General features: G+C 47.6%; 2 protein-coding genes across 2 annotated transcripts; both read left to right on the forward strand.

Moving 5' to 3' along the window:
* Window positions 1-6,077: 6,077 nt before the first annotated feature.
* On the forward strand, window positions 6,078-27,105 carry LOC125425220 (dehydrogenase/reductase SDR family member 11-like). Its single transcript, XM_048482776.1, has 3 exons — window positions 6,078-6,216; window positions 24,446-24,655; window positions 26,965-27,105. The coding sequence occupies exons 1-3, from the start codon at window positions 6,085-6,087 to the stop codon at window positions 27,103-27,105; spliced, it is 483 nt and encodes a 160-aa protein (XP_048338733.1). The 5' UTR covers window positions 6,078-6,084.
* Window positions 27,106-27,542: 437 nt separating this feature from the next.
* MRM1 (mitochondrial rRNA methyltransferase 1) lies at window positions 27,543-45,731 on the forward strand. Its single transcript, XM_048482768.1, has 6 exons — window positions 27,543-27,952; window positions 31,815-32,696; window positions 36,251-36,344; window positions 41,004-41,124; window positions 44,266-44,385; window positions 44,854-45,731. The coding sequence occupies exons 2-6, from the start codon at window positions 31,843-31,845 to the stop codon at window positions 44,898-44,900; spliced, it is 1,236 nt and encodes a 411-aa protein (XP_048338725.1). The 5' UTR covers window positions 27,543-27,952; window positions 31,815-31,842; the 3' UTR covers window positions 44,901-45,731.
* Window positions 45,732-70,705: the final 24,974 nt, after the last annotated feature.

Here is a 70,705-nt window from a genome sequence, read left to right on the forward strand (position 1 = left end):
CCTTCTTCTTCTGCTGCTGCTGCTCCCGAGCACCTGGTCTGCTAAGGCATTTGCAATCTCAGATCAAGGAGGATCAAGATTGGTAGCCATAAATTGACTTCTCCTCCATAAATCTGTCCAAGCCCCTTTGAAAGCTATCCAGGTTAGTGGCCATCACCCCCTCCTGTGGCAGCATATTCCAAACACCCATCACACGTTGCGTGAAGAAGTGTTTCCTTTTATGAGTCCTAATTCTTCCCCCCAGCATTTTCAATGGATGCCCCCTGGTTCTAGTATTGTGAGAAAGAGAGAAAAAGTTCTCTCTGTCGACATTTTCTACCCCAGGCATAATTTTATAGACTTCAATCATATCCCCCCTCAGACGTCTCCTCTCCACTCCACCTGATTGAATCCATCTGAATCCCGAAGTCACTGCCTTGTCTCTCAGGGGCTTAACGAGGCAGTCCTGGGCAAACTGTAGCCCTGGGCAAAACCTGAGTTGGATGCCCCCCGCCCCCCATGGGTGGCCACTCCACCATGACCAAATTTTTTTTGCACCAGGACATTGGTGCCTGCAGGGGGTGCATTTTTAGACATATCAGCACCAATATTTCAGCATATGATCGGAAGACTGTCCTTATGCTACTCCCCAAGTTTGGTGAGGTTTGGTTCAAGGAGTTTCCAATGGGAGCTAATAGGAGATGGGGGCTACAGTTTTGAGGGTTCATACCTTTGGCCCCCCTGAACCAAATTGCGCCAAACTTGGGGGGTCCCATAATCTCCAGATGATACCCTGAAATTTTGGTGCCGATACATCCAAAAATGCACACCCTGCAGGAACATCCTAGTAATTTGCCCAAGAATCTTTGTTCTGCATTGAGTTTTCTGCATTGCTGTCAATGGAGGTTGTAGGCTGTGGGGGGCACATTTCTGAAGGCACAGTCTCAAAGCTTTCAGGGTCTCATCAGGAGACTGCCCTAATGATACCCCCCAAGTTTGGTGCTCTTTGGTTCAGGGGGGCCAAAGTTATGGACCCTCAAAACTGTAGCCCCCATCTCCTATTAGCTCCCATTGGAAACAATGGGGGATGGGGCACCCCCTTTGGGAGTCCATAACTTTGGACTCCCTGAACCAAACTTCACCAAACTTGGGGGGGTAGCATAAGGACAGTCTCCTGATGATACGCTGAAATATTGGTGCTGCTAGCCTAAAAACTGCGCCCCCGTGGCACTGGCATATCCGTGGCCCTCGCATTGCTCGTGTGCATGCTCTGGCAACTTGGTGCCCTTGGATGCCAATTGGTGGGGAGACTTTCATGGCTGGGAGACCCCGTCAATATCTAGGGCTGGTGCTGATTTTATTTCTCCTTGATATCTAGGGTGAAAACCCTGGAAACCGGCCTCATGGTGGCTAAAGAAGCAGCAGTGGCATAGGAGGTTAAGAGCTCATGTGTCTAATCTGGAGGAACCGGGTTTGATTCCCAGCTCTGCCGCCTGAGCTGTGGAGGCTTCTCTGGGGAATTCAGATTCGCCTGTGCACTCCCACACACGCCAGCTGGGTGACCTTGGGCTAGTCACAGCTTCTCGGAGCTCTCTCAGCCCCACCTACCTCACAGGGTGTTTGTTGTGAGGGGGGAAGGGCAAGGAGATTGTAAGCTCCTTTGAGTCTCCTGCAGGAGAGAAAGGGGGGATATAAATCCAAACTCTTCTTCTTCTTCTTCTAAAGCAACCACGGCCGAAGATGAAGCAACAGGTATTGCAGACACGATATCCGAGGACACACCCAGGGCTAGACCTGCGAGGGATAAATCTGCAGTGTAGGACAGTCCGATGCATCGTAGGGACAAATCAACTGGGACAGCTCCGCAGGGTAGCGAGGCATTAGGGTGGTTGTGGCCAGTGGTGGGATTCAAATAATGTAACAACTGGTTGTTTACAAGCACCAGTTTAACAGCCGGTTCTGCCAAAGTGGTGCGAAACAGCTGGATCCCACCACTGGTTGTGGCCCTTGCTCTCCCTGGAAACAGAATCCACGGCCTTTTGATCTGCCAGGCATGACTGAGGCAGCCACAGGGGACATTTGAGACGAGTTACTGCAAAGCCTGATCGTTCTTCTCTCCACACAGGTGCGTCAGGTACTCAGGGTTTGTCGGCTGGATTCTTAGCTCGGCTGGAATATCAGTCGGCCTTTTAAAGCTCTCTCCTTATGGCAGTGATGGCGAACCTATGGCACGGGTGCCAGGAGTAGCACTCAGAGCCCTCTCTGTGGGCACGCGTACACAGAGTCTGTCATGTGATAATAGTGTAATTATTTCAGGGAGATTATTAGAATTAAACCTGAGACCTAGTTTTGGGGAAACAGTGTAGATAACTCTGTTAAGCGCTGTTAAACCCTACTGATTTTCATGGGAAGAAAGCGTGATCCTTTACCTGCGAGTAAGCTCGGTTGCTGGCAATGGGGCTTGCTTCTGAGTAAACCCTCCTAGGGTCGTGATTCACTCGTTTGAAGCGTTGCACAGTTGCTTCAAAGCAAAGCCACCGACTACCACCAAGCTTACTCCCGAGTAACGCGTGCCTTGGAGCCAACCGTTTTCTCTATACTAAAACCTCAGTATTCAGGTTAAATTGCCATGTTGGCCCTTTGCGATAAATAAGTGGGTTTTGGGTTGCAGTTTGGGCGCTCGGTCTCGAAAAGGTTCGCCATCACTGCCTTATGGCGAGCGATCCTTATTTCCAAGCGATCGTCTCCTGCCAGCAACGAAGAGGAAAATCTTGTGTGGGGAAGACATTGAGCTGCTGTCCTGGTCGCACTTATTTGTAACTGTTGTTCTTTGTGTCTCTTCTCTGCAGGAACGCAGAAAGGTCTCTACCGCAGCATCAAACAGAAGCCATTGGAGACCGGTTTAAATGTTGGAATCAAACGTGTTGTACAACCCAATCAAATGGCACCAACAGTACATCATTTGATATACCAGAGGGGGAAGATCTAGAACAGCAGCAATAAATCACCTCAATTATAAGCGAAAGACAAAAAGAGTCTTGAATGCACTTCCAAGGAAATCTTCATCTCTCAAGACAAGATCGAGTCCTTCGTGGCCAACAACAAGTCCTTCTACAGCAACCGAGAACAGGACCGGTAGCATCCAAAGGAGAAATTCAACAAATGCTGAAAGATCACAAGAGGCCAGCCTGTAGCGACAGCCGGAGCAAACTAAAACCAATAAAACTAGCTCTGTCTTTCAACAAAACTCTCTGGATAACTACTGCACCTTTTCTCCTACGCAGTGGCGTAGGAGGTTAAGAGCTCGTGTATCTAATCTGGAGGAACTGGGTTTGATTCCCAGCTCTGCCGCCTGAGCTGTGGAGGCTTATCTGGGAAATTCAGATTAGCCTGTACACTCCCACACACGCCAGCTGGGTGACCTTGGGCTAGTCACAGCTCCTCGGAGCTCTCTCAGCCCCACCTACCTCACAAGGTGTTTGTTGTGAGGGGGGAAGGGCAAGGAGATTGTCAGCCCCTTTGAGTCTCCTGCAGGAGAGAAAGGAGGATATAAATCCAAACTCCTCCTCCTCCTCCTCCTCCTCCTCCTCCTCCTCCTCCTCCTCCTCCTCCTCCTCCTCTTCTTCTTCTTCTTCTTCTTCTTCTTCTTCTTCTTCTTCTTCTTCTTCTTCTTCTTCTTCTTCTTCTTCTTCTTCTTCTTCTTCTTCTTCTTCTTCTTCCCTTCAAAGCATTTTCTTTAGTGACTTACTCTTATCTTTTGAAATCAATGTGGCTTTATTTTCGTTTCTCCCCTCTCCCGCTTCTACTTTCGGCAGAGGAGGCTGGTGGAGGGGATTCCTTTAATTTGCGATCGTCTCTTTTTTCCCCCCTTCAAGATTGGATTTTTATTTTTAGTTTTGACTAGATTGGGGGAAATGCCTACTGCCTTTATAATTTAAAGCCATCTCTTTCACTCTCTTCATTCTGTGTTTCTCTTAACCGTGACTCTTAACAAAAATCATCAATGGTGGCAAAAATGGTGGTCTTCATGGTTACTCACAAGCTAAATGGGTGGATCCACCCAACACCTGCAAATCAAGCTTGCTAATTGCACGCTTTGCACTTATTAAACCGGCAAATGGTTCTTTCTCCCACTCTGGACATTCCACAGGTATATATACTCCACTTGCTTTACTACCATCAGATCCTCTGAAGATGCCAGCCCCAGATGCAGGCGAAACATCAGGAGAGAATGCTGCTAGAACACGGCCAGACAGCCCGGAAACCACACAGCTTCCAAATCCAAATCCAAAACCTTTATTAGGCATAAAACCGGTTTGTGTGTCAAGAATTCCAAATACAATAAGAAGATCATTATTGCACAACTTGCAATACACAGAGTAAAAATATAGCAACAGCTTCAGAGATTTCAACATTAGAGTTATTTAGAAGCTTAGCCGTTTTTATCTTATCAGAAAGGAGCATAAATCCTGTTGGTCATACAGTTCTCAAATCAGTTCTGATGTTGTTGTATTTTGAACAGTGAAGCAGAATATGAGAAAGTGAATCAGTTGTATCAGGACAAAATCGACAGCGACGCTCATTTTGTGGGATATTAGAGAAGCGACCTTGGAGATGTGCTGACGGAAAAGAGTTACACCTTGCTCTAGTCATGACCCATCTGCAATTGCAATTAACAAGTTGTTCCAGGTATATAGCAGGGCTAGATTGCTGAGGGATAATCCCACACAGCTTGCGGTTGTACTTATGATTCGGTACCGAATGGCAATGAGATAAGATTTTTCAGAGTTAGACATCCATTTGCAAAAATGTTCAGGGGACAGCACAGATTCCTCTTCCTGACTGCTGGAATCCCCCCCTGTTCTTCAAAGACCATTAACCCCCCCCCTCCAAAGTTTGGGGGAGGAGTTAGGAGAAGGGAATGGGCACAGATCACCACCTCGCTCCTAAGATAATTCAAGGATTTAAATTCTCTTAACTCCGTGGATGGGGTGCAGACAGCTGCTCTGTACAAATAACCATGTGTGGGGGTGGCCGGAGGTGGTGTGGGGAGGGGGGGAAGGGACTGAATTGACCTGGGGGTGATCTGTCCCATTCATTTATTTGATTCAGGAGATGCCCTTCCCCAGAATCCATGTGGGTTTTTTTTCTCCAACTTGGTGAAGTGCTTAAGAGCAGATGCAATCCGGAGGAACCGGGTTTGGTCCCCCGCTCGGCCACTTGAGCTGTGGAGGCTTATCTGGTGAACCAGATTAGCTTGTGCACTCCAACACCTGGGGGACCTTGGGCTAGTCACAGCTCTTCGGAGCTCTCTCAGTCCCACCTCACAGGGTGTTTAATGTGGCAGGGGGGGGGAGAGAGAAAGGAGTTTGTCACCCCCTTTGAGTCTCCTTACAGGAGAGATTAGGGTGGGGGATATAAAGGAGCAGCAGTGGCGTAGGAGGTGAAGAGCTCGTGTATCTAATCTGGAGGAACCGGGTTTGATTCCCAGCTCTGCCGCCTGAGCTGTGGAGGCTTCTCTGGGGAATTCAGATTAGCCTGTACACTCCCACACACGCCAGTTGGGTGACCTTGGGTTAGTCACAGCTTCTCGGAGCACTCTCAGCCCCACCCACCTCACAGGGTGTTTGTTGTGAGGGGGGAAGGGCAAGGAGATTGTCAGCCCCTTTGAGTCTCCTGCAGGAGAGAAAGGGGGGATAGAAATCCAAACTCCTCCTCCTCCTCCTCCTCCTCCTCCTCCTCCTCTTCTTCTTCTTCTTCTTCTTCGTCTAAATCCAACTCTCCTCCTCCTCCTCCTCTTCTGCCTGGGTCCTTCCCAACCCAGTCTTGGCACCCCTGGGTAACTCTGCTTAGGAGTGGCGGGACTCCCTCCTGGGCATCCCTGTGGGGGCGGGGCCAGCTGCTCTGCAAAGCCGGGCTCTGCCAGCTTCTCCTCCGCCCTCCCCTGGCCAGGAGGAGGAGGAGGAGGCGGAGGAGGAGGAGACGGGGCGGTTCCCAGCCAGCTCCTCCTCCTCCTCCTCCTCCTCCTGCTGCTGCTGCTGCTGCTGCTGCCGCCGCCGCCGGGGTCCGGCGCCGCCGAGCGAGAGGGGGGCGGGCAGGGCGGGCATGGAGCGCTGGCAGGGGCGGGTGGCGCTGGTGACGGGCGCCTCGGTGGGCATCGGGGCGGCGGTGGCGCGGGCGCTGGTCCAGCAGGGCATGAAGGTGGTGGGCTGCGCCCGGAGCGTGGACAAGATCGAGGTAGGAGGGGGCGGGGTGGGGGCGATGGAGTGAATGAATGAATGAATGAATGAATGAATGGACGGGGGATACGGAGCCAATTGGGGGAGGGTCCCCAGCCCCCCTCCCCTTCTGGGCCTGCCTGCCCCGGACAGACAATGCGGGTGCCGCCTCGTGGCCGGTGGGGCGGCGGCTGCCCGGAGCCCCCCCCCCCCGCCTGAGGGGTGGGGCGGCTGAGCACGTGGCTGGGGGCTGTGCGGGGGGGGGGCAGAGAGAGATCCCTCCTCCCCTTGCAGAGGGGACTGCTCCGGCGTGGCCCCTTTTCTTTGTCTGAGCGAAGGGGGAGTTGGGAGCTGGTGCTCGAGGCGCCCCCCCCCCCCCTTTGCATTCTCCCTATGACATTGCATGGGGAGAATTCAAGGGGGGGGGGGCCGCTTTCGGCAGCCAGCTTCCACCCCTCCCCTGTATTTGTTTGGAAAGGTCCCCTGGATGTGGGCAGCGACTCTACCACACCCTTTTTTTGCGGGGGGGGGGGGGTCTCTCCCTACAAGATTCCCAGCCGGCGTCTCTGCGATTTCCCCTGCAAACAGTTCTGCAATGTCTTAGGATTTCCTGACAGATCAAATCAAAGGGTGCTCCCCCCCCCCCCCCCCCCGTCTTTTCCTACCTTGGGAAAAAGGGGCTTGCCGTTTAAGCCTGTTGACTTTGGGGCTGCGAAAACTTCAGTCCTCCCTTGGATCCCTTCTGCGTTGTGGGTCCGCAGATGACAGGGATCCTTCAATAGAGCACAAACGAGCCAGGATCTTGTGATACCTGGTGGCAAAATGTACCCTTAAGAGCAGCAGTGGCGTAGGAGGTGAAGAGCTCGTGTATCTGATCTGGAGGAACCGGGTTTGATTCCCCGCTCTGCCGCCTGAGCTGTGGAGGCTTATCTGGGGGATTCAGATTAGCCTGTGCACTCCCACACACGCCAGCTGGGTGACCTTGGGCTAGTCACAGCTTCTCGGATCTCTCTCAGCCCCACCTACATCACGGGGTGTTTGTTATGAGGGGGGAAGGGCAAGGAGATTGTAAGCCCCTTTGAGTCTCCTGCAGGAGAGAAAGGGGGGATATCAATCCAAACTCTTTTCTTCTCCTTCTCCTTCTCCTTCTCCTCCTTCTCCTCCTCCTCCTTCTCCTCCTCCTCCTCCTCCTCCTCCTCCTCCTCCTCCTCCTCCTCCTCCTCCTCCTCCTCCTCCTCCTCCTCCTCCTTCTTCTTCTTCTTCTTCTTCTTCTTCTTCTTCTTCTTCTTCTTCTTCTTCATGTGAGCTTCTGGGGACAGTCCCCAAAATCTGACTTAGGAAGGACACGTTGCTCGGCATTCAATTGTCACATGTGTTTCTCCAGCAACCGACTCACACACCTGGTGTCAGGTAGGGTTGGCGAGAGACATTCACAGGTGGTTTGCCCGGCCCTGAAAAGTGACCCTGGATTTCCTTGGTGGACTCCATTCTAAGCATGGTGGACTCCCATGCTGGCAGGGGCTGATGGGATTTGTATTCCATGGACATCTGGAGAGCCGCAGGTTGCAGGCCCCTGATTGGGACCAACCTGGCTTGCCTTCTGAGATGTGATGTGATGGAGTTTCACACAGTTGTTTGTGTAAATAAAGTGCCACCAAGTCACAGCTTCTCGGAGCTCTCTCAGCCCCACCTGCAGGAGAGAAAGGGGGGATATAAATCCAAACTCTTCTTCTTCTTCCACATAGTCTGCCTAGTCCAGGGGTAGGGAACCTGCGGCTCTCCAGATGTTCAGGAACTACAATTCCCATCAGCCTAGTCAACATCGTGACGACCCCGTGCTTGCTTGCTTTTGCAAGTCCGTCTTCCTTTCGTTCTTTTTTTTTTTTTGCTTCCCTTTTGCTTGCTAGAGTTCCTTTCATTAGCTTTCTGGCCTGCTGTCTAAGGAACCACGACTTCTGCAATGCAAAGTGGCTCTTCATTTTACGCCCTGTCTGCACCACGTTCCCACTTCCTTCAACTCAGTGACCAAAGTTCCCGGTTCTGGGTATTGTCTTTGCTCTTTCAGTCTTCCTTCTCTCCTGGTACCAAATGACTCCTTCCCTCTCACTATGGAGGAGGAGGAGTAGTTTGGATTTATATCTCCCCTTTCTCTCCTGCAGGAGACTCAAAGGGGCTGACAATCTCCTTGCCCTTCCCCCCTCACAACAAACACCCTGTGAGGTAGGTGGGGCTGAGAGAGCTCCGAGAAGCTGTGACTAGCCCAAGGTCACCCAGCTGGCATGTGTGGGAGTGTACAGGCTAATCCGAATTCCCCAGATAAGCCTCTACAGCTCAGGCGGCAGAGCTGGGAATCAAACCCGGATCCTCCAGATTAGATACACGAGCTCTTAACTTCCTCCTGGAAGCCGAAGACTGAGCCCGGATGCTTTGGTTTGGCCCTGCAGGGCTGCTCATCAATTCAGTCTCAGAGTCCTCTTCTGATAATACTGAGAGGAACTTAGGACGTTTGACGTAGAAATGATCTCTCCCTATCTAGAGCAGGGGTTTGCAACCTGCGGCTCTCCAGATGTTCATGGACTACCATTCCCATCAGCCCCTGCCAGCATGGCCAATTGGCCATGGCCAATCAGGGGTCTGCAACCTGCAGCTCTCCAGATGTTCATGGACTACAATTCCCATCAGCCCCTGCCAGCATGGCCAATAGTGCATGAACATCTGGAGAGCCGCAGGTTGCAGACTCCTGACATAGAGGAATAAGAAATGTTAATATTGGTAAATATTCATGTATTTGTGGTAGTCTTACAGCAACCTGATAAGGTAGGCCAGTATTAACACCACGTTTGAAGGGGGGTGGTTGGCTGGCGCTGACGGATTGTGGCATGACTGAGTTAATGGGAACGGTGACATTTGACCGGGGGACATCTTGATTTGACGCACAGTCCCTCGGTCACGCTTAACTTTGAGTCTCCTGCAGGAGAGAAAAGGGGATATAAATCCAAACTACTCCTCCTCCTCCCTAGTGAGAGGGAAGGAGTCATTTGGTACCAGGAGAGAAGGAAGACTGAAAGAGCGAAGACAATACCCGGAACCGGGAACTTTGGTCACTGAGCAGGAGAGAAAAGGGGGGTTATAAATCCAAACTCTTCTTCTTCTTCTTGGATCAAAGGGTAGCAAGGAAGAAAAGGGCTGTGGGCTTTTTAAAGAATTGACCATCCGAGGCCGTGGCTAATATAACGGGAGGCAAAAATAAAAACTGGGATTTGCTACTTAAAGCTTGGATTTTTCAGACTCTGAATGGGTTGTTCTGATTTACCACGCAGTTCTGGGCTTGGTCTACCTTTTGTGATATGGTCTTATCAAATCAGACTATTGAGTCAGGGCGATCTGGCTGACACTTTCGCCAGCTCTCTGAAGTCTCGCACAGAGGAAGGCCCCTCCCAACACCTGAGATCCTTTCAACTGAGCATGCTGGGGGTAGAACCTGCGGACTTTCCGCATGCCAAGCATGTCAGTCCTGTGACATGAGGATTCCTCTCCAGATAAAGGTATATTGCCAGATGATCGAGCCGGTTATTGTCTAGTCTGGCTGGCACCATCTCTGGCAGAGTCTTGGGTGGAGCTCAGTGCAAACTGAGCAGGTGCTTAACCACGCAACCAGAGGTGGGATCCAGCAGGTTCTCGCAGGTTCCCGAGAGTAGGCTCCTAATTATTTGCGTGTGCCGAGAGGGGGTACTAATGGGTGATTTTGCCACGTGATTTTTGCCTGAGTTACGCCCCTCCTCTCAGCAGTAGCGCGCAGAACTTGAAGCAGTCTAGCAGGAGGTGCACCGGCGTGCGTGGCAGCCTGCGCCTGCGTGCATTCGTTTTCCGCCCAAGGACCGGCGCAGCGGCTGCGTCCTTGCCACAGCCTCGCCCAGGAATGCCCCACCCCCAGAATGCCAATTGGCCATGCTGGCAGGGGATGGTGGGAATTGTAGTCCATAAACATCTGGAGTGCCATAGGTTTGCCACCACGGCCCTGTGGCATTCATTTCCCTAGCTCTGTCCTATCCAGAATCCTGTTTTCCACAGTTTTTTCCTTGGGGGGCGTGTTTGTGTGACAAGATAAAAATATGAAGTGTGAATGTCTTGGGGAATGTACAAAGCAATCCATCTAGGCTTCAGGGCTTTCCTGTAGCTGGCATGTTGATATTCAGAGGTAAGGTGCCAATTTCATAGAAGTTTCAGTTCGAGTAGGGGTGGCCAACCTATGGTGCTCTAGATGTTCATGGACAACGATTCCCATCAGCCCAATCGGCCATGCTGGCAGGGGCTGATGGGAACTGTAGTCCATGAACATCTGGAGCACCATAGGTTGGCCACCCCTGAGTTAGAGGTTATGGGCTGTCCAGAGACCCACCCGCCAAACATCTGCCTACCTTTCAATTGTCATTTAAACAAGCATTCGTCTTTCTGATGCTGATCCTGGCTCATCCTGAGTTCAGAAAGCTGAGGCTCACCCCATTTCCAATGGTGGGCAAGACCAGGAGAAAGACATACCCATCCTATCCCCCCCGCCCCCCGATCTGTCCATCTCTCACCCGAGAAAATAAGACAGTAGCCAAATGCTCCCTGTTGTCCGTTTTTCGCCCTCCAAGAGTTGTTTGTATGCAGTCCGTGGACAAACGCGAGCTCAGAAATTGTAAGTGGGCCGGGTGGCGGCCCTCGCTTATCATATTTACTTTCGGCCGGCGTGCAACACGCGCTCCTGTGATGCTCGGGTTTGAAATCGGAAAGGTATGTGTGTGAAAGGGCATGGAATGAGGAAAGATGTGCTGTCGATCAGAGGTGAGCTTTATGATCCCGGAAGGTTATTTCCCAGGTTGGGACTGGCCTACGGGAAGAGATCGGAATAATTCTTCTTCTTCTTCTTCTTCTTCTTCTTCTTCTTCTTCTTCTTCTTCTTCTTCTTCTTCTTCTTCTTCTTCTTCTTCTTCTTCTTCTTCTTCTTCTTCTTCTTCTTCTTCTTCTTCTTCTTCTTCTTCTTCTTCTTCTTCTTCTTCTTCTTCTTCTTCTTCTTCTTCTTCTTCTTCTTCTTCTTCTTCTTCTTCTTCTTCTTCTTCTTCTTCGGCACGTTGTGTCACCCCTGGACACCAGGTTGGGGATCATCGTGCTTTGGCAATTATATAACTGGCAATGAATGGGTGTTGTTTGCTGGCGCAGGTCAGTTTCGGCTTCGTCATCTGTCTCCGACTACAGCCGGCAGGACGGTCCTGGAAGCTCCCAGCCGGGCACAACAGGTCCCCACCCCTTCGATACTTTCTGTGTTTACTTTGAAATTCTTTGATTGCACCTCATAAATGCAGCATTTACTCCCAAACGGAGACCTCTTCCATCCAAAACAAGCAAGTTACTATCCCTTAAAGATGCAAAAGAGAAATTGAAGTAAAGACTTTGAAGTTGGGGTGGGAGCTGGGAATCTATTTCAGGAGTCAGCAGACAATGTACAGCACCTGTTCCTTGTAATTCTGAATTTACACATAACGTCTAGTTTTTATTGGTGCAAAATGGAAATTATATTGAACGATGGTGTGTAGGTGTTTTTAATGCTATGTTGCCCTTCTATTTGTGCTGGGAATTACCTGGAATTACTGTGGGAAATCACAGGCACAATTATTTGTAAGTCCAAAGTTGCTATTCATGCAGAAGAAAAGAAGAGTTTGGATTTATATCCCCTTTTTCTCTCCTGCAGGAGACTCAAAGGGGCTGACAATCTCCTTGCCCTTCCCCCCTCACAACAAACACCCTGTGAGGTGGGTGGGGCTGAGAGAGCTCCGAGAAGCTGTGACTAGCCCAAGGTCACCCAGCTGGCGTGTGTGGGAGTGCACAGGCTAATCCGAATTCCCCAGATAAGCCTCCGCAGCTCAGGCGGCAGAGTGGGGAACAAACCCGGTTCCTCCAGATTAGATGCACGAGCTCTTAACCTCCTACATCACTGCTGCTCCTGCTGTCTCTCAGTATGATTCACTTCTCTGCTGTTGCCTTTTCTCTGTCGACTTCTGCCAGGAAAGCAGGGTTATTCTTCAGGCAAAATTGGAATCACCCAGTGTTTCAGATACAGAGGCCCAGCATAACTCATTTATGCTCGGCAGAGTCTGCCCGACGCAGCCCTGTGTGAGTCCCTGCTCTGCGCCCAAATCAGTGGCTAATTTAGAAAAGGAGTAGGCCCCTTCTCTGTTGCATGTTGTAAAGGCAAGCTTTAAGGGAGTAAGAGAGGAATACACCTCCTGTTTTTCATTTAGAGAAGAAATAGATTTCGCAAGCTTGGCAAACAGCAGCTCAGTAGGGGATGTTTTCTTGTAGGTCTTCTTTGTTAGCCTGGTTCTGCGCTACAAAGCCCAGGGAGGAGTGTCCCCAGAATAGCGCCAGGCACTCCCGTCTTCCAGTTCAGTGTCCAGTTTATATTTAGCACAAGGATTATACACCCAGGCGTTATCAGGCAGTGCTGTAATCTTGCCTCTCAAGGTAAATCAGGCTGGAGCCAGGCCAGGTTTTGTGGAAGAGGCAGGAAGTCCAGAAGAACAACGTGGGTGAGTCCGAAGCAAAAATGGTACCAGCCCCCGAGTCAGCACCTTTGCGGATGGTACAAGGGTTGGAACCAATTTCCGAGCCTCCGCGCCTGTCGAGTGTCATAGTTTGCCAGCCTCTGTTGACCTTCATAGCTAAGAACGGAGCCTCCAGGTTTAGAGTTAGTAGAGACCCCAAAAGTTTATCTTTGCTAGAAATGAGGGAGCTTCAGCTTTCGAAGTGGCGGCTCCATATTGGAAAAAAAAAATCTTCTCCTTGGGTTTCTCATGGGAGTCTCACTGTGCTGTAGAGAGTGTCTTAACCTACTGCATCTGCGTATGGTTCTCCAGTTGCACAGTGGCAGATAGGAAGGCGCTCCAAAGGGTGATCGCTACTGCCCAGAGGATTATCGGCTGCCCTCTCCCCTCCTTGGAAGAACTCTATCATTCCCTAAAGAAAGCCCAAAATATTCTGAGAGACCCGTCTCATCCAGCACACTCTCTTTTTGAACTGTGACCATCCGGCAGACGATACAGGTCTATCAAAACTAGGACAAAGAGGCTTAGAGACAGCTTCTACTCTAGAGCTGTGGCGATGCTGAACTCCGCGGCTTCGTGTTGATGTGTTTGGGGCTGTGTAGGGATGGGTGGAGGAAGGGGAAAGTGAGGATGGGGTATGAGTCTGGAATTGTGTGCATCGAGGAATGCTGCTGTAAATTCCGTTGTGCATGCACAATGACAATAAAATGCTTATGCTTATGCTTATATGCTTACCACCACGGAAATCTACCATCATCTAAAGATCAAACTGCACGACCAGGAATGCCAGTCTCTCCTGAGTGCTGCACAAAGCTCCTGTTCCCCTCTATACTTTGGGATCACCCCCCACCCCCCCGAAATCTAGCCTTGCTGTATATTTAGAACAGCTTGTTAATTATAAGTGCAGATAGGTCATGACGAGAGCAAGGTGCAACTCATTCCCCTCTGTCTATCTTCAAGGTCGTTTCCTGAACATCCCACAAAGTGAGCGTTGTTGTCGGTACTGTCCCAACGCTATGGACTCCATCCCTCATATCCTGCTTTACTGTTCGAGGTTTAATGATACTAGAACCGATCTGGGAGCTTTACTACCTCTAGAATTTATGTTTCTCTCAAACTAAAAATGTCTAAGCCACAGGTGTCAAACTCGCGGCCCTCCAGATGTTATGGACTACAGTTCCCATCATCCCCTGCCAGCATGATGCTGGCAAGGGATGGTGGGAACTGTAGTCCATAACATCTGAAGGGTCACGAGTTTGACACCTATGGTCTAAGCCAGTGGTGGCGAACCTTTGACACTCCAGATGTTCATGGACTACAATTCCCATCAGCCCCTGCCCATGCTGGCATGGGCTGATGGGAATTGTAGTCCATAACATCTGGAGCGCCAAAGGTTCGTCGCCACGGGTCTAAGCTATTGAACAGCCCTAATGTAGAAATTTCTGAAGCAGTCGCTACATTTTTAATCCGTGTTCTACGTGAAGTATAACAATGATCCTGTTTTTGTACTTGGAATGTAGGGTACTTCTGGTGTATGCCTAATAAAGGTTTTTGGATTGCATTGGATTGGAGATAATCGAGGGTCAGATATTAGGGGACAGAGGGTTGCAGCTTTGGGTAGGATAACCTTTGGTTCACCTCTGCCCTTGGCCTATGGAACTGCCTTAATGCCGTTTGGACCCTTGGTCCATTTTGCTAAGTATTGTCTTCCCTGATCTGTGGCAACACTCTAAGGCAGGGGTGGCCAACCTATGGTGCTCCAGATGTTCATAAACTACAATTCCCATCTTCCCCTGCCAGCATGGCCATTGACCATGCTGGCAGGGGCTGATGGGGATTGTAGTCCATGAACATCTGGAGCACCATAGGTTGGCCACCCCTGCTCTAAGGCCTTGGGGCAGAGAAGTCCTTCTTCTGACAGCTGCTGGAATCAAATCTTTGGCATTGTCTTGAGCTATAACCTCTACTGATACAGCACACTTTTTGCCTATTGAAGTGTCCCAGGTTTGATCCTTGGCTTCTCCTCTTAAGGAATCTCAGTGATTGGGGGAGGCTCCAATCTCCCCAACAGCCTCGCTGCTCAGAGCAGAGAAGAGTGAGAAAGACAAACCAGTAGTAGACTGATTTGGCATAAAGTAGCTTCATAGGTTTGGGAGGATTTCCTTGGTTTCTCTAACGTGAGAAAAAAATATATCGCTCTTCTACGTGTATTACCCAAACGAGCATTGTTATGATGGTCACGTTGCCCAACCAGAGGTGGGATCCAGCAGGTTCTCACAGGTTCCCGAGAGTAGGTTACTAATTATTTGTGTGTGCCGAGAGGGGGTTACTCATTGGTGATTTTGCCACGTGATTTTTGCCTGAGTTAAGCCCCTCCTCTCAGCAGTAGCGCGCAGAACTTGAAGCAGTCTAGCAGGAGGTGCACCGGCGTGCGTGGCAGCCTGCGCCTGCGTGCATTCGTTTCCCGCCCAAGGACCGGCGCAGCGGCTGTGTCCTTGCCACAGCCCCGCCCAGCAATGCCCTGCCCCCGGAATTCCCGGCCACACCCCCGTCATGCCCCGCCCAGCCCCATTGGCACTACGCCACAGTTTGAATCCCACCACCATGGGAACCAGTTACTAAAATTTTTGGATCCCACCACTGTGCCCAACACACACTGAGTAAAGTCACTGGTCTGTCCAGGTCCGAATTCTCTACTCTGGCGGCAGCTCCCTGGGTTTTCAACCTTCCCCACTTACGGAATCAAACTAGGTCAAAATTCAGAGCAAGAGATCGACAGAAGGACCTAGATAAGAAAGTCTGTAACCAAGAATGTATCATTTAATATTACTGATAATGAGCGGGTTGATAATTAGCTGCAAAGCTTTAGCAAACTGGCACACTCAAGTTATAATAACTGATATATATACACAAGAGGTTCCCTGATTATTGTTTTAGTACACTGGCGTGAATCTGTGCATGGTTCATGCTCGGATTATTGGCACTTTTCCCCCTCTGCCATTTCCCCATCTGTAAAGTATGTCTAAACATCCCACCTGCCTGACGCTCTGTTCACACACTGGCTATTCTTAGTTTCCACTTAAAAAGTAAAGCTGGTTCCTTGTGCAAGCACTGGGTCTTTACTGACCCCTTGGGTGGCATCACATCACAACATTTACTAGATAGGCTATGTTTAAGAACATAAGAACTAGCCTGCTGGCTCAGACCAGGGTCCATCTAGTCCAGCTCTCTGCTACTCGCAGTGGCCCACCAGGTGCCTTTGGGAGCTCACATGCAGGAGGTGAAAGCAATGGCCTTCTGCTGCTGCTCCTCCTGAGCACCTGGTCTGCTAAGGCCTTTGCAATCTGAGATCAAGGAGGATCAAGATTGGTAGCCATAGACCGACTTCTCCTCCATAAATCTGTCCTAGCCCTTTTTAAAGCTATCCAGGTTAGTGGCCATCACCACCTCCTGTGGCAGCATATTCCAAACACCAATCACACATTGTGTGAAGAAGTGTTTCCTTTTCTTAGTCCTAATTCTTCCCCCTCCCAGCATTTTCAGTGTATGCCCCCTGGTTCTAGTATTGTGAGAAAGAGAGAAAATTTCTCTCTGTCCACATTTTCTACCCCATGCATAATTTTATAGACTTCAATCATATCCCCCCTCAGATGTCTCCTCTCCAAACTAAAGAGTCCCAAACGCTGCAGCCTCTCCTCATAAGGAAGGTGCTCCAATCCCTCAGTCATCCTCGTTGCCCTTCTCTGCACTTTTTCTATCTCTTCGATATCCTTTTTGAGATGTGGTGACCAGAACTGGACACAGCACTCCAAGTGCGGTCGCACCACGGCTTTATATAAGGGCATGACAATCCTTGCAGTTTTATTATCAACGCCTTTCCTAATGATCCCCAGCATAAAGTTTGCCTTTTTCACAGCTACCAGGCATTGAGTTGACATTCCCATGGAACTATCAACTAAGATGCCCAAATTTACAGGGTGGTTTGCCATGGCCTTCTCCCAGGGGCGCAACAAAGGGAAACTGCGTTTGGGGCATGTATGTGCCCTGCATCCCCGCCTGCCCCGGAATGCCCACACTAATCCCACGCACCGCCCATGTGCTGGCGTATGTCCGGGGCAAGACATCCGCCCCGTCCCCCAGCAGCTACGCCTCTGCCGTCTCCGGTTGTCTACACTTTACTCCAGCAAGGTGAGGGCTCATTTTATCAACCATGGGAGGATGGAAGGCTGAGTTGATCCTGAGCCAGCTACCTGAAACTGACTTCCGTCGGGATTGAACTCAGGTTGTGGGCAGAGCTTGGACTGCAGTACTACAGCTCTGCACCACAGGGTCTCTGGATTCCGCTTACCCTTGCAACAAACCTTAACTTAAAGATGCTGTTTTCTTTTAAGCAGCCATATTTGGTCCTTTTCTGAGACACGTCTGGCTCCAGAACCATAGATTGCAAAAGGGACTTCCGCTCCAGCATCTCAAGCGGACAACTTCCCCATCACTTGATAACTGGAGATGCCAGGATTGGAACTTGGGGCCTTCCACGTGCCAAACAGGTGCTCTGCTCCTGAGCCACAGGACGATGGTTGTCCATGCGTGTTTGTAGAAATGAGGCCTGCATGTGGTATGATGGCTGGAGACATATTATGTTCATGCCTCCTGTTGAGACAGGGGCAGAGCGAGGGGGCACTGCGCCCAGGGCACGCGTGCACCCTGCGCCCCTGCTGCGGCGCCGCCTGCCCACACCCCAGAATGCCCCCTCCACACTCTGGCCATGCCCCCACACTGGTGCATGCCCGGGGCATCATCCCCCCCTTTCCCGTTGGTGCTACGCCATTGTGTTGAGATCCCTATCATAGGCAGCAAGGCCATACAAGCATTTTGGGGGTGGGGGGCAGCTCTGCTGTTACTGAAAGAAAGTCCCCACCTTGCTGCTGCCGCCGCCCAAACAATACTTTCCATTTCTTCCTTCTGCAGGAGGGAGCATCTAGGAGCAATTGTCTCACAGACAGATTTGCTTGCAAGGAGAAAATCTGTGGTTACAACAAGGACTCCTTGGTGACCCAAGCTTAGGAGCACAGACTTGGGGACTTGTCTAGCTGTGTCCCTGTTTCGGTTGCTTTCATATGTGCCAAAGGACCGTGTGTGTGTGAGTAAGTGAGTGAGTGAGAGTGTGTGTGTGTGTGAGAGAGAGAGAGGATTGTTGTGTGGGTTTGCCCTCGCCAGTTGGCGGGGTTTTGAGGTCGTTTTCTCAAAATGATTCAGAGAGTTTCAGACATAGACTCAGTGGTGGGATCCCAATATTTTAGTAACAGGTTCCCATGGTAAATTTTTTAGTAACAGGTTCCCATATGACTGCACTGCGAGGGAAGCAGGCTCAAAAAGAACATCCTTTCCAGAGAAAAGAAATGCTGTAATTCTCCCCCCCCCCCCCAAAAAAAAAAAGTGTTCCAGAAACATTTCCAAAACCAAAGCAGGGAAAAGCAGTGCAGAACTCCACGGCGGGAAGGTTTCATTTCCAGCCTGAAGATATCATTAATGGTATGTGTGGAAAAAGGCCGTAGACAGAGGTGGGATCCAGCAGGTTCTCACGGGTTCCCGAGAGTAGGTTACTAATTATTTGCGTGTGCCAAGAGGGGGTTACTAACTGGTGATTTTGCCACGTGATTTTGGCCTTAGTTACGCCCCTCCTCTCAGCAGCAGCGCGCTGGACTTGAAGCAGTCTAGCAGCAGGTGCAGCGGCTTGTGTGGCAGCCTGCGCCTGCGTGCATTCGTTTCCCGCCCAAGGACCGGCGCAGCGGCTGCGTCCTTGCCACAGCCCCGCCCCTGGAATGCCCCGCCCCAGAATGCCCGGCCACGCCCCATCGTGCCCCACCCATCCCCATTGGCGCTACGCCACAGTTTGAATCCCACCACCTAAAATGTTTGGATCCCACCACTGGCCGTCGACCAATTCATTGCCCTTGGATAGAACGGGATGTAAAACTGGAACCTTTTAAAAGGGGCAGTGGGCTTCCAGCGAAGAAGGCCAGTAGTCATTGAACCCGGCGAACAATGTGAGCAGCGAGTTAATTTTCTCCTTTTGCCGGCGAGGCAGGCAAAATCCCGGGATGTTTTGGTCCTGTCTGTTTTGACTTCAACTCGCCTCCTTCAGGCAGTAGAATCCAGACATCACGTGATGCTGCTTCTCAGACTACAAGTTTGTTGAGTGTTGTGAAGTTGACACGTCTGGGGCAGGTTTGCCTGTTCTCGTCAGCATCAAAACCCCGTCAGCAGAGGGGAAAGACGGCTTTTTCGGGGTTGGGGGGGGGGGGTGTCGCTGCCGCTGGCTAAATCATCTCCTCTAGCATCATAACAGGCAGCTGAGCCAATGGCTGCAGTGGAAGGATTTGTGGATTTATTTGTGCAAGAAAACATTTTAACCCCCACCCCCCCTTCAGCCACTGCGACACTCCAGTGACTACTAGCACAACCGAAAAGCCATTTCCAAGACCCGAAGGGCATTCACGATCCTTTCTGCTGGTACAGCCCATCAGAAGTGCAATCCAGAGAGACAGGGCAGAAATAAATCCAAATTAGCAACTTTGAAAAAGGACCCGTTTGACGATAAAAGCTCGAATATAAGAGAAAAGGAGCAGCCCCAAAATGTAGTCAGAACTTCAAATTGTCCAGTGCATTTTGTTCTACTTCTTGCCCAAAGTCCTCCAGAAAAGGACAGCTGTTATCCCTCCGTAGATCGGCAGAACCATACCGATTTGCCCAGTTGCTGGATGTTTTATTGAAGGACTCTCGCCGCCCCCGAAGTTCAGTAAGGCTAATTGCGTTGGTAAAGGAACGGGCTTCATTTCTTGATCGCTGGGCTGCACAAAAAATAATGAAGTGGATCTAAGTATTCAGTTAGTTTCCATGCAGTCAATCAGGGAGAAGGAAAGGTGTTGCCTGATGTCTATCGTTATTGTTATACTAGCGGGGCCCGGCCACGCGTTGCTGTGGCAATTGTCCTTCTCATCACAGTCCGCAACCCACACAGGTGTCATTGCAGGTCCAATGATCCGCAGCATAGCCTTTTGGGGTGGTCAAATGGAATCCCTCTTTCCCTTTTCAATTCACATTGTTATATGGTGGTGTCTTGTTTTTTTAGTATAATTTAACCCTTTCCATTCCACACCGGAACTGTCCAGAGTGCGAATCCCGCTGTCCATGAGGCTGGTTGACACGCACAGTCCTGGCTTGGGTAAGGTAGAACTGGGGCAAGCAGGCTATCCCAGTCAGGCAGCAGAGGCACGGTGGTGAGGCACTCAGATCGAGGCCAGCTCCCTGGGTTCTTAAAGGGCCACGTGCAAAAGAAGCGGAGCCGGTAGTGTTGGTTCGCCCCCACCCCGTGGATTTTCTTAGAAGAAAAAGGCAAACTCCAGCTCGCTTTTAGTAAAAGAGAGCTGTGGCGAATATGGGTGAGGAAGTGGGTAAGTGGTGGTTGGATGTGAGAGAGAGCAGAGCGAGGTGTGTGAGGATGAGCTGGATATGTGTTGTGTGGTAGCAGTGGGTGAGGCACAGAGAGTGAAAGTTACCTGCATGTGTGTGTGTGGGGAACCCCACTTGACGTCTCACATGGCAAAGTGTGTATGTGTTTCACTTCCACTCGTATTACCTAACAGTATTACCTATTTACTGTTTTCACTGCTCATCTCTGCCCATCTGAGCGAACATCCTAAGCCCTCAGGCCACAGACAGACAGGCTGCACGGACATTCTAAGGGTGACAGTTAAACACAAACAGCTTCATGGCCTGGTGTGCCAGGAAAAATACATTTTACCTGGCTCAGGTATGGACTTTTGGCGATTTGAAGGTCCGATTACCTGCCTGCAACAGGGAGGAACGTCATGTGAAAATTTGGGGGCAATCCGTCCAGCCGTTTCGGTGTTAGGGAGTGACTAACAAAGTCACTGTTTGCTTTTTATATATATAGATTGTCAAATACTTTCATGGCCAGAATCCGGGCTGTGAGGCTGTGGTCTAGTAGTTTTTGCTCCTGATGTTTCACCTGCATTTGTGATTCGCATCTTCGGATGTGTTTCTCTCCCCTGGAGAGAAACACACCTTTCATGACATAACTCTGAAGATGCCAGCCATAGATGCGGGCAAAACTGTAGGAACGAAAACTAACCTCCGTGGCCACGCAGCCTGGAAAACCCACAACGGCCTAATATTCTCATTATCAATTTTTGTTTAATATCCGTTCTTTAGCTGGTTGCTGGCCTTTCACTACAATTCTAGCCTCACCCAGAATTAGGAACCTATGTTTCCAGATGTTCAGAATCCAATTCCTATCAAAGCTCTGTCAGCATGTGGCCAATTGGCCATGCTGGTAGGCTGATGGGAATTGTAGTTCCTGGAACATCTGGAGAGCCGCAGGTTCCCTACCCCTGGTCTAGACAGGGTAGAACCCGCGCCTCTCCAGATGTTCAGGAACTACAATGCTTATCAGCCTGGTGGCATACGGTTGGCCATGCTGGCAGGGGCTGATGGGTATTATAGTCCTTGAACATATGAGAGTACCAAAAGGTTCACCACCACTATTCAGGGATGTTCTAATGCCGTGGCGGCTAAACCTTTTGGCACTCCAGATGTTAAGTGGACTACAATGACCCATCAGCCCCTGCTGCATTTTCAAATTGTGGTATTTAGTGACCTTATTTTTTTTTCAGCGACCCTGTCGACGACGGTCACTTGATGGTCTTGTCCTTGGTCATTGTGATGTCCAGTGTGTTACGTCTCAATACTGTCTGTTTGAATTTTGAAAATCCCACAAGATTTTGACTTTCTCATTTTCCGTGACTTTCTCTGGACAGTGTTCCCACCAGTTCTTAGCTGATGTTATGTTGTCATTCTTGCCTAAATTCCAGTGGATCATCTTGGCCACTGAGTTGTGCCTCTGTTTGTACTCAGTCTGGGCAATCTTTGTGTCATACATTATTATTGTTATTGCAATTATTATTATTTTAGATAATTTAAATTGTTGGTTGTTTCTCCAAAAAGCAAATGGAATTTTACTAAACTGAATGACACGAACAGCCCAAAAGCAGCATGGCAGCAAAAACTCAACATAAAATGATAAAGGCCAATCCAAAACAGCCCTTGAAACCATCACAGAATAATCCACGGGCGTTTTTAGCTGTGAACCCAGCCCAAAACCACGCCAGTCCCCAAAGACAACTACAGGAGCAGCAGTGGCGTCGGAGGTTAAGAGCTCGTGTATCTAATCTGGAGGAACCGGGTTTGATTCCCAGCTCTGCCGCCTGAGCTGTGGAAGGCTTCTCTGGGGAATTCAGATTAGCCTGTGCACTCCCACACATGCCAGCTGGGTGACCTTGGGCTGAGTCACAGCTCTCTCCAGCTCTCTAGCTCCCACCTGCACCTCACAGAGGGTGTTTGTTGCGCGAGGGTGGGGGGAAGGGCAAGGAGATTATCAGCCCCTTTGAGTCTCCTGCAGGAGAGAAAGGGGGATATAAATCCAAACTCCTCCTCCTCCTCCTCCTCCTCCTCCTCGTCTTCTTCTTCTTCTTCTTCTTGTTCTTCTTGTTCTTGTTCTTCTTGTTCTTGTTCTTCTTGTTCTTCTTGTTCTTCTTCTTGTTCTTCTTCTTGTTCTTCTTCTTGTTCTTGTTCTTGTTCTTGTTCTTGTTCTTCTTCTTCTTCTTCTTCTTCTTCTTCTTCTTCTTCTTCTTCTTCTTCTTCTTCTTCTTCTTCTTCTTCTTCTTCTTCTTCTTCTTCTTCTTCTTCTTCTTCTTCTTCTTCTTCTTCTTCTTCTTCTTCTTCTTCTTCTACAGATTGTCTGGAGGGCAACATGTATATGGTCCCTCAAAACCCAGATCTGTCCCCTTCCATTGGTGACCAGGCTACCAGATATTGACCGGCCCGGCCTTCAAAATAAATTCTCCCATCAATTCAGATCTGTGCTGCTGACTCCTTTTGCCTGCCTCCGGATGGAAAGTGAGTTGATTTCGAAAGTGGAGGATCGGACATCTGATAATTGCCCCCCCTCCCATTTCAATCAGTATTATTATGGGATGGGCCTTAATTTACTCTGGAGTGCTTTGCTGAATCTGCGCCAGGACATTCCGCATCTCAGTGTGGGAGATTAAACATTCACAGGGGAACATTCCCTGAACAAAGCTGTGGTACTTACTGGTAGTTTGATCGATCTGGGACTCTTTCTCTCCCCCAGTGGTTGCTCTCAGGTGTTTACATTTTTTTAAAAATGACGCTTTTAAGACTCCCTAGCCGGTCAGAAAGCTCCAATAAGACCAGGTGCAGCCCGCCTTCTAGCTTTTGGCGGGTGGCAGAATTATGTTGGCTCTGCTTCTCTGGTTGGAAAAAGGCAACGGCATTTGAGTTATGTCATACTCTTGACAAAGAGTTCTGTGTAAGGGCCAAAGCTTGCATATTCTGTTACTGACAGTATTAGTTCTTCTGGCCACAGAGACTGCCACTGGAGAGGGTCTTCTCAGTCATGGCTCCAGAGCCCTCAAACTCACTTCCCAGAGAAATCTGTCTATCCCAGGGGTGTCAAACATGCTGCGCAGGGGCTGGATCCTGCCCGATAAGCCCTCTCCAGGCAACTCCTCCTGCAGACTCCTTAGTGTTCCCCCCTTCCCCCATGCTGCACTTACCTAGCTGGCGGGGCAGGGTCTGGTGGCGGGAAGCTCAGGTGGGTGCCACGGCCGCAAGCCAGATCTTGCCCGAGAATCACCCTCCCTGTCAGCTGGGAGTTGGCCTTGGACGTCCGCCTGAGCTGCTGACCGCTTAGCCACGGCTGCAATACATTTACTAGCTCTCTCTATACTGGTCGCCACATCTCAAAAAGGATGTTGAAGAGATAGAAAAAGTGCAGAGAAGGGCAACGAGGATGATTGAGGGACTGGAGCACCTTCCTTATGAGGAGAGGCTGCAGCGTTTGGGACTCTTTAGTTTGGAGAGGAGGCATCTGAGGGGGGATATGATTGAAGTCTATAAAATTATGCATGGGGTAGAAAATGTGGACAGAGAGAAATTTTCGTCTCTTTCTCACAATACTAGAACCAGGGGGCACCCATTGAAAATGCTGGGGGGAAGAATTAGGACTAATAAAAGGAAACACTTCTTCACGCAACGTGCGATTGGTGTTTGGAATATGCTGCAACAGGAGGTGGTGATGGCTTGGACAGATTTATGGAGGAGAAGTCGATCTATGGCTACCAATCTTGATCCTCCTTGATCTGCAGAGATTTGCAAGAGAGCCTTAACCAGACCCAGGTGCTGCGGGGAGCAGCAGCCGCATAGAAAGACCGTCGCTTTCGCATCCCTACGCTTGAGCTCCCAAAGGCACCTGGTGGGCCACTGCGAGTAGCAGGGAGCTGGACTAGATGGACTCTGGTCTGATCCAGCTGGATTGTTCTTATGTTCTTAGGAAGCAAGTAAGTTTATATCAGCCACATTTTAACGTTTCACTTATTTATTGCAAAATTCTCAGCTGCCTTGAGTTTCCCGAATTTGTTCCTTTTTCTAACGTATTTCAATTGTTGTATTGTTAGGTCTAAAAGCCTCTGTGGTCTGCAGACCTCCTTGTGTAAACGAGTGAATGAATTCCCCAAATACAATTGCATTCCGACCCCTTCTATCCTATTTCTTTTGCTCTAGAAATTGGCTGCGGAGTGCCAGAGTGCCGGGTTTCCGGGCACGCTCATTCCATACAAGTGCGACCTCTCCGTTGAAGAGGAGATCCTGTCCATGTTCTCTGCCATCAAGACGCTCCACCAAGGGGTTGACATCTGTATCAACAACGCTGGGCTGGCTCTGCCGGAGCCCTTGTTATCCGGCAAGACGGAAGGCTGGAGAACAATGCTGGATGTGAGTAGGAGAGAAACATGATTTTGGTGAAACTGAGCGGATTCGAAACACGTTTCAGATGAAAGAGAGGTCTCTTTCTCATAGAGGTGTGAGCTGTCTTCTTCTTCTTCTTCTTCTTCTTGTGTTCCGCCTCTTAAGTAGCTTACCTTTTCTTTGCCTTAGACTTTTATGCATTACTTTTTTGCTCTTTCTGAAGCCAGCATGAGACAGAACAAGAAGCTGCTTAGTTTCCAAATGCTTTGGGAAAATGTGAATTTTCCTGTTGTTTCCTTTCCTCATCATGTGAAGCGGCTGGCAGGCTGTAATTCTTTATCAGTTTTGTTGCTCCTTCCTGCCTTCGCAGTTCACCCAGTAGCAATATTTTCCTCCTCTGGCCACATTTCTGAGCGATCAAAAGGACTTTTGTTTTGGGTTTTAAAATGCCGAGGTCTAATATTAGAGCAAAGGAGATTGGTCTGTTGAACTATTAGTTCAGGAAGCAGGGAGGCAAAGGTCCCAAATGGGCTCATCTGGCCACCATTTCCAAAAGATCAGAAGGGCTTCTGTGTGTGTCTTGTTTTTTTTTTAAAAACACAATGCTGCTGACTAATGCTGGAACAAGGGGAGGGAGTTTAGAGGCAAACAGTAAGTGCACAAAGAGCCCTAGGAGTTGTCATAGTGAGTGTCTTTTGAGTGGTATTCTGATTCTGCAGCCCTAACCCAAGGATCCAGCTTAAAGTAGCAGTGTGTTTTACCCTGAGCCACCAATTTAGGCGTCAACCGAAGATGATGCTTGATTTCTTAGATTATATTGAAGGTTGGATAGAGGCCTGCATGCATTGAGCATGTGAGATTTGGAAGAGCATTTGTTGCAGCTGCTTTTTTGGTACCCTGTGCTACACTTTTGAACTGGTCCCTTCTGCATGCTTACTTCAACTGTGCAATGGCATACTGCTAATGGGGACATGTTCCTGGGCACCGCGCCGTTTAGAGTCACATGGCGAAGCTTGATGTGTCAAAGCCACCAAGTCCGCCTCCCTGGCCTCCCAGTGGCTCCCTGTAGAGGAGGTGGGGCATGGGGAGTGTGAGAGCCAAGATGATGGCGTGAGGAGGCAGTCATGCCCCAGAGCCATTTAGGCCTAACTGCAGCTGCTGCATCTTTTAGCTGTATTCAGTGTGTGTTTTACCTGAGTGTGTAAAACACTCAGGTAAACAGTCCCATATTCAGTGTTGTCATCAGAGTCAGAGATGAGCTCAGTCCCAGATTGTTCCTTGGACTCCTCCTTCCCTCACTGACAGAGCTGTGGTCAAATAAGTCCTGGTTGAGGAAGACCCTCCACGTGACATCTCAGCTCAAGAGCCCTAATAAATTTCAGTTTGCTTCCTGTGTGTAGCCAGCTACTGGGATTCTGAACCTTGAGCTAATAATCTCAGTTGCGAATAGAAAGCGGTAGATGTCAAAAGAACCCACGAGAGTGGACTTCACAACATCCTGGAGCTAGAACAAAATGTTCAGTTGTGGCTTCATGTGCCTTTTGTGGTAGAAGGTTAGAGCTTGTGTGTATCAAATCTGGAGGAACTGGGTTTGATTCCCAGCTCTGCCGGCTTTGTGGAGGCTTATCACAGAATTCAGATTAGCCTGTACTCCCACCGCCAACTGGAGTGACCTTGGAGCTAGTCACAGCTTCTTGGAGCCTCTCTCAGCCAGCCCCACCTACCTCACAGGGTGTTTGTGCGTGAGGGGAAGGGCAAGAGTGTAAGCCCCTTTGAGTCTCCTGCAGGAGAGGGGGATATAAATCCAAACTCTTCTTCTTCTTCTTTGGCGAAGGAGGGCCAGCCCTTGAAGAAGCTGAGCCTCAACTCTGCAAAGGAAGCTTTGGTTTGGGATGTCTGAACCTGGACCTAGAATAGTGGCAGACTGATTCCTTGGCCACTGGAATAGACTGCTGAAGAGGGGCTGAGAAGGGCACCCTTTCTGGGGTAGTCCATGCATATTTTCATTTCCTTCTGTTGCCTCAGGTTCTGAAGATATTTGGAAACTGTGTACAATTAGAAGCTTTTAGGAAGGGAAGTGAGAGAACATGTGCCACTAGCAGTCATAATCCCTCTGCCTTGCTGCCTTCAGCTCTTTGTAATCAACCAAAATCACTGTTGTTTCCTATTTGGCCACCTCACCTCTCGCGGGCTTTCCCCACTACAGAAGGGGAGCTAAGATGCATTCGGTTCCCTTCGAGGAGAGTGGCAAACCTGAGTAGAAACCAGTTCAACTCTGTGTCAGTGGAAAGGCCTCAAAGTCTACTCAAAACTTCTGCGTGTCTCTCTTGGTCTAGTACAGCGGTTCTCAACCCTGGGGTCGAGCGGTCCTTTCACAGGAATTGCATACAAGACTCCTCGTGCCCTTCCTGGGGAGCTTAGAGCAAAACATGGGGAGCTCTCCCTTCCCGTTTGACCAACCCTCATCTCCGCTGTGAAGTAGGCTGTCTTGAAGAAAGAATGGCTGGCCATGGTGAGTGGTGCTGAGTCAGATTCAAGCGTGGCACTCTAACCGATGCATTGCTGTGGCTCTCGGAGCGAGGAAGCAGGCAGCCCTTGAGGATTTGTTTAAGAAGGGGTCTCTCAGTGTTAAAGGCACCATTGGCTGGGGTGAGTGGGAGGAGGAAGGTAGTCGTATTGACAGGTGGTGCAGAGAGAGGTTTGGTTGGCATGTTCCCAATAGACAGAACAGACCTAGAGTGACCTAGGGTGCCAGGCTGTCTGGATGCCCCTGCACTCCCTGAAATTGTTTTTTGTTGCTCGTTGGAAGTGACGCAATACATTATTATTATTATTATTATTATTATTATTATTATTATTATTATTATTATTATTATTATTATTATTATTATTATTATTATATTTAATAGACCAATTCAATTGAAACAATAAACAAATAAACAAATATTTAATAGACCAATTCAATTGAAACAATAAACAAATTAAACATTTAAAGCATCCATTAGCTGCCTTTGTTCCTTGTGCAAGTCAAGGCAGCTTACAACGGAAACAAAACAAAGACACAAATACCTAGAAGACCCCGATTTAAATTCACAATTAGGAGTGTCAATAAATAAATCTAAAAATAGTCAAGTTCAGTACTATAGGAAATGCAGCTGCTTCCGAAAGAGTGAAAGTCAGAATGACGAGATCAGGTTGTGGACAGCAGGTGGCGCTGTAGCGCTGTAGAATAACGGGCCTCTCTGGCCCATCTCTATGGCCGATCCAACGTCCCTGCCGGTACTTCCGACTAGGAAGTGGAAAGCTGTCCACGTGGGTGGCAAGGTAGGTTTTTTCTCTGCAGTAGTTTTGGGATGGGATATATAGAGGGTCTGTGGTTGCATCCAGGGGATCCTTGGGAGAACTGGAGCCTGCACATTCCTACATTTTGCATTGCTCTGTGGGTGCTTCTCTTCTTGCAAAGAGCCGCAGCCTGTTTTTAGGATTAAACTCAAATGTCACTAAGGCAACCAGGAAGAGTTCAGTGTCACATATGACAGTTAAAGCAGCCATTGAGCAATAAAATACCAAAAACAAGTCCATACTGTAAAACAGCCATTTTCTCCAGGGTAAATGATCCCTGCTTTCTGGAGATCAGCCATAATTTAAGGATATCTAGGTTGCTGATCCTATTCAAAATAACTATCCTGTGCATTTGCGTGTACTAAAAGAACAAACGTGATTTCAATTTGTAACCCTCCATATGAACATAAGGATTAAATGTTGTTTAATACAGACTGTATTATATTTGGAGAAGTTGTACCCTGACAAATTAATTATTTTCTCTTTAAAGCATTTTTCTAACGTAGTCTCTTCTTAATAGTCATATTTTATATTTACAAAAATCAGGCAATTATGGGTACAAAGTGGTGAAACAAGCTGCTCGTGAGAAATGTATAGTTCTCCAATATCTAGAATGCAAAAGACCAGGCCAGCCTAAAATTAAATACGTTGAAGTTTTGACAGATGCACTACTTCTCAAAGACTTCAGTGTCTTTGCCTGCCTGCATGTTAAATGCAGGTGTGGAGAGAAAGCGTGATGCTGTATTTTGTAGCTATCTGGCAATTGAATAGACCCTGAAAAGGAGTGAAGATAAAATTAGATTTGAATTAGGGTTTAGGAGGTGTCACGGAGTTTACTGGGTCTCTCTGCAAATATAGAAAGCAGAAGGGGGGCAAATCCTTTTGCCATGCAAATTGGACCCCTTTGCAAAGTAGAGAGAAGGGAGAACAAATGCTAAATTCAGTGACAATCTGAGCCCACTTTAAACATACTTACATGGCGGTTGCCTTTTTGGGTTTATCTTTCATGGGGCCACGATCCTTTTTTTAAAATAAAAAAAAATTGTGATGGGCAATTGTCTACAGTGTTTCTGGTCTGATTTGATTCGTCAGCCCCTCCAGTAGCATTCTCTCCTGACGTTTCGCCTGCCTCTGTGGCTGGCATCTTCAGAAGAGAAGGAGAAAATGCTACTGGACCACGGCCATACAGCCCGGAAACCACACAACATCTCAGTGATTCCGGCTGTGAAAGCCTTTGACAATTATAATAGAATTAACTATGTCATACATTTTAGATCCCTACTTGGCTTTTAATTTTGTGTGTTTTAAGGCTGCCGAGATAGTTTTATTGTATCGCTGTTCATTCTGTTTATCGCTCAGAGCCAGTTCTGGGAGGGGCGATTAAGAAATTCGAGAACATCAGTAAATAAATATTTAAAAAAGAAAGAAAGATCGATCAGCTAAGAACATAAGAACATAAGAATAAGCCAGCTGGATCAGACCAGAGTCCATCCAGTCCAGCTCTTTGCTACTCGCAGTGGCCCACCAGCTGCCATTGGGAGCTCACATGCAGGAGGTGAAAGCAATGGCCTTCTGCTGCTGCTGCTGCTGCTGCTCCTGAGCACCTGGACTGTTAAGGCATTTGCAATCTCAGATCAAAGAGGATCAAGATTGGTAGCCATAAATTGACTTCTCCTCCATCAATCTGTCCAAGCCCCTTTTAAAGGTATCCAGGTGAGTGGCCATCACCACCTCCTGTGGCAGCATATTCCAAACACCAATCACACGTTGTGTGAAGAAGTGTTCCCTTTGATTAGTCCTAATTCTTCCCCCCAGCATTTTCAGTGTATGCCCCCTGGTTCTAGTATTGTGAGAAAGAGAGAAAAATTTCTCTCTGTCAACATTTTCTACCCCATGCATAATTTTATAGACTTCAATCATATCACCCCTCAGACATCTCCTTTCCAAACTAAAGAGTCCCAAACGCTGCAGCCTCTCCTCATAGGGAAGGTGCTCCAGTCCCTCAATCATCCTCGTTGCCCTTCTCTACACTTTTTCTATCTCTTCAATAGAGATTCTTCAATAGCTAACCTGGGCCATGTAGGTCAGGGCATCATTAGAACTAGAAACTTACATTAAAAATGAAATTGGGGATTCTTGGCATGCTCAGTTCTGCCTCACGTTCAGTGGGTTTCCCATCTTGTCACAGAACTGTGGCACGCATCCCTGAAGCTTTTTTGCACGCGTGAAACGGGTTCAGCCTAAGGGCCAAACCACATTTTTTTCATGATGCATCAAAACATTTATTATGTAGTTTGACCCTCCGTAACTATTCCTCTGGATGTAACGAACGAGCTAAGTCCAGGCAAAGTAACTTCAAACAGTTCTTTAATCACTGGCTAAGTTGATTCGAAAGCAAGGCAGGATAATACTGGCTCCGCAGAGTTACAGCGAGAATTAAAAAAGCAGAAACACTCCTCCACAGATAACAAAAACAAGGCAAATTCTCACAGTCAGTAGTCCTAGACCTAGAAAGATAGCAGACAGTCTTAGATAATATGTCATAAGAACCTAAGAACTAGCCTGCTGGATCAGACCAGAGTCCATCTAGTCCAGCACTCTGCTACTCGCAGTGGCCCACTGGGTGCCTTTGGGAGCTCACATGCAGGATGTGAAAGCAATGGCCTTCTGCGGCGGCTGCTCCTGAGCACCTGGTCTGCTAAGGCATTTGCAATCTGAGATCAAGGAGGATCAAGATCGACTCCTCCTCCATCAATCTGTCCAAGCCCCTTTTAAAGCTATCCAGGTGAGTGGCCATCACCACCTCCTGTGGCAGCATATTCCAAACACCAATCACACGTTGCGTGAAGAAGTGTTCCCTTTGATTAGTCCTAATTCTTCCCCCCAGCATTTTAAATGAATGCCCCCTGGTTCTAGTATTGGGAGAAAGAGAGAACAATTTCTCTCTGTCAACATTTTCTACCCCATGCATAATTTTATAGACTTCAATCATATCCCCCCTCAGACGTCTCCTCTCCAAACTAAAGAGTCCCAAACGCTGCAGCCTCTCCTCATAAGAACTCCAGGCAGCCTGCCAAAAGCAGTTTTAGGCCCGAACTGGACTGGGAACCAAGGATGCATCACACAATACACAAGTTACACAATAAATGGAGATCAAGTAGAGCGGGTGGCTAGTTTTAAATTTCTGGGCGTCATGATTAAAGAGGACCTGACCTGAGGCGCATAGACCGTCAGCGGTGGTTAAGAAGGCCCAGCAAAGACTGTACTATCTGAGACTTTTAAGGAAACAACAACTGAATGGGAAACTCCTGGTGTCCTTTTACCGCTGTGCTATAGAGAGTGTCTTAACCTACTGCATCTGTGTATGGTTCTCCAGTTGCACAGTAGCGGACAGGAAGGCGCTCCAAAGGGTGATCACTACTGCACAGAGGATTATCGGCTGCCCTCTCCCCTCCTTCGAAGAACTCTATAATTCCCGAAGCCTAAAGAAAGCCCAAAATATTCTGAGAGATCCGTCTCATGAAGCACTCTCTCTTTTTGAACTGTTACCATCCGGCAGACGATACAGGGCTATCAAAACTAGGACAAAGAGGCTTAGAGACAGCTTCTACTCTAGAACTGTGGCGATGCTGAACTCCGCGGCTTCGTGTTGATGTGTTTGGGGCTGTGTAGGGATGGGTGGAGGAAGGGGAAAGTGAGGATGGGGCATGAGTCTGAAATTGTGAGCATCGAGGAATGCTGCTGTAAATTTTGTTGTGCGTGCACAATGACAATAACATGCTTATGCTTATGCTTATATGCACTTGAAACTTGACCCACTGGCTGTTGCTTCTCTTTTCTTAAGGTAGAACTAACCCGATGCTCATCCCACCATGGAATCCCTCCGGACCGTTACGTTTTGTCTCCAGAAAGCTGCGAGGCTGGGTTTGGCTGTTCGTTGCAACTGCTCTTCTGAGACCGTCCGCCACTTCTCAATAGGGAGGAAAAATTCTACAGCGCCACCTGCTGCCCACCTGCTAGAAAAGGTGTCCCCCAGTAGAGCTGGTCCCCTAGAAGTTCCTCGCCTGCATGTTCGCTCTCGTTTTGATAGGGCTGGAAGTGAGGAGTCTGCCCAGTCAAACCAGAAACTGCTTCCAACTAGCAAGCCCTGCAGAGAGCACAAACCTCTTCAGACTCCGTTCCCTGGCCGGCGGCAGCTGCCCACCAAAGGCCCGCCCACTCGTGGGGAGGAATTCTGGAACCTGAGGAACGATGACTTCTCCGAAGAGAAGGAACGCTCACGGGCCCGCTCTTTGCCTATCGAAAGGACCAAAGGCTCGGAAGTGTTGTTTGGGATTGCGCCCTGCTCCTTGGCCCTGGGGCGGTCCAAGAGGGACTTCTTTAGGCTGTTCCTCAAGTCCGGCAGCACCAGCACGCGGCCTGTGATGGAAGAGTTCTCCCGGCAAGCCGAGGCGCGAAACATCCCCGTGCAGCTGGTGCCACGAAAGTGGCTGGACTCCTTTTGTAAGGGAGGAGTCCACCAGGGCGTTTGCTTGGAGGCCACGCCCCTTCATCCCATTCGCTGGCCAGAAGGATCCTCCCACCAGGCGGAGGAGGCCACCAGTACGGGGTCCCAGCTGCTCTGGTTGGCCTTGGAGGAAATTCAAGATCCCATGAACCTGGGGGCCGTTCTGCGATCCGCTTACTTCTTGGGTGTGGACGGGATCGTGATGAATCGAAAGAACAGGTGAGTTTTTCAGAGGCGTAATCCCAGGGGTGGCCAACCTACGGTGCTCCAGATGTTCACGGCATCTTCGGAGGATCTGACGGTAGTAAAGCAAGTGGAGTATACCTGGGGATTGGGCGGTCTATAAATAAACGAACAAATGAACAAACAAACAAACAAACAAACAAACAAACATATATATATATATATATATATATATATATATATATATATATATATATATATATATATATATATATATATATATATATATATATATATATATATATATATGTTATACATATATATTTGTTATATATATATATTATAAATATATATATATATGTTTGTTATATATAAAATATTTATTTATATTTATATTTATATATAAAAATAAATATATAAATATATATATATATAATATTTATTTATATTTATATTTATATATAAAAATAAATATATAAATATAATTATATAATATATATAATATATATAAATATATAAATATAAATATATAAAAATATATATAAAAATAAATGTCCAGGGTGGGAGAAAGATCCATTTGCTTGTTTCCAAATCCAAATCCAAAACCTTTATTCGGCATAAAACCGGAGTGTGTCATGAATTCCAGAGACAGTAAAAAGATCATTATTGCACAACTTGCAGTGCACAGAGTAAAAATGTAGCAACAGCTTCAGAGATTTCAGCATTAGAGTTATTTAGAAGCTTAGCCATTTTTACCTTATCAGAAAGGAGCATAAATCCTGTTGGTAGCACAGTTCTCCAATCAGTTCTGATGTTGTTGTATTTTGAACAATGAAGCAGAATACAAGAAAGTGGATCAGTTGTATCAGGACAGAATCGACAGCAACGCTCATTTTGTGGGATAGTAGAGAAGCGACCTTGGAGATGTACTGACGGAAAAGAGTTCCACCTTGCTCTAGTCATGACCCATCTGCAATTGTAATTAACAAGATGTTCCAGGTAAATAGCAGGGCTAGATTTCTGAGGGGATTTGCTTGTTTAACAAGTGTACAGGGTGCAATTAGCAAGCTCAATTTGCCTGTGTTGAGTGGGATCCACCCATGGTTGTTGTTGTTGTTGTTATCATCATCGTTATCATCATCGTTATCATCATCATCATCATCATCATCATCATCATCATCATCATCATCATCATCATCATCATCATCATCATCATCATTAGTTTAATTTAATATACTGCCCTATCCCTGAAGGGCTCAGGGTGGTGAACAACATAAAATCATACTTAAAATCATCACAAAATTAGTTACCATAAATACAATTAAAACAACAGTTAATACCTAACATAGCGTCCCACGAAACCTTTGTTTAAACCCTCCCCAGAAATATATATATATCAGTGATGGCGAACCTTTTTGAGACCGAGTGCCCAAATTGCAACCTAAACCCCACTTATTTATTGCAAAGTGCCAACCCAGAAATTTAACCTAAATGCTGAGGTTTTAGTTTAGAAAAACCCAGTTAGCTCCCTCTTCCTTCATTCCACCCACGCTTCGAAAGGCAGGGGGCCCAGCCTGCCTCTAGTCTCCAACAAGTCCCACATGCAGCATTGCAGCCTCTGTGCCTCTCTAGCATCTCTGCCTCCTCTGCACCCTCCCCCCTCGCGCAGCAGCCACTCAGAGCACAGGCACCAGGCCTGCCAGCCGAGTCCTTCCTGCTCACCGTGGTGTGTGCACGTCGAGCTCAGTGACCCAGGTCAACCTAGATGTGTGTGTGCGTGCGGGGGTGTGGGTGTGATTTTCCGCCCCCCACATGACGAACTCTGTGTGCGAGTGCCCACAGAGAGGGCTCCGAGTGCCACCTCTGGCACCCGTGCCATAGGTTCGCCATCACTGATATATATGATGGGTCCTGATAATATAAGGGACCCATATGGGGCAAAAAGGAGGGGCAGGGGGGCACCCTCAGAGTCTGGTCTCACCAAAGGCCCGGTGGAACAACTCGGTCTTACAGGCCCTGCGGAACTCTCCAAGGTCCTGCAGGGCCCGGACAGCTGGAGGGAGAGTGTTCCACCAGGCAGGGGCCAGAGCCGTGAAGGCCCTGGCCCGAGTAGAGGCCAACCGCGTCATTATGCTAAAATGGGTGGATCCCACTCAACACATGCAAACCAAGCTTGCTAATTGCACCTTTTACACTTGTTAAACAGGCAAATGGTTCTTTCTCCCACCCTGGACATCCTACAGGCATAGATACTCCACTTGCTTTACTACCATCAGATCCTCTGAAGATGCCAGCCACAGATGCAGGCGAAACGTCAGGAGAGAATGCTGCTAGAACACGGCCAGACAGCCCGGAAACCACACAGCACCCCAATTTCAAACATGCTGCTTTCTCCTCCTTATTCGCAGTGATGTAAGTTTGGTTTTCAATTCCCAAATTGTTCCATGTGATGCTGAGTTTAAATATGAATTATGGGCTCGATTCGGGACCAAAATCTTTTGCTTCGTGTGGATTGATCTGTGGCCAATTAATAACACACTTTGTTAAGGTCCAATCATACCACTTTTCATTTTCCTCTCTGTGCAAATGTTTGTAATTAGACTCACCTGTTTGGAAAATTATAGCTTGAGGCCCCTGTAAACGTCTTTATAATGTTAATTCTTATTTATAAGCATATTTCTTTTGTTGCATGAACTTTTCTTGTGTTTTGTTTCAAGCTTCTGTTTTGAAACTGATCAAGTGTATATGTTTGCAGTGGGAGGACATCAAGGTGAAAAAAAACCCTGAATTTTGCACTCAGGGGGATTGTTAATGGGTGGGTTATCAGCTGATCTTGAAATCTACAATACCCCCCCCCCCCCGCCACCGGTGTAGGCGCAGAAGGCATAAGAGGAATATACTCTGAAAAAGCAAAGGTTTTCTTTTTGCCCCCCCCCCCATTACTTTCTTTCTGTAATGGGTAGTTGGCAACCATGATGCAGCTGAACAAAGAAAAATGCAAGCTTGAAAATCTATCCTTTTTCTGTTACTCGGCAAGCTTGATAGCCCAGCAGAATGCCCCTTGTTCAGAGTTATACAGAATGTGCAAACTCAACTGTTTTTAAGGTCTTACTGCTCCCAGACAGATACCTTGGATTTGCCCTTCTTCTAGTGACAGAAGAGAGAAACATGAAAATGTTTTTCTAGAAGCTCTTTTGTCCTAAGGAGAAGGGACAACAAATTACAATATAGATTAGAAAGAAACAGGGCCCTAGTTCATCGTATGCATTCAAGAACCAGGTGCTGACATCTTCCAATAAGGGTCTTGGACAACTCCAAATGTTTTAGAGAAAGGGAAAATCTCCACCTTTCTTTATGATTGATTGATGATGATGAACTTTGGGGTGTATTCTTTTTACTGCTATTCTGATGTAACCTCTAAAAGAGAGAACACACTGTCATTTTACGTGGTTCCCCTGATGCTGTTTTGCCCGTCTGTGGACGTGAATAAAATATTTATCTGATTTTATTCCTTTGTCGGCTTAAGCTTTTTGGCTTAAATATTTAAAACCCGTTACCATGCTGTAACACCGGAACTTTTCTATTTGTAGTTGCCCTCTAACACCCGTTGTCAGCAAGGCAAGCGCCGGAGCCATGGAAGTCGTGGATGTGTTTGGCACTGATAACCTCCAGAGCTTTCTTCAGGTAACATAAATAAATGAAGATAAAGGTAAAGTTTCCCCTTCAGTTGTGTTTGACCCTGGGGTACCAGTGATTTCCTAGGCAAGCCGTTTTTGTGGGGTAGTTTGCCATTGCTTTCCCCGCCTATTCTTTACCCCCTAGCTGTGTGCTAGGTACTCATTTACCGGCCAAGGAATGGATGGATGGCTGAGTTGACCATGAGCCAGCTGCCAGGATATCCGACCCACAGGGGGCTTGAACTCCTGACCGTGCAAGTGGCAGTGCAAGCACTTAACCACTATGCCACATGGCTCCTAAATGAAGATACTCATGTCCCATCATATCAGGGTAGGCAGTTCTTGAAGAGGGTGCCAAATGGCTGCTAGGTCGGCCATTTTGCACAGCACACAGACTTCAGTCCAGCAATTTTAGACCAGAGAATCAAACTGAGACAGAGGCTCATTCCGCACATGCAGAATATTGCACTTTGAAACTGCTTTCAGTGCTCTTTGAAGCTGTGCGGAATGGAAAAATCCACTTGCAAACAGTTGTGAAAGTGGTTTGAAAACGCATTATTTTGCGTGTGCGGAAGGGGCCAAAGTTTCCCTCCATTCTCGCAGTGGTAGGAAAATGTTTAAGCAACATCACACTTTTTAGTGAGCCTTTTCGGGGTCCAAGGGGGAGGGGCTTTTTTGAGATAAAGGTACCAAATTTTCAGAGTAGCTGCAGGTGCGTCTCTTTCCAAGAGCCCCCAAGTTTGGTTAAATTTGCATCGGGGCCCCCAATTTTATAGGCACCTACCGTAGTTTTCCTCAATTTGGGGGGCCTGTAAAATTAGATCTCCTGATCCAATCTTCAACAAACAGGGAGATTCTCATAAGGAGAGATGCCTGTGAAATTTGGTTCCTTTCCCTTGAAAAATGGCTTTCCCCCCTTCCAATCCTCCAAAAAGATTCACCATAAGGCAACATGAAACTGTTCCTTTTAAAAATTAAAGGGAACAACTTCTATGTTAGTCAATGAGAAAAATTTGTGGGGGTATTTTTTGAGGTTGAGGCACCGAATTTGCAGCATAGCTGCTAGTGCCTCTCATTACAAGAGACCCCAAGTATGTTGAAGATTTATGGACCCCCAATTTTTCCTCCATTGTTTCCAATGGAGAACAAGTGTGGTCACCCTCTTTGGGGGCCCATCAAATTGGTCCCCTGATCCAATCTTCACCAAACTTGGGGATTCTTGTAAGGAGAGTCATGGGATATGTTCTTATTAGCTTTAAAAAGGGTTTGGACAGATTTATGGAGGAGAAGTCGATCTATGGCTACCAATCTTGATCCTCCTTGATCTCAGATTGCAAATGCCTTAGCAGACCAGGTGCTCGGGAGCAACAGCTGCAGAAGGCCATTGCTTTCATATCCTGCACGTGAGCTCCCAAAGGCACCTGGTGGGCCACTGTGAGTAGCAGAGAGCTGGACTAGATGGACTGTAGTCCGATCCAGCAGGCTCTTTCTTATGTTCTTAAGGCCATTGCTTTCACATCCTGCACGTGAGCTCCCAAAGGCACCTGGTGGGCCATTGCGAGTAGCAGAGTGCTGGACTAGATGGACTGTAGTCCGATCCAGCAGGCTAGTTCTTATGGGATCATAGAGTTGGAAGAGACCCCAAAAGCCATCAAGTCCAACACCCTGCAATGCAAGAACACACAATCAAAGCACTCCTGACAGATGGCCATCCAGCCTCTCTTTAAAAACCTCCAAAGAAGGAGACTCCACCACACTCCGAAGCAGTGCATTCCACTTTCAAACAGCCCTGACTGTCAGGAAGTTTTTCCTGATGTTTAGGTGGAATCTCTTTTCCTTGAACCCATGACTCCTGGTCCTAGTCTCTGGAGCAGCAGAAAACAAGCTTGCTCCCTCACCAACATGACATCCCTTCACATATTTAAACATGTCACCTCTTAACCTTCTCTTCACCAAACTAACCATCCCCAGCACCCTAAGTCTCTCCTTGAAGGGCATGGATTCCAGACCTTTTACCATTTTGGTTGCCCTCGTCTGGACCTGTTCCAGGTTGTCAACATCCTTCCTGAATTGTGGTGCCCAGAACTGTACACAATATTACCTGTATCTATGTTGCAAATTCGCTGGCTCTATCTTTCCTACCCCCACAAGAGCCCTGCGAAGGTTTCCCATAGGGTGGTGTACCCAATGATTTTTGGCTAGGGTGCTGTGTGGTTTCTGGGCTGTACGGCCGTGTTCTAGCAGCATTCTCTCCTGACGTTTCGCCTGCATCTGTGGCTGGCATCAAATCAGCCAATCACAGAAGATCTGAAGATGCCAGCCACGGATGCAGGCGGAACGTCAGGAGAGGATGCTGCTAGAACACGGCCAGACAGCCCGGAAACCACGCAGCACCCCAGTGATTCCGGCCGTGAAAGCCTTTGACAATACATTGATCTTTGGCTGTTCGAAAAAGATTTTAAAAAGCTGTTTTTGGATTTTCTGAAACTTTTTGGGTTTATTAAACTTGAATCCATTAAATTCCGTGGTTTTCAACACCCCCCCCCCCGCAATATTGGTGCACACCCCTAGTTATAACTTCAAAATGTCTCAGATGCATTGAATGGTGTTCTGCTCAATATCTTTGATTTGACGACCAAGTTTGGATAACTCCTCTTTTCCACAATCGTTGCGCTTTGCAGCGCTCGGTCTCACGATGGCAGCATTGTGCAAGGTTTGGAAAGCTTGCGGGGCGGGGGGGATTTTCAAGAGGAAGAGGGTGTTGGATGAATGTGATGGCCGAAGAATGGAACTGTTGGATGGGGTCACGTCAAAGGAATTTGAATGCCCCCAGTCTGTTACAGAGAGACCCAAGACAAGAGGAAAGACAGAAGGTCTCTTGATTCTCACAGACATCCCTCGTGTGGCACGTTCATCGGCCTTCCCTTTTTCCTCTTTCCCTCTGGCTCGTCTTGATATCTCCAGCAGCCCTTTCCAACGGACATAAAAAGCCTGTATAAAAGTGTTGACGCTTAATTGAAACATCTGGGGGAAATCAGTTTCTTTACTATAAAGCGCAATTTATGAACATGCGGACCGTCGTGGCGATCTCCTTAATTGGCTCCTCGTTGGCCAAGTTAACCTCTGTCACTGGGCGCGCATAAATTTCGATATTCTTATCGCCCGGAAACTGCCGATTTTTCAAAAAAGGAGGCCATAAGGAAGCTGTTTTCCCCCCAACTTTTGCTAAAATGAATTTTGCAGTTAATTGGGGGCGTCTCTTTTTATGCCAAGGAATGCCACGTGAACCTGGCAGGGTAAATGATGGCGTAGGAGGTTAAGAGCTCGTGTATCTAATCTGGAGGAACCAGGTTTGATTTCCAGCTCTGCCGCCTGAGCTGTGGAGGCTTATCTGGGGAATTCAAATTCGCCTGTTCACTCCCACACACGCCAGCTGGGTGACCTTGGGCTAGTCACAGCTCTTCTGAGCTCTCTCAGCCCCACCCACCTCACAGGGTGTTTGTTGTGAGGGGGGAAGGGCAAGGAGATTGTAAGCCCCTTTGAGTGTCCTGCAGGAGAGAAAGGGGGGATATAAATCCAAACTCCTCCTCCTCCTCTTCTTCTTCTTCTTCGCCTCCTCCTCCTCCTCCTCCTCCTCCTCCTCCTCCTCCTCCTCCTCCTTCTTCTTCTTCTTCTTCTTCTTCTTCTTCTTCTTCTTCTTCTTCTTCTTCTTCTTCTTCTTCTTCTGTAAGCCTTAAATCCTGTGCTAGTTTTTTGAAAAGTAATTTTGGGATTTACCCCTACCAAGCTTAACCTGCCGTTTCAGTTTAACGTCTGTCAGAAACTTCCAGCTCTTTTCTCTCCGTCTCATTCTTCTCTCCTCTCAAATGGCTCCCAAGTAGTTTCTGTGGATGTTGCCACCTTCCCCGATCTCTGCTGGCTATTAAGTCTCAAAAGCGGGTAAGAGATTCTCAGCTGTCAAGGATCAATAAGGTTCTTCTCTCGCTGAGTGCCCAGGCGCTCGTTCAGGGCGATCAAGACGGCTAAAATGCACCGTGGGTATCTTTATGATAATTGGTTCATTGCGGACCGAAAGCCACTCGAAGAACGTCGTGATGCAAAAACAGAGTGCTGGTTGATTTCCATCCACAAATTCGTTCTCGGAGTGGCTTAGAAGGAATAAGCTGTGCAAGTGATATTAAAATGCACTTTAGAAGAAGAAGAAGAGTTTGGATTTATATCCCCCCTTTCTCTCCTTGTAGGAGACTCAAAGGGGCTGACAATCTCCTTGCCCTTCCCCCCTCACAACAAACACCCTGTGAGGTGGGTGGGGCTGAGAGAGCTCCGAGAAGCTGTGACTAGCCCAAGGTCACCCAGCTGGCGTGTGTGGGAGTGCACAGGCTAAACTGAATTCCCCAGAGAAGCCTGCACAGCTCAGGCGGCAGAGCTGGGAATCAAACCCGGTTCCTCCAGATCAGAGTGCACCTGCTCTTAGCCACTGCTCTTAGCCACTATGCCACTGCTGCTCCTTTGTGGAAATACTGACCTTGACAGACAGAGGGTGCGATTCAGCATGAGACAGTTGTGTGTGTGTGTGTGTGTGTGTGGTTTTCTAACCATGTGGGCCGTGCAACTTTTGGGGGAAGCTGATTTGTTTCACCCCCCGCATCATCTTGGCTTTCTGAAGGCAAAACTTGAACGCGGTTGGGACATCGTTGGGACAGTCGGTCACACCGGAGCCCACAGTGACATCACCGTTGAGAGCTGCGTAGATTTTCGCTGGACGAAGCCTACAGTCTTGCTACTAGGTGGGTAACATCCTGGTTATTTAAACCATGGGGTCAGCAGTATTGTGAATGGAGGGTCAGTTCCCTGCAGTGCAATTTGACATCAAGGGCTGGAGGTTTGTGGCAAGGTTGTTGATGTCAGTTGTTGATCAGAGAAGTTGACCTTAAAATGCATTAAAAAATTGGGGAAGAAGAACAAACAATCTATCTAGACAGCTTCTGATAAGCCAAAAAAAACCCAAATCAGAGGTGGGATCCAGCAGGTTCTCACAGGTTCCCGAGAGTAGGTTACTAATTATTTGTGTGTGCCGAGAGGCGGTTACTAATGGGTGATTTTGCCACGTGATTTTGGCCTTAGTTACGCCCCTCCTCTCAGCAGTAGCGCACAGAACTTGAAGCAGTCTTGCAGGAGGTGCACCGGCGTGTGTGGCAGCCTGCGCCTGCGTGGGTTCGTTTCCCACCCAAGGACCGGCGCAGCGGCTGCGTCCTTGCCCCAGCCCCGCCCAGGAATGCCCCGCCCCGGAATGCCCGGCCATGCCCCCGTCGTGCCCAGCCCCACAACAAACACCCTTTGAGGTGGGTGAGACTTGAGAGAGCTCCAAAGAGCTGTGACTAGCCCAAGGTCACCCGGCTGGCATGTGTCAGAGTGCGCAGGCTAATCTGGTTCCCCAGATCAGCCTCCACAGCTCAAGTGGCAGGGTGGGGAATCAAACCCGGTTCTCCAGATTAGAGTGCACCCGCACTTAACCACTACGTCACGATGCCTCCTGGGATCAGGATTGGGGGCTCAGAAAAAAGATGTGGGCAGTTTCACTCTGCTGGCAATGTAACACTACCCAGCAGTTTTATTTCTTGTTGCTGCAATACTCATTTTAAATTAAAATGTTTATTAAATCCCAAGAACGGCATCTTCCTAGAACTGTCTGCCCTTATATTGCAAAGTTGGTAAGAATACCTGCCAGCGTGGGGTAAGGTGGGGGTGGTTGTAGTGGGCCCCAGAGAAATCCCTCTCAAGAACTATGGCGACAGCACGAACCTGGACGAGGAAGAAGACGGTGACTCCCGGCATCATTTCGCTGAACAATGAGACACGTCTCCGCGAGAAAGTCCACATAATCTCTTTTGTCAAGGGACAGCCGAGGCTGAGATACTCTTAAAGTACCTCCACCAATCTTACCACTGACAATGGTTTTAAGTCTCTGCTGAACACTCCCTCTTGGCAGAAGAGGAAATTGAACCGCGGTGTGATCTCGGGGCATTTGGCAAAGGTGTTTCTCATGGGAATTAGCAGCTGAATCTGAATGGAAAGGTGTTCCTGAAGGAGGGATTGTTTCCCCTTCAGTTGTGTTCGACCCTGGGGTACCAGTGATTTCATAGGCAAGTCGTTTTTGTGGGGTAGTTTGCCATTGCTTTCCCCGACTATTCTTTACCCCCTAGCTATGTGCTAGGTACGCATTTCCCGACTAAGGGATGGATGGATGGATGGCTGAGTTGACCATGAGCCAGCTGCCAGGATATCTGACCCACAGGGGGCTCGAACTCCTGACCGTGTGAGTGGCAGTGCAAGCACTTAGGAGGAGGAGGAGGAGTTTGGATTTATATCCCCCCTTTCTCTCCTTGTAGGAGACTCAAAGGGGCTGACAATCTCCTTGCCCTTCCCCCCTCACAACAAACACCCTGTGAGGTGGGTGGGGCTGAGAGAGCTCCGAGAAGCTGTGACTAGCCCAAGGTCACCCAGCTGGCGTGTGTGGGAGTGTACAGGCTAATCTGAATTCCCCAGATAAGCCTCCACAGCTCAGGCGGCAGAGCTGGGAATCAAACCCGGTTCCTCCAGATTAGATACACTAGCTCTTAACCTCCTACGCCACTGCTGCTCCTTATGTCGGCGATAGTGTACATGAATTCAACATATGTTACCGAGGTGTGCAGTAAGCAACAAGTAAATAAGTAAATAAGTAAATACTGGAATGCACACTGAGTATTAAATTAACAAGTAAGATCTGTAAATTATTGCATCGACAAATCATTTATATTATTTGAAATACTCCATGAAAAGTAAATATAAGATTTACAGTGGACTCCTAAGCAGAATTCCCCCTCTCTTAAGTCCATAGAAGTCAATGTGCTTAGAACGATGTAACTCTGTTTAGGATTGTACTATTGGCTGCTCCTTTCTGTTTATTCGCTATAATATCGAACTGGGCGTATAACAAGGCAGGAAATCATTCCTTGTGAATTGATAATTAGGATTTTCCTCGGGAAGCTGTTTTATTTCGTACCGTAACAGGGTGTTTTTCATGTCCTAACCGGCTTCTGGTGGGAAAGTTGTTTCTTTGTGTGAATCCCCAGAGATCTACGGCTGATCAGAGTACACCATACTCCAGTAGCTGGATTGGGGGTCTGACCAGCTGCCAGTCAGAGTAGGCAGTACTTAGCTACACGAGCTAGGGGTCTGATTATTCTTATGTCAAATGTCATATCTAATTTGACGTCCTAACTTGGTCAGTGATTGGCCAGATTCTTTTTGGACACCTGCAGCCAGAACACGAAGATGAGAAGGCTTCTCTTGCTGTTGGGACCCCAACAGCTGGTATTTGGGGCTCCACGGGCTAAGGGGGTTCCATTCATCTTAGGGGTCGGCAACCTTTAGCACCCAAAGAGCCATTTGGCCCTGTCTCCCCAAGCCCCGCCCCCGGCCTCCCCAAGCCCCGCCTTCAGCCAAGCGGGCGGGATAGAAAGCTGCAGTAATGCCAACAACGGCAAGTTGCACTTGGGATGCGGCGAGCGCGCCTCCTTCCCCACCAGACGAGGGAAGGAGGGGAAAGGACGCCGGAGGGAGGGAGGGAGGGGTAGGGAAGGAGGTGCACTCTCTGTGTTCCAAGTGCAACTTGCCGTCGTCGGCGTCACCACTGCGGAGCCGCAGTACGAGGACAAAAGAGCCGCACGCAGCTCCGGAGCTGTGGTTGTCGACCCCCGATTTAGCTTTTAGGAATTAATTGGCCTCTCCTCCTGCATGAGTTTGTGCAACCCCCTTTAAAGCCATCCACAGAATCTGTACATTAATTCCAGAGTAGGATTCGGTCCTTAAACTACCGTCAGTCAATTTCGCTAGGGAAATTCCAGCTTTAAACACATTTTGTGGGGCTGTTTTTTTTCCGGCAGGGAACGAAGGCCACGGGCTTTCCCCGGAATCTCGGAGCATGTGCCAAAGGATGCTGAGCATCTTCCCAGGAAGAGATCTGCAACCTGGAATTGAATCGTTAAATGTGTCTGTTGCAGCAGGTAAGGAGGGCCTGTCTCGATTCACCCCCATCTTTTCATGGAGCAGCAGTGGCGTAGGAGGTTAAGAGCTCGTGTATCTAATCTGGAGGAACCGGGTTTGATTCCCCGCTCTGCCGCCTGAGCAGTGGAGGCTTCTCTGGGGAATTCAGATTAGCCTGTGCACTCCCACACACGCCAGCTGGGTGACCTTGGGCTAGTCACAGCTTCTCGGAGCTCTCTCAGCCCCACCTACCTCACAGGGTTCTTGTTGTGAGGGGGGAAGGGCAAGGAGATTGTCAGCCCCTTTGAGTCTCCTGCAGGAGAGAAAGGGGGGATATAAATCCAAACTCCTCCTCCTCCTCTTCTTCTTCTTCTTCTTCTTCTTCATTGGTCCATGTGACACATAAAATAAACAAATAGATAAATAGACAACAGACTCCCATGAAACTCTTCTAATGGATTTCTTTTATTTAAAAAAAATCTTTTCAGGGATTCTTTTGCACTCCATATGCCGCCAAAAAATCAAACCTACGTGAAGCTTTCCTTCCTTCTGCCTGGAACCCCGCCCTGCTTCCGAACAGCCTGTCCTTGAAGATGCTTGCCCGATAGGCTGTGATTCCAGGGGATCTACACTGAGAAATATTCTAGGCAGGAATGGTCTTCAGGAAACCAGAAGATTCCTCTAAGATAGATGCAGTGGACTTTCCAGAAGATGTTGGTCATACAAGAGCGCATCTCTCCCTCTGATACGTGTCTTGTGCAAATCTATCTCAGCGGTCTGTGATTCTCACCTTCAACGCTGTGTTATCTTCCTGGGCAGTTGTGTTATCTCAGATCTGTTTCCCATGGCCCTGTCAAGCCCCCGGATCTGGACCAATACTGGACTCAGTGATTACAATCAGAAGTCTTTTATTGTCAGACAGCAGCGTAGCCTTGGAAGACGCCAGTTATAAACATGGGTTCTTCTAGCATCCCTTTTAATGCCCTAAAGCAGAGGTGTCAGACTTGCGACCCTCCAGATGTTATGGACTACCCATCATGCTGGCAGGGGATGATGGGAACGGTAGTCCATAATATCTAGAGGGCCGCAAGTTTGACACCTATGCCCTAAAGGTCCCCCTTGGCCATTGGTACCAGTCTCGGGGGTATTATGTATTTTGTTTGAACCGGGACTCTGATTTTTCTGGACTTTATGTGTACTATTTGGATTTGGACTTTGATTTATTGTGTGCTAGGCTTTGCGACGCTCCGCGTTTGTCTTGGTCTTGCCAGATAGATTCTTGAGAGCAATAACAGCTCTTCTAACTGGATTTGTGGGACGGCCGCCGTATGTTGCTTCATGCAAGTAAATCTACATAGCATCTGCATTAACTTGCTTCGTGTCTGGTTTGTGGTTTAGTTCTTGGGTGTTTTGATGTGTTTATTCTGTCTGCATTTTCCCCCAGTTGGTTTTGTGTCTTGGAGGTCCCATAGCGGCTGTCTAGTAAGCATTGTGGGCATGGCGGGTGGGGAAGGACCGGAACAGAGGATGAATAAAACGAAAGAACGAAGGTGTTGGATCTCTTGTCATTATTCGCCTTAGTTTTTGTGTCCCGACAGAATGGAATAAACTGACCTTTTCCCCTTTGTTTGCAAATGAATCCAGCAGTGGCGTAGGAGGTTAAGAGCTCAGGTATCTAATCTGGAGGAACCGGGTTTGATTCCCAGCTCTGCCGCCTGAGCTGTGGAGGCTTCTCTGGGGAATTCAGATTAGCCTGGGCACTCCCACACACGCCAGCTGGGTGACCTTGGGCTAGTCACAACTTTTCGGAGCTCTCTCAGCTCCTCCTACCTCACAGGGTGTTTGTTGTGAGGGGGGAAGGGCAAGGAGATTGTCAGCCCCTTTGAGTCTCCTACAGGAGAGAAAGGGGGGATATAAATCCAAACTCCTCCTGCTCCTCCTGCTCCTTCTCCTGCTCCTGCTCCTTCTCCTGCTCCTCCTCCTGCTCCTCCTGCTCCTGCTCCTCCTGCTCCTCCTCCTCCTCTTCTTCTTCTTCTTCTTCTTCTTCTTCTTCTTCTTCTTCTTCTTCTTCTTCTTCTTCTTCTTCTTCTTCTTCTTCTTCTTCTTCTTCTTCTTCTTCTTCTTCTTCTTCTTCTTCTTCTTCTTCTTCTTCTTCTTCTTCTTCTTCTTCTTCTTCTTCTTCTTCTTCTTCTTCTTCTTCTTCTTCCCCTTGTACACTCCAGATCTTTATACCTGCAGGGAGGATGGGTAGAAATGCTTATTCACTGTATCCGACGTATGAGAAAAGGCCTTGCTTAAATGTTGGTGACATTTAACATAGTAGGGGTTTGAGCCTGGAACACCCCCCTTCCAAGCGGTTAAAAGCAGGACAAGTCCCTTCAACTTCACCAAGACTAAATTTACTTCTGGGGCCCCCCTTTCATCCACCCCCCTGCTCCTCAGAGGGCAAAATATGGATGCCATTTTATCAAGAGCGGAGACCAGAGAATTCATGGATTCAAATGTGCCGTTGGCTCATAGATATCTTTCCCCTTAGCATGCTGAAGACATATATAAGAATTCATATTGAATTACACCTGTTGATGGAAGAAGAAGAAGAAGAAGAAGAAGAAGAGTTTAGATTTATATCCCCCCTTTCTCTCCTGCAGGAGACTCAAAGGGGCTGACAATCTCCTTGCCCTTCCCCCCTCACAACAAACACCCTGTGAGTTAGGTGGGGCTGAGAGAGCTCTGAGAAGCTGTGACTAGCCCAAGGTCACCCAGCTGGCGTGTGTGGGAGTGTACAGGCTAATCTGAATTCCCCAGATAAGCCTCCCCAGCTCAGGCGGCAGAGCTGGGAATCAAACCCAGTTCCTCTAGATTAGATACACGAGCTCTTAACCTCCTACGCCACTGCTGCTTTGGAACAAAGGATGTTTTTAAAAAAAAAAAACTCTTACCGGTAATACATGGATCTGAAATGTCCCCCTGCTTTTCAAAAGTCATTCAGGAGGCAGAACTCTCCTCTTTCCACTAGGTGGTACTAATGATACACATTTTGATTTGCTGAATTCTGGGAGGAAAATGGCAGGTAGGAGGCCAGAGCAGTGTAACCTCTCCGGTTAGCACGAGGGAATACAAATAAAGTCTAGTTCAGTCTTGGCAACTAGATACAGGAGCAGCAGTGGCGTAGGAGGTTAAGAACTCGTGTATCTAATCTGGAGGAACCGGGTTTGATTCCCAGCTCTGCCGCCTGAGCTGTGGAGGCTTCTCTGGGGAATTCAGATTAGCCTGTACACTCCCACACACGCCAGCTGGGTGACCTTGGGCTAGTCACAGCTTCTCGGAGCTCTCTCAGTCTCCCACCCACCTCTACAGGGGTGTTCCCTGTTGAGAGGGGAAGGCGCTAAGGGAGAATCTCCCCTGCAAGAGAGAAAGGGGGGATATAAATCCAAACTCCTCTTCTTCTACATGCTCACATGTACACATTACTGCCTTCTTTTTCCCTTGCTCTTCCTTCCCAGCAGCAGTAGCTCTTACAAGATGTTTCCTGTACAGTTTCCTTGTCCGTGACCTTTATTTGGCTCTGCTCCAGACTGCTGTGATTGGTCCCCATGGTTTACTGTCTCTACGTGAACTCCTCCCTCCAGCATAGTGAGCACTTGAAGATGTGCATTTGAGTCACACCACTGTGGACAAAAACCCTGCATGCAGAAAACTAGCATATCTGGAAAATGACCCCAGACTGCTTTTTTAAATCAGGCAATTACACACTGACACCTCTTGCCGGGTAAAATGCACTCAGGAGGGGGCATTGACCAATAGTATCTTAAGCAACAAAGGAGTGAAACGGGTGTATAATTGCTCCGACCTTGTTTAACATATACTTAAGGGACTTACCATTGGAACTTAAGGATATTGATGGACATAGCCCCAAACTGGGAAATACACATTTACCGGCGCTTCTTTATGCAGATGATACTATTATACTTTATGCAGATGATACTATCCACCAGCTGTCCGGGCCCTGCGGGATCTCGGTGAATTCCGCAGGGCCTGTAAGACCGAGTTGTTCCGCCGGGCCTTTGGAGCAACCAGCCGCTGAGTATGGTGCCCCTGTTCGATTACATCAAGATTACATCCTCCTATGGAGGAGTCCGGTTGCTCCCTAGGGGAGGGTTTTAAAGAAAGGATTTACCGGGTGCCTTTTATTATGATATTACCCAGGGGCGTACCTAGGCAAACTTGAGCCCTGGGCAAAACCTGAGTTTGATGCCCCCCCCACAGGTGGCCCCCACCATGACCAAACAATAATTTTTTCCACCAGGTCGTTTCAAAGTCACCATCACATTATAGAACATCCCCCAACTCACAAATCTGAACATAGCAATGGGCCATGCCACACAGCCGAAATAATATTTGGAAAACATTTTCAAAATGCTTTCAAAATGTTTTATTACTGCTATGAAAACATTTTATGGTGTTGTATCCAGTCCCCCAATTGGGGGAAACAGCATCACTTTCAATGTTATTTAAACTGGGGGGGCCCAGACTCTCCCTTTAAGGTGGATTTAAAAGGAGAATCTGGGCTCCCTGGTTTAAACAAGTGATGCTGGAATCCACCCCCAAACAGCATAATTTTAAATGGTGTTTAAACTGGGGACCTCAGATTCTCCCTTGAAATCCATGCCGAAGGGGGTAGATTTAACAACAACAACAACAACAACAACAACAACAACAACAACAACCTTTATTAGGCACTGAGAGAATAAAAGAAAGAAAGAAAACAAGCATTGGTGGGAAGGGAGTGAATTTAAAAAGAGAATCTGGGGAAATTTAGGGGGTGCCTGTTGTCAGGGGTGCAATTATTAAGATAGCAGCACCAAAATTTCAGAGTGTCTTCGTGAGACCCTACTGATGATACCACCCAGATTTGGTGAAGTTTGGTTCAGGGGGTCCAAAGTTATGGACCCTCAAAGGTGTAGCCCCCATCTCCTATTAGCTCCCATTGGAAACAATGGGGGATGGGGGCACTCCCTTTGGGAGTCCATAACTTTGGACTCCCTAAACCAAACCTCACCAAACCTGGGTGACATCATCAGGAGAGTCTCCCAAAAAATCCCTGAAATTTTGGTGCTGCTAGCCTAAAATCTGCGCCCCCTGCAGGCCAAAAACGGGAAAACACTGAAAATACAAAATCCCTCACAAACCAGCAATTTTGTCGCCCACCACAAGGTGGCGCCCAGGGCAGCTGCCCACTTTGCCCAATGGGAGGTACGCCTCTGATATTACCGCTGTTTTAATGTAATTTAGTATATTTTAATATTGGAGCTTTATGGGTTGTTGTTGTTTTAATTGCATGGTATGCCTTCTTATTTGTTTGTATTAATTTGTTGTGCACCACCCGGAGCCCCTTGGGGATGGGGCGGTATAGAAATCGAAATAATAAATAAATAAATAAATAAAAATAATGTCGTACGCTAGGGTAGGCCTGTTACGTTTAATGAACAGATTCTACAGCTATTGCAAATTAAACAAGTTGGAACTTAACTTTGATAAATCAAAAGCTATGGTGTTTGCTAGATCATGGAAAAAACAACATTGGAAAGTAGCGACAAAAGAAATTGAACAAGTCAAGAAATACAAATACTTAGGTATTTTGTTTACTTATAATCTTTACTTATAATCTTATAATTTGAGCTGTAACTATGTTATTCTGGTTGTAAAATAGAGAAGTATCCAATTGTGCAAGTCCCAGCCTGACATGGTACAACCTGAACACAGGCCAACAGCCTCAACGGGAACTTGGCTTCCCCTCTGTCTATCTTCAAGGTCGTTTCCTTAACATCCCACAAAGTGAGCGTTGTTGTCGGTATTGTCCCAACGCTATGGACTCAATCCCTCATATCCTACTTTACTGTTCGAGGTATAATGATATTAGAACCTGGGATATTAGAACCTGATATTAGAATCTGGGAGCTTTACTACCCCTAGAATTTATGTTTCTCTCAGACAAACTAAAAATGTCTAAGCTATTGAACAGCCCTAATGTAGAAATTTCTGAAGCAGTCGCTACATTTTTAATCCATGTTCTACATGATATATAACAATGATCCTGTTTTTGTACTTGGAATGTAGGGTACTTCTGGTTTATGCCTAACAAAGGTTTTTGGATTGGATTGGATTGGAACGTGGCTTCAGTATCTGCCTCAAAACTGGTCACCTGTACATTCTTATTCCTTTACTTATTACCAGTTTTGAGGCAGATACCAAAGCCAATCCAAAAACCTTTATTAGGCATAAACCAGAAGTACCATACATTCCAAGGAGCAGCAGTGGCGTAGGAGGTTAAAAGCTTATGTATCTAATCTGGAGGAACCGGGTTTGATTCCCAGCTCTGCCGCCTGAGCTGCGGAGGCTTATCTGGGGAATTCAGATTGGCCTGTACACTCCCACACACGCCAGCTGGGTGACCTTGGGCTAGTCACAGCTTCTCAGAGCTCTCTCAGCCCCACCTACCTCACTGGGTGTTTGTTGCGAGGGGGGAAGGGCAAGGAGATTGTCAGCCCTTTTGAGTCTCCTGCAGGAGAGAAAGGGGGGATATAAATCCAAACTCCTCCTCCTCCTCCTCCTCTTCTTCTTCTTCTTCTTCTTCTTCTTCTTCTTCTTCTTCTTCTTCAAGCACTGTCTGCTGTTTTCACTGAAATGGGTTACAGGGTTATAAAAACCATGCCATTTTTCTATGCATACAAGTCTAAGCTGACTTATGGCTATCTGGAGGGTTTTCAAGGCAAGATACATTCAAAGGCGGTTTGCTGTTGCTTGCCTCTGGGTCACACCCCTGGCATTCCTTGGTGGACTCCCATCTAAATTCCAACCAGAGCTGACCCTGGTTAGCTTCTGAGGACAAGAGGCCGTGCAGTTGGGGCCACTATAATACACACAATATAATACCTTAAAGTTGTGCTGATCTGGCTTTCATTCCTGAGAGAATCAGTATCAGTTTCCAAGCATGGATTGCTTTTTTGGACTTAAGAACATAAGAACATAAGAACAAGCCTGCTGGATCAGACCAGAGTCCATCTAGTTCAGCTCTCTGCTACTCGCAGTGGCCCACCAGGTGCCTTTGGGAGCTCACCTGCAGGATGTGAAAGCAATGGCCTTCTGCTGCTGCTGCTGCTCCTGAGCACCTGGTCTGCTAAGGCATTTGCAATCTCAGATCGAAGAGGATCAAGATTGGTAGCCATAGATCGACTTCTCCTCCATAAATCTGTCCAAGCCCCTTTTAAAGCTATCCAGGTGAGTGGCCATCACCACCTCCTGTGGCAGCATATTCCAAACACCAATCACACGTTGCGTGAAGAAGTGTTTCCTTTTATGAGTCCTAATTCTTCCCCCCAGCATTTTCAAAGGATGCCCCCTGGTTCTAGTATTGTGAGAAAGAGAGAAAAATTTCTCTCTGTCAATATTTTCTACCCCATGCATAATTTTATGGACTTCAATCATATCCCCCCTCAGACGTCTCCTCTCCAAACTAAAGAGTCCCAAACGCTGCAGGCTCTCCTCATAAGGAAGGTGCTCCAGTCCCTCAATCATCCTCGTTGCCCTTCTCTGCACTTTTTCTATCTCTTCGATATCCTTTTTGAGATGTGGCGACCAGAACTGAACACAGGACTCCAAGTGCGGTCGCACCACCGCTTTATATAAGGGCATGACAATCCTTGCAGTTTTATTATCAATTTCTTTCCTAATGATCCCTCGGTTTGTTTCTTTCCCAGGTTTTGCTCTTGTTCCTCGGGCCAAAGCTTGATGGGAAAAAAATCTCACGCTGAGTAAGATTTGGATCTCCTTTTTCTCTCTTGGTGTTTCAGGGATATTCCAGACCCCAACAATACAAACGTTATATGTGGATCTTTTCCCAGTAGCACTGCACATCCCCCTTGCTTGTTCCCTCATAATGGATTTCGTGGTTTTTTCAATTGGCTTTAATGGTTTCAAAATGTGTTTTTTTTATTACGAATGTTTTAATTTGTTTAGCTGCCTTTGTGGCCCTTGAGAGGGCAGAAAGGTGAGAGATATATTAAATAAATAAACTCTCGTTGAAATGGATTGGGATGTAGGAAAAGTTTTCAAACTTTTCCCCTAATATGGAGACCCTCCAGAGACCCTGCGAATTGCGCATCCCTCGCCTCGCTTTGAAATAATCTAAGGAAGGAGACGGATAAAACTATGTATCAGGTGTTGGAAATGAATGGGGAGTTTTTCTTCTGTAAATGGATGAATGGTGGATTCAGGACAGACAAAAAACTCCTCCACACAATGCCTAGCTAACGTCTGGAACTCCCTGCCACAAGATGGGCTAATGACCAGTAGTTGAAATGGATTTGAAAAGGAGATTCTTGTGTCAGGATGGAAGAAGATAGGTTTATCAACAGTTTTATTGTGATAGACTCTTCATTGTTGTACTGTATACCTCTGAGGAGGAGGAGGAGAAGAAGAAGAAGAAGAAGAAGAAGAAGAGGAGGAGGAGGAGGAGGAGGAGGAGTAGTTTGGATTTATATCCCCCCTTTCTCTCCTGTAGGAGACTCAAAGGGGCTTACAATCTCCTTGCCCTTCCCCCCTCACAACAAACACCCTGTGAGGTGGGGCTGAGAGAGCTCCGAAAAGCTGTGACTAGCCCAAGGTCACGCAGCTGGCGTGTGTGGGAGTGCACAGGCTAATGTGAATTCCCCAGATAAGCCTCCACAACTCAAGCGGCAGAGCTGGGAATCAAACCCGGTTCCTCCAGATCAGAGTGCACCTGTTCTTAGCCACTGCTCTTAGCCACTACGCCACTGCAATTACATTGTAGGAGACCACTCTTTTCATATACACCTTTGACTTCTTAGAGGTGTTTGACTGATTACTGTGCGGGAAAGGATGCGGCATTAGCTAGAACGCCGGTCTTATCCTGTAGGGTTCGTCTTAGGTTCACGCTGTCGGGATGCAGCTCAATGCCAGATTTCACCCTTTTGAGACAAAGCTGCGTTTGATGAATGCCGACCCCTGATTTAATAAATGTGATCCATTAATTGGATCATTGCTTCCCCCAGTTAATTTCCTGGGTATTTTAAAATGTCAAAATGTCATTTTTATAGTCTCTCTCTCTCTCTCTCTCTCTCTCTTTGCCTTAAGCCTGAATATGATTGTCCTTGAAATATAACTGTAAAAGAGAGAGAGAGAGAGAAAGAGAGAGAGAGAAATCACCCTCCTAGCTGTGGATCATAAAGGAGAGCGTTAATTGTCATTTTTGCATGCATCAGCAAGATCAAAAACACGCTTTCTGATTACTTGTACATAGCTGGTCTTTGATACCCAGAGAAGAGTAACAACTGGATGATTGTAATTTGAAAGTCACTGTCCCCGTTCCTGGCTCCTTGACCCAGATTTGTTTCTGGAATGTATCCACTCAAATGAAACAATCTTTTAAAATTTTTTTTAAATAATTGCCCTGCTGATATGTTGGACAACAAAAGTTGATTCCCCGCAGTCAATTAATCACGTGATACTCGTGCGAAATATCCAGGTTTCAGCAAGAACTCCCCACTGCTTGAGTGATGAACAGGGATTCATCCCGTTTCTGGCGCTCGTTCTCCACCTTATCCCGCGTCCTGGCAGAACCTGCTTGCATGTAGAAGAAGAAGAAGAGTTTGGATTTATATCCCCCCTTTCTCTCCTGCAGGAGACTCAAAGGGGCTTCCAATCTCCTTGCCCTTCCCCCCCCACAACAAACACCCTGTGAGGTAGGTGGGGCTGAGAGAGCTCCGAGAAGCTGTGGCTAGCCCAAGGTCACCCAGCTGGCGTGTGTGGAAGTGCACAGGCTAATCTGAATTCCCCAGATAAGCCTCCACAGCTCAGGCGGCAGAGCTGGGAATCAAACCCGGTTCCTCCAGATTAGATACACGAGCTCTTAACCTCCTACGCTACTGCTGCTCTCTCTTTGCCTTAAGCCTGAATATGATTGTCCTTGAAGTATAGTTTCAATCTAGTTTCGTGGGGAGGAACGGGGGTCCAATCCGTGTTTTAAATTCCCGCCGTGGAGTGTGACGCAAGTCTAGCAACCAATCAGCTCTCGGCGGGCGCTGAGCAATGCGCGCGCAGCCTCTTCCGGGTTTCGGTTAGCATAACGAAAAGCCGCTCACACGATTAACCGTCCACCCTTCCAAACCAGAGAAAACCCGCTTAAAAGCCTGAATGCGTAAACATTTATTCTTGCAAACGAGCGAAAGCCCACTTAAATGCCTAAATGTTGATCCTTGCAAACGAGTGAACCTCAGGTTCCCGCCCCCAAAAGGTCCCGCCCCAACACAGCATGCCATCCAATCAGGAGAGACCTGCAAAGGAGATTGTGTGGTGTTGGGGACTGCTACATTTCTGGAATCCGAGACAGGCCTACATGTCTGCACTGGATACATGCTGCGGTGGGGCGGTTGAAACCCCGATGAAAAGGTTTCTTTGCAAACTTGGTTTGATCTAGATAGAATTTCCCCATGGAGAATCTACCAAAGGGTCTCCAAAATGGGGGGGAAGTGTTGCCCATTAAACTCACTTGATTTTCTCAATACCGTTAGTGTTGACTCAGTCATATCTTTCTATCATGTCAAGGTATCGAGAGTTGTTTGTTGGGTTGAAACACACGTCAATTCTGTCTATTGCTTGAGTACATCGTGGGGGCAGTTCGTGCCACCATCTCGTTGCTGTTCCACCTCATTCCTTCCTATTTCTCCTGCATGTGCAAACCAGGCCCTCAGTAAGTTGAACTGGAGCCCACAAGTACTTTGCTCCTATGTATCTCACCCCCTCCCAAATGACAACTATTAGATACTGGCAGGACAAGCCTCTTCTTTCCTGGGCAACACTCTTAAATACACAATAACAACTGGCGATTTCCACCTAGGACAAACTTAAGTCGTTCCAAAGGGTCATATAACCTGTGGCCTTATAATCAAGGAACCTTTGATAAGTTGTCTAGGAATGCCCAGAAAGACCATCTGAAAACCTCTGATGCAAAAGATCCTTAGCGAAGTAGGAATACTTAGTAGGAAGTAGGAACAGCAGTGGCGTAGGAGGTTAAGAGCTCGTGTATCTAATCTGGAGGACCCGGGTTTGATTCTCCGCTCTGCCGCCTGAGCTGTGGAGGCTTATCTGGGGAATTCAGATTAGCCTGTACATTCCCACACACGCCAGCTGGGTGACCTTGGGCTAGTCACAGCTTCTCGGAGCTCTCTCAGCCCCACCCACCTCACAGGGTGTTTGTTGTGAGGGGGGAAGGGCAAGGAGATTGTCAGCCCCTTTGAGTCTCAATAAACTTCTTCTTCTTCTTCTTCTTCTTCTTCTTCTTCTTCTTCTTCTTCTTCTTCTTCTTCTTCTTCTTCTTCTTCTTCTTCTTCTTCTTCTTCTTCTTCTTCTTCTTCTTCTTCTTCTTCTTCTTCTTCTTCTTCTTCTTCTTCTTCTTCTTCTTCTTCTTCTTCTTCTTCTTCTTCTTCTTCTTCTTCTTCCCTTCTGTTTCCCCCCCCCGATATTGCTATTGAGCGCCTTTTCGTCAGTAAGCGTTTGTTTCTTGGAGGCCATTTATGTGCTGAATAATGATAAAAAATATTTATCTTGTACGGGATGGGTGGTGGGTGGGGAGAACTTCCATGCAAGAAAATGGAAAATGGGGCGGAAGTAGAATTTTTGGATTTGGTTTTTGCAAGGGACAAGAAGAATTGAAACCGGGATTTCGACAATGAACCAGCACAGATGAGAAATTTGACTGGCGTCCCATGTAACAATGGCTCAGTTGAATCTCTGGCCCACCAATTACTACACTGTCTCAGATTCAAGGAAATCAGATCCAAGAATGTGAATCTTACTCCTTTACATTTACCCCATCTCCCCGATTTAATTAGATGACACTACTTGTTGGACAATCCTGATCCTTCTCTCTGTATGATAGTGGCAGACTTTATCCTGGAAATTACTAAACGCCAGTAGATTTCCTTCGACCTAACATTTATTTCCTGTATTGTATATGCTGTTTAATCCGTTTTTTATTATTGTTGTACTGTTGTCTATGCCAATAAAGGCTTGCTATGCTATGACTGGAGACCCTTTTAACGTTTCACCTGATGATTACATTTTGGGGTGTTGAAACTGCTTCATGTACACGTGGTTGTTTTTCTGGTGCCGATTTTGATGGCATCTGGCAACGAGGGCCTCCCACCCAGGTTGCTCGTCGGGCTCAGCCGTCTCCCCGTGTTTTCTTGGTCATAGCTTTGTAAAAGGGCCATGTTTTTTTAAAAAAATTGGGCACAAGCTCATTATTAATTCCCCCTCACTCCCAGACAGTTCTACCTGAATAAAGGATACCTTTGGGTGTTCCGAGGAATCCTCAAGCCGCACCAAAATGATAATCAGCGTTTGTAAATGTAATCAACCTTGAGGTCTTGTTACGTTCACAGGTGCAATTAACACTACCATCTGCTAATCTGTGATTAACAATGTTTACAAATATGCTACAACATGTTGAAAAAATACGTTGGCATGTATTTCCCAGAACTCCCCCCCTTCCCCCCCGCTAACCAGGTCTCGCTTTACTTCGGGTAAGGACCGTCTGCGCATCCCATTAAGGTGCTGAGGCTGTTCCCGACAGAGTACGCCCCGTGACCTGCCATTAATTTGCTGAACGTTTCTGATTTCGGTATTTAAAGCTGCCATTCGACTTCAAGCCAACTGTGGCGACGACAGGTTCGAAGCGGGGGGGGGGGGTCACCGCTGCTAAATGAAGCCTAATTGCCAAAGAGTCGAGGTGCCAACTGTGAATTCGAGGGCAAAAAAAAATCAAACTTGGTTGGGATTGACATATGGTGAGCTTTGAAAGTTAATTTGAAACAACAACAACAACAACAACAACCAAGCACCTGATTGGCTCACGAGTGGCGTGTTAATGAACTCACAGTCTTTGCATTGTGTTGGATCGAGGCGTGCGATTTGATTGATGTTGCAAAGGGATACGAGAATTCGTGGGTTATAAAGGGAAATCTTGCATTTCTCTTTTGAAAATATGAAGCGTATCTATGCTTATAATGCACTCTGCTGTTCCGAGTAAGCCTTGCAGTGGGCACAAAATGTATTAGTCCTAAGAAATGACTTCCTAAATTTTTGCTGGCCTTGTGCCCGTAATAAAATTATTCGAATTGACTTCTTAAATCTGTAACACAAGTGCGTAGCCGGCCTGTCTGCAAAGATATACACAGGTGATGGAACTGACCTAAAATTAGACCTGTGAAATGCCATTTGTTTTCAGAACCTCCACATTGAGACAAGGTATACCTTTGGATGCTGGAGGGTCAATCAGGAAGTGCTTTGGACACCCCCGCCACGTCCCTGCACCGGCACGCACCCGATGCGTCGCGCCTCCTTGGTGCTATGCCACTGCTATCAAGAAGAGACTTTTTGACAGAGAGTTTCAACAGATGCTAGAGGAAGCTAATAAAACCTGTTCCCCAATCTCTCTGGGAATACCTGTGGATAGATTAATTGTAGCCCGGTACCTTTATCTCCTGGTTGAGGCCCGGTGGCGTAGAGCAATCACCTTAGCTAGGTGTAATGCCCTGCCTTCTTCCTTCAGCCTTGGACGCCACCTTGGAATCCCACATAAAGAAAGGAAATGCCCGTGTGGCATGGGTTCTGTGGAAACAGTATCTCATATGCTGTTGGATTGTCCTTTTTATGAGATAGGTAGGAAGAAGCACACAATCCCCTTCCTGCATGGAAGTGAAGGCATTGCAGATAATCAGAAGGTCATATATCTTTCAAACAGCTGCAACTACGAGCTGTTAGAAGTGGTGGCTAAATTTTTAAATGGTGTTATTTTAACTCGTCAGAAGTTGTAAAGTTGTAAAGGCTGCTATTATCTTGCTAAATTAATCTTAAACTATTTATATGCCATTAAAGGTATTCGAAATCGAAATCGAAATGGTGCTATGCCACTGGATTTGGGGATCCTCTGGAATTACAGCTCAGCTCCAGACAACACCAGTCAGTTCTCCTGGAGAAAACGAATGCTTTGGAGGGTGGGCTCTGGGGCAGTTTTGTAATCCAGTGAGGTCCTTCTCCCCAAACTTTGAACTTCCCAGGCTCCACTCCCAATCTCCAGGAATTTCCTAGCCAGGAGCGGGCAATTTTGTCGGAATGAAAACTTTTTACCATACCTGTAACTCATTTTGAGTCCCAAGGAGAAAGGAAGACTACAAGTGAAAAAGTAATAACCTATCACGGGGATGGTATCTGCGTGATTGAGATGCATTCCTAACTCAATGTAACTGTTTGCAACAGTTAATCAATGCTGCTAGAACAGACCTGGGCATTATACAGCCCGTGGGCCACATCCGGCCCGCCGGATGACCCTAACTGGCCCCTGCTTTAGAAGAACCCGTCATCAAAATGGCAGCCGGGAGAAGCGGCGCGAGACTGGGATTATTTTAAAAAAGCCTCTCTCGGTCATTCACGCGCGCGTGCGCACTTCCCCCTCTTGGGAGCCCCGCCTTCTTGCGCAGGCGCGGTGTCAGGAACAGACGGGGAGGATCGCGAGAGAGTTAAAAAGAGCTGTAGTTCTCTCCCCGCCCTCGGAGCCCTGCCACATTGTGCAAGCGCCGTGAGAGGAAAAGGTGGGGAGGGTGGCGAGAGCGAGTGACTGTTGCTATGCGAACTGCCGCCGAAGGGCAAGGAGCGGGAAGGGCTGACCTGAGCATGTCCCCTCTGGACGCGAGGAGGGCCCGGCCCTCCACAATATTTTCTGTTTCTTATGCGGCCCCATGGAAAAAAATAATTGCCCACCCCTGTGCTAGAAGATATATGTAACCAGCCTGCTGTATGTAACCACTGCCATTTGGAGCATTTATTTCCTTGATCTTTACTTTATGGCTTCACAAGCTTTGTAGATAACTAGGCTTCCCCTGACACCCTGATCCCATGGGAAATGGAGATGCATCCATTGTCTCGCAGGGCAGGAAGCCAGGTGTTTCTCTCATGCTATCTGCCACTGACCTTGGGGTGCCTTAGCTCTGGGGACTATTTCTCACAGCTTCTTGGGAAAATGGGAGGGGGGACACGGTTCAGGGATAAAGGGAATTGCAAAGGTCAGGTTCGTCAGAACTGGCTTTGCCAAGCTTTGGTGCTCGATACTGAATCCATAAACGCTACCGATCAACAACACCGAGTCTAGCTGAAGGCTTTCACGGCCGGAATCACTGGGGTGTTGTGTGATTTCTGGGCTGTATGGCCGTGTTCTAGTAGCATTTTCTCCTGACGTTTTGCCTGCATCTGTGGCTGGCATCTTCAGAGGATCATAGAGTCTGTTTATTGGCTTAAGGTTCGAGACCTAACATAACCACTACTCAGTGGTGGGATTCAAAAAAATTTAGTAGGTTCCCATGGTGGTGGGATTCAAACTGTGGCGTAGCGCCAATGGGGCTGGGCGGGGCATGACAGGGGCGTGGCCGGGCATTCCTGGGTGGGGCTGTGGAAAGGACGCAGCCACTGCGCCGGTCCTTGGGCGAGAAACGAATGCACACAGGTGCAGGCTGCCACGCACGCTGGTGCACCTCCTGCTAGACTGCTTCAAGTTCTGCGCGCTACTGCTGAGAGGAGGGGCATAACTAAGGCAAAAATCACGTGGCAAAATCCCCAATTAGTAACCCCCTCTCGGCACACACCAATAATTAGTAACCTACTCTCAGGAACCTGTGAGAACCTGCTGGATCCCACCTCTGCCACTACTGCTGCAGGTGCTGCAGGCCATGGGAACTGTATGCAAAGTCGTGATCTACAGCACCTCCTTCGGGCAGCTGGGTTTCCCCACGGCCTGAATTGGTCGAGGTCTCAAACCTCAGCCTCTTTCCTCCTGGATTGCAGGCAGCCGCCCCCTCCTCCCCACCCAGTGTTGTCATATTTAAAAGTGAGCAGGGAGGGAAATGGGATGTGGCCGGCTGCGCCTTCGCCACCAGGATGAATTAGGCGCTTGTTTCTGTCAGCGTGCTCATGGCTTCACCTGGCCTCATTAAGTGCCGCGCCGGTGTAAGAGGCGTTGTGGCGGGGACTGTTTTCCCTCCATTAGCGTTCACTGGCTAATACGCATTTTATATAAACACTGGTTCTAAATGGCCGCTCCGCTCCCTCCCTAATGTTTCTTTTCAATAGAAGGTTCTGGATGAAGGATGAGGGAGGGGAGGAGATGGAAAAGGACCTCCTGGCTGTTGCAAAAAACTCTTGGGTGAGGCGCAACCTCCAAACAGATGCACTTGGACGAGATCCCGGTTCTCATTTTCCCCACCTGCGTTTCATTTTGTTTGATCTTCTGGAGCACTTTAAAGGTGAGTGTTTCAGGAGCAGCAGTGGCATAGTGGTCAACAGCAGGTGCATTCTAATCTGGAGGAACCCGGTTTGATTCCCCGCTCTGCTGCTTGAGCTGTGGAGGCTTATCTGGGGAATTCAGATTAGCCTGTACACTCCCACACACGGCAGCTGGGTGACCTTGGGCTAGTCCCAGTTCTTCGGAGCTCTCTCAGCCCCACCCGCCTCACAGGGTGTTTGTTGTGGGGGGGGGGAAGGGAAAGGAGATTGTAAACCCCATTGAGTCTCCTACAGGAAAGGGGAGATATAAATCCAAACTCCTCTTCCTCTTCCTCCTCTTCCTCCTCTTCCTTATTTTGCTGCAGGGTTGTTGTTTTTGAGGGGGGAATGTAACAGTTGGAGTAACAGTTGGAGGATGGAGTAACAGTTTGGAGATGGGAATAACCCAGAATGCTTTCTATATGGAGCCCTGTTGTGGATACAATAATGGAATAGGGACATTGAGCATATTCAATCAATGTCTTTTACACAAGACTCTGGGTCTGCCACACTCACACTTATGCGGTACTCTGCGTGGAAGCAGGCCAACATCTACTCGAGACCAGGGCACGGTGCATAACATTCAAATACTCTGTTTGTGTAACCCCCATGCTCAGAATGGGTTGACCCAGTAAGGGGTGGAGACTCAAAGCAGCAAGAGGCTGCAGAGCTCATGTAGTTTGGAGGAGACAAGGCTACAAGACTCGGACCTTGATTGGTATAAGCCCTAACACCTTGTTAAGGGTTTTTTTTTATGTTTGTAATGGGTGAGAGTTCTCCTGGAAACCTTCATCATGTTGAATCCTGTTCACTAAGCCCTTGGAGTCTTCAGGAGCCAACCCACTTGCAAAGAAGAATTGGACTTGGCAGTATCAGTAGACTGTAAATACAAGGACTTGAAAATGCAACCTGAACAGGACCTTGAAGTGTGATGTTCAATGTTGATGTTATATGTTCTATGTTAAGAAAGTAAACCGTTTTGATTTTTAAAATTTGTTGTTGCAAACTCATTCCAAGTTCTGCCCCACAGAACTCTCAGCCCCACCTCCCTCACAGGGTGTTTGTTGTGAGGGGGAAAGGGCAAGGAGATTGTAAGCCCCTTTGAGTCTCCTGCAGGAGAGAAAGGAGGGATATAAATCCAAACTCTTCTTCTTCTTCTCTTCATCTCTGGAGGGCAGGTGTGTGTGTGTGTATGTTTGTTACTGTGTGGTTCACTATTGGCTGTAGTTCAAAGGTAAGATGAGATTGGAAAGAGAAATGTGTAATGTTGGGTGTGGAGAAAGAGAGAGAAAGAAAAGGACAGGTGTCCTCTTTGAAGAGAGCTGGAACCAACAGCACTACAGGTGGAGCTACAGGCCCTGCCCCTCCAGGAGGAGGTCACTAGCACTAGGAGGTCACTAGTTACAGCAGTGACAGATTTTTGGAGAAGTTGATCTATGGCTACCAATCTTGATCTTCCTTGATCTGAGATTGCAAATGCCTTAGCACACCAGGTGCTCGGGAGCAGCAGCAGCAGCAGCAGCAGCAGCAGCAGAAGGCCCTTGCTTTCACCTCCTGCCTGTGAGCTCCCAAAGGCACCTGGTGGGCCACTGCGAGTAGCAGAGAGCTGGACTAGATGGACTCTGGTCTGATCCAGCAGGCTCTTTCTTATGTTCTTAAGGCCATTGCTTTCACCTCCTGCCTGTGAGCTCCCAAAGGCACCTGGTGGGCCACTGCGAGTAGCAGAGAGCTGGACTAGATGGACTCTGGTCTGATCCAGCAGGCTCTTTCTTATGTTCTTAAGGCCATTGCTTTCACCTCCTGCCTGTGAGCTCCCAAAGGCACCTGGTGGGCCACTGCGAGTAGCAGAGAGCTGGACTAGATGGACTCTGGTCTGATCCAGCAGGCTCTTTCTTATGTTCTTAAGGCCATTGCTTTCACCTCCTGCCTGTGAGCTCCCAAAGGCACCTGGTGGGCCACTGCGAGTAGCAGAGAGCTGGACTAGATGGACTCTGATCTGATCCAGTTGGCTTGTTCTTATGTTCTTATGTTCTTATGTTCTTATTTTATACTCTATTTTTGCCTCATATTTTTGATAGGCATCACAGCCCCAATCTACAGGTCGACACAGATCCCACACAGTTGAATTAAACACAAGACGTGCACTGAACCTTCGCCCAGACACTGAACGTTTTCAGTTTCTTTCAGCAATCTGAACTAGTGGGGAGTTTGTTTACAATTAAAGGGGAAAACTTTTGCAAAAAATCATGTTGGTAAAAGTGTCTACAAGGTGTGTGTATGCATGTATGTGTGTGTGTGTATATATATGTGTGTGTGTGTGTGTGTGTGTATTCTCTAAAAAATATTATTATGTAAATTGTTTTTCCCCCATCCAAAAAATCATTATAATATTCAATTTCAGGAAATGCTCTTGACCATCTGCTGCTGCTCTAAGAAATGAGCTGGGGAGATTGTTTGCTCCCCCCCTCCCCCCAATAGGGTAGATGTTTAGGATCAATCACAGTGGAATGCAGGGGTTATATATTTATTTTCAGACCTCTCTGATAGATATCCGTAATGCTAAAGCTGGGAGAATTAAATGCTCAGACCCGCTATGAGATTATTCAGAATGTGTTTACCTTCTAACGGCTCCGTTTGGATGGCTGCCTTTACTGAATTGCTTCGACCATTTGGAAGCTGGCAAATTTTCGTGGCCACTAATGGGATACCCTTGGCTGTAAATTCAGCGTACGGCTTAGTAGATCCATCTCCCCAGTTCAGCTGCCTGTTCTGTGGTTCTCACTTTCTCTCTCTCTCTCTTTTTTGGGGGGATGAACTTTAAATGAAGATGAATGCTTTGGGATTCTGCAATCTGAAAAGGATTTGGAATTTGCTGGATACAAACATCAGACTTTGGCATGGTAGAAGGTGCTACTATGGTCGAATCCCCACTTGAAATTTGCACGCAGATCCAAACCTGTTTGTGGTGAAACCGTGTCCTCTTCATCGGAGTTTCTCCCTCCCCACCGCAGCGAGCACACAGCAGACACGCCCGGTTGCAGAACTCTGAGCAATCCCCACTCTGTTTGTGCGTGCCCACAGAGAGGGCTCTGAGTGCCACCTCTGGCACCCGTGCCATAGGTTCGCCATCACTGCCCTAGCATGTCCCCAAACTTGTTCCCTAAAATTCTTGAATGGGAGATGCCGGGGTTAAACCCGGGACCTTTGGCCTGCCCGGCAAGGACTCTAGATTTGAGCTTTGGCTTCTCCCCTGAAACACCGCTTGTTCTTCTGGAAAATCATTCCAGCTCTTTGGGGAGGGGGGGATTGAATCATTGCAACCCTTTGCAGCTGTACCCCTGCCCCGGAAAGCAGGCACAACACGGGGGCTCAAAACGGGGGCCTTTTCAGAGCTGGGGCGGGGTGTGTGTGTGGCCGCAGCTCAGTCAACAAGTTGCGGCCGGCCAGGCGGCCCCGCTGGCCAGGTTCTCAGCGCCAAACCGAAATGCAATCGCCAACAGAGTCATCAATAGCAATTGCAGCTGACTATTGATTGCCCAAGCAGCTGCGGCAGAGATGCTCGGAGCAAGTAATGCTCGGCCTTTCCCTGGCGACTGGGCTGACTATTGACAGGCTGAATTGGCTATCGGGGTTCTCTGATGGGAGCAGACGGCTGCTGGATGGGTATTGAGTAGGGGGTGACAGAGAGGCCGTGGGGTGGGGTGGGGGGGCTTGCGTAGAGGCCAGCCCGAGGAGAAGGAAGGTGCACAATTGGCCACCCCTTCCCGAAGCTAATGAGATAAACAAAGCAGAAATACAACAATGCCGAGTGAGAACAAGTGAGAATACCCCAAAAAATGCCATATGTAATTTATTTGTGCTTTTTTCAAGAGCCCTGTAAGGTAGACCTGTAACAGCAGGTACTGACCACGATCGAGGCTGTATATAGGCAGGGTATAAAAGAAGTTAATAAACAAATATTTCGATTTCCAACTTCAATTTTAATTTATACCCTGCCCTATCCCTGAAGGCCTCAGAGCGGCTAACAGCATAATAAAACAATAAAAGTTATAATAGAATAAGTAATAATAGCAATGATAAATACATTAAGAAGAGAAGAAGAAGAAGAGTTTGGATTTATATCCCCCCTTTCTCTCCTGTAGGAGACTCAAAGGGGCTTACAATCTCCTTGGCCTTTCCCCCCTCACAACAAACACCCTGTGAGGTAGGTGGGTCTGAGAGAGCTCCGAGAAGCTGTGACTAGCCCAAGGTCACCCAGCTGGCGTGTGTGGGAGTTCCCAGGCTAATCTGAATTCCCCAGATAAGCCTCCACAGCTCAGGCGGCAGAGCTGGGAATCAAACCCGGTTCCTCCAGATTAGATACACGAGCTCTTAACCTCCTACGCCACTGCTGCTCCTGGATATTCAGTAGGATCGCAAACCATAGAAACTTAAGCCCTGTTCACAAGTTGCAGTTAGACACATGGAGAATCTGGGGATAGTGTACATTTGGTTTTTCTTTATACATGCATGGAGTAATTCTTACGTTACATCCAACAAATGTACAGCAGAACATGCGTGAACCCACATTTATCCACGCCCAGTTCTGTGATTCCATTTCTAAATTGAACATGTTTTTGGCTCTTTGCTACAAACAGATGCATGTGCTTGCATGCAGGATATACATGCGTTCACTGTAACCTGTGAACAGGATTAGTGTGTGTGTGTGTGTGTGTGTGTATGAACAACAAGAAGAAGATGAGTTTGGATATTTTCAAAGAATTAAAAGTATGTCCAGAGAACGTCTGATCCAGCAGGCTCTTTCTTATGTTCTTAAGGCCATTGCTTTCACATCCTTATGTTCTTATGAACACGGTGTGTGGCACGCAGTTGATACAAATTGGGAATGAGCCGGATCAGCGTCTTGTGGGCATGAATAAGGAAAGGGGGTTGTTTTAAGAATTTTTACTTTTAAGAATTTCAGCACCCAAACAGAAAAGAGATAGAAAAGATAACAACAGTTGGGGGTGGGTGGGTAAGTCTACACATAAGCAGAAAGTTTCCATATATCTAAAAAAGAAGAAGAAGAGTTTGGATTTATATCTCCCCTTTCCTGCAGGAGACTCAAAGGGGCTGACAATCTCCTTGCCCTTCCCCCCTCACAACAAACACCCTGTGAGGTAGGTGGGGCTGAGAGAGCTCCGAGAAGCTGTGACTAGCCCAAGGTCACCCAGCTGGCGTGTGTGGGAGTGCCCAGGCTAATCTGAATTCCCCAGATAAGCCTCCACAGCTCAGGCGGCAGAGCAGGGAATCGAACCCGGTTCCTCCAGATTAGAGACACGAGCTCTTAACCTCCTAACCTCGATATATCTAAAAAATATGTCTGAATGTAACTGTTCTCTACAAATTCAATTGCTGGTAAATCTGTGATATCCTCAGTCCATTGGATTATGGGAGATGGGCGTTATTTCTCCAGTTTTAAGGGTATTACAAGCCTGTTTGTAATTAAGGGCGCAATTTTCATCTGTGAAGTGTTGGGAGGATATGAAATGTCTAAGATTTGGGCACCTTTGTTGATTCTTGAAGCCCAGGCTTGTATACCAAAATGAGGCTGGGACAAACCAACAGGAAATCTTGTGAGCAATAATAGGCCTACTCTGGTCAGGTGATTCCCCCATGACCTAAAAGGCTCCTAACCATGTATTTTGTACCAGTCCCCTGATACTGAAGCATGTATTAATTCTTATAATTTTTTAATTAATTCAAACATTTTAATCTTTGCTTTCAACCAGAAAACTACTTGCTGGGACAGGTAACAACCTTCTAAAACAGGGGTCTTCAAACTATGGCCCTCCAGACGTTCATGGACTACAATTCCCATCAGCCCTGTCATTGGGCCATGCTGGCAGGGGCTGATGGGAATTGTAGTCCGTGAACATCTGGAGGGCCGTAATTTGAAGACCCCTGTTCTAAAACAAAAATCTTAACAGTTAATTGTCAGTTGGTTCTGGTGGGTTTTCAGGGCTGTGTGGCCATAGTCTGGTGGATCTTGTTCCGTGGTCTGGTGGATCCATTAGACCATGGCCACACAGCCTGGAAAACCCACCAGAACCAGTTGAATCTGGCCGTGAAAGCCGTCGACAATACAGTAAATTGTCAGTTCATAAAAATACTGCACAAAGAGATAAATATAAAACCCTGATCATATTAAGACCCTGATCATATTAAGACCAGACATTAAGTGCTGGGAAATAAATTCATTTATTTAAATGTATTTATCTATTAAAATGTTTTTATCCTGTCTTATTTCTTCGGACTCAAGGGGACTAACAGGTTGCAAGGACACCGATTTTAACTAGGCAGATTAAAATAAGATGTTGCAAATTTAAAAGCAGTCAACATTTACAATGCACAGGAGTGGAACAGTGTATAAAAGAGTAGAATGCAAATTCGACCAGGTTACTGAGAAGGAAGGAAAAGCAGGCCTTCCATCTCACCTAATAGCTTGGAGAAATAAAGTGTCATAGAGTTGGAAGATAGATAGAATCATAGGTTCATTCTGCACATGCAGAATAATGCACTTTCAGACTGCTTTCAGTGCTCTTTGAAGCTGTGCGGAATGGCAAAATCCACTTGCAAACAGTTGTGAAAGCGGTTTGAAAATGCATTATTTTGTGTGTGCGGAAGGGGCCATAGAGTTGTTAGGGGCCATCTAGGCCACCTAATCCGGCTCAATGCAGAATCAGCTTGAAGTATCCCTGACCAGGTTTTGTCCAGAGGACCTTTGGTACATTTTCTGAATTTGTCCTGACAGGAGTGGAGTGTTGCAGGAAGGTCCGACTTTGCCCATTGTGCAAACAAAACTAAGCCAGAATCCCATTTATAATGTCGAAAATGGCTCCATTTTGTTTATGAACAGTGCTGTGAAGTGGTAACAGGGTCAGGCCAGGTTCTAGGAGAACCAACTTGGAATCCCCTATTCTGCCACGGGAGCCTGCTGAGTTGACGCTCACGTCCTATGCTACCTCACAGCGGATAAAGTAGAGGCAAGGAGAATTATGGTAGCCATGTTGGGTTCCCATGGGGGAGAAAGGTGGGGTTTAAATGAATAAAATATGGTGGGAAACAGTTTGTGGGCTTCAAAGTTCTGATCGTTATTTATTTATTTATTTATTGATTGATTGATTGATTGATTGATTGATTGTTTCGACGTTTATACCGCCCCATCCCCAAGGGGCTCCATCTTCAGGGGACTTTATCTACAATGATTGAGAAAACGTGCTCCCCCCTGTATTTTTCTCTCCCATTTGAACAGGGCCACTTGGCACACCACCTGTATTGCTTAATAAACCCTGCTCAAAGGAGAGCCATAATGCTCGCAAGGCCTTCTGCCTTGTTACATGGCAGATTTAATAAGCAAGAAAAGGCTAAAAGATTGTGCCCATGTAACGATGGCTCAGTTGAATCTCTAGCCCACCAATTACTACACTGTCTCAGATTCAAGGAAATCAGATCCAAGTATGTGAATAGTATTCCTTTACATTTACCCCATCTCCCCGATTTAATTGGATTACACTACTTGTTGGACAATCCTGATCCTTCTCTCAGTATGATAGTGGCAGACTTTCTCCTGGAAATTACTAAATGCCAGTAGATTTCCTTCGACCTAACATTTATTTCCTGTTTTGCATATGCTTTTTAATCCATTTTTTATTATTGTTGTACTGTTGTCTATGCCAATAAAGGCTTGCTGAAGTGATCTACAATGATTGGGTGCTAAGTAAACACAGTGCTTTGCAGAAGATTCCGGACCATTTATTGGAGTCCCTCTCATCATCCAAAACTGAAGTCCTGGCTGGTCCCATGACCACTCCTCATGAGATGCCTTGCATAGAATCAGACCAGTAGTTCCTAGTAGTTTAGGCTGACCAGACGTCCCGCTTTTGGCGGGACAGTCCCGCCTTAAAACAATTTGTCCCGTGTCCCGTGGCTTTTTCTAGCGCGCCGATTTTTGGAAGGCTACCACACTGCCTTCTGGGGCGCAAGGCAGTGCGGCAGCCTCCTGCGCGTGCGGCCGCAGGAGCATGGCCTTCTGTGGCCCTCCCGCTTCCCGCCTACCCGCCCGTCCCGGTTTACAAAGGTGACCATCTGGTCACCTTATATTAGTTCCTTGTCCACTTTGATTAGCCATGACTCTTTGAAGTCTCAGACAGGAAATCAGATTCCAGAACACCTGGAAATGGAACCTGTTTTTTACCTGGGTGTGACTGCCCTTTCATTTTCATCCCTGTCCAGGTTGTGCCTCGCGCAGGTATCTCTAACCATCTCGCGCTAGGAGCAGTTCTGCTTCCTTCCATTTATCAAAGGCCCCTTCTGCACACGCAAAATAATGCATTTTCAAACCACTTTCACAACTGTTTGCAAGTGGATTTTGCCATTCCGCACATCTTCAAAGAGCACTGAAAGCAGTTTGAAAGTGCATGATTCTGCATGTGCGGAAGGAGCCCAAGAAAACAGTTAAGGTTTTGAGACTTGGTAAAGTTTGAGGAGAAGGTTACGAGGTTGTTGAAAAGGGGGTTTGGGACTGTTCTTTTGTTTTTGGGATGGGCGCCAAAGCAGATGTGAATAAATCTTCCTTCGATTTCCAAACGCAGCCCGGGGAATATTGCTAACTAATTATTGAAAACAGAAGACCGGGGTCCTCTTTTTTTTGCATTTCTGAAAACTGCTGTCTTCCTCTTGACAGCCGAGTATTTAATTAGGGCTGATTGTGGTTAGCATGTTCAATAACTCCTCATTAAAGAGGGGAGGTATCCGCTGATCCAGTGTCGCCCGGAGCACCGGAGAACGGACGGTGTTTGTAATTAAGGGCGCAATTTATTTTACCAAGTCATGTGTATAGAAGCAAACACTTTCGCTTAGTTTTTTTTTCAAGGTTAAAGGGTAGAGTGTTTGCTGTTTTAGGGTGGGGCTTCCTCCACCCGGGTTTAAGTTCTAAAGCAAGAAGAGCCTGACTTGATGGCTAAGAACATAAGAACATAAGAACAAGCCAGCTGGATCAGACCAGAGTCCATCTAGTCCAGCACTCTGCTACTCGCAGTGGCCCACCTGGTGCCTTTGGAAGCTCACATGCAGGATGTGAAAGCAAGGGCCTTCTGCTGCTGCTGCTCCCGAGCCCCTAGTTTGCTAAGGCATTTGCAATCTCAGATTGAAGAGGATCAAGATTGGTAGCCATAGATCGACTTCTCCTCCATAAATCTGTCCAAGCCCCTTAGAAAGCTATCCAGGTGAGTGGCCATCACCACCTCCTGTGGCAGCATATTCCAAACACCAATCACACGTTGCGTGAAGAAGTGTTTCCTTTTATTAGTCCTAATTCTTCCCCCCGGCATTTTCAATCAATGCCCCCTGGTTCTAGTATTGTGAGAAAGAGAGAAATATTTCTCTCTGTCCATATTTTCTTCCCCAGGCATAATTTTATAGACTTCAATCGTATCCCCCCTCAGCCGTCTCCTCTCCCAACTAAAGAGTCCCAAACGCTGCAGCCTCTCCTCATAAGGAAGGTGCTCCAGTCCCTCAATCATCCTCGTTGCCCTTCTCTGCACTTTTTCTATCTCTTCGATATCCTTTTTGAGATGCGGCGACCAGAACTGAACACAGTACTCCAAGTGCGGTCGCTCCACGGCTTTATATAAGGGCATCACAATCCTTGCAGTTTTATTATCAACTCCTTTCCTAACGGCTGCCCCGTTTGTCTTGGCTTTGGTGTGTGGCAGCTACGCACAGGAGAAGTCAGGGTTACCAGCTCCAGGCCAGGAAATTCCTGGAGATTTATGGGTAGAACCTGGTCAAGGGAGGGTTTGGGAAGAATCTCACGAGGGTATAATAAAGCCATGGAGTTCACCCTCCAAAGCAGCCATTTTCTCCAGAGAGCTGATACCTCTGTAGTCTCATGGCCAGTTATAATTC

Source organism: Sphaerodactylus townsendi, unplaced genomic scaffold (assembly GCF_021028975.2).
Source record: "Sphaerodactylus townsendi isolate TG3544 unplaced genomic scaffold, MPM_Stown_v2.3 scaffold_22, whole genome shotgun sequence".
Classification (NCBI taxonomy): Eukaryota; Metazoa; Chordata; class Lepidosauria; order Squamata; family Sphaerodactylidae; genus Sphaerodactylus; species Sphaerodactylus townsendi.

Excerpts from the sequence above, each read along its gene's own strand:
- LOC125425220 (XM_048482776.1), top strand. The coding sequence starts at position 6,085 with ATGGAGCGCTGGCAGGGGCGGGTGGCGCTGGTGACGGGCGCCTCGGTG. Across the intron at positions 6,217-24,445 it reads GGAGCGTGGACAAGATCGAG|AAATTGGCTGCGGAGTGCCA; the intron begins GTAGGAGGGGGC and ends CTTTTGCTCTAG. Across the intron at positions 24,656-26,964 it reads GCTGGAGAACAATGCTGGAT|TACAGCGGTTCTCAACCCTG; the intron begins GTGAGTAGGAGA and ends CTCTTGGTCTAG.
- MRM1 (XM_048482768.1), top strand. The coding sequence starts at position 31,843 with ATGGAATCCCTCCGGACCGTTACGTTTTGTCTCCAGAAAGCTGCGAGG. Across the intron at positions 36,345-41,003 it reads ACCTCCAGAGCTTTCTTCAG|GCAAAACTTGAACGCGGTTG; the intron begins GTAACATAAATA and ends GGCTTTCTGAAG. Across the intron at positions 44,386-44,853 it reads AAATGTGTCTGTTGCAGCAG|GGATTCTTTTGCACTCCATA; the intron begins GTAAGGAGGGCC and ends AAATCTTTTCAG.